The 72,089-nt window shown below is 48.4% G+C and overlaps 1 protein-coding gene across 1 annotated transcript; it reads right to left on the bottom strand.

The window, feature by feature from the left end:
- Nucleotides 1-38,149: 38,149 nt before the first annotated feature.
- Nucleotides 38,150-49,492, bottom strand: LOC125523221 (putative E3 ubiquitin-protein ligase SINA-like 6). The gene is made up of 3 exons (XM_087532337.1): nt 49,473-49,492; nt 38,928-39,069; nt 38,150-38,845 (listed from the first exon to the last, which is right to left on the bottom strand). Exons 1-3 carry the CDS (start codon nt 49,490-49,492, stop codon nt 38,150-38,152), a joined length of 858 nt encoding a protein of 285 aa, XP_087388463.1.
- Between the last annotated feature and the right edge of the window lie 22,597 nt (nt 49,493-72,089).

Below are 72,089 nucleotides of genomic sequence, written 5' to 3'. Positions count from 1 at the left end.
GCTTTAAGTATGCCTCGCACAAATGCTATCTACCTATCCCTTAATATAGCTAGATATGTGTCACACTAACTCCTTCTCCCTACTAGCAAGATGCCCATGCGTTTCACGGAACATCAAGATGCATTTGTATGAGTAGTTTATCTTGTGGGAGAAAAGGATGAACGAGGGAATGCCTTATTTGCAAATGCGGAGAGGGGTGTGGGTATCTTTTTTGCAAAATTGCCATAGTTTCCTTCCCATCCGTCGGATATAAATCAGATGGCCTATATTGCAGGATGGCAGGAACACCATCATCACCAACTTTGTTTTTTTATAAGAGTAGAGATATGTAAGTGTCACTGCCCCCCGACACACACACCCACACCCACACAACCACACACACACTTCCCAACACCGAAGGAGTAGGGTGACACCTCGATCTTGATACTAATCTATCGACTGGCTTCTCTCTCAAACACACACACACACACACACACACACACACACACTACCCGACACCTAAGGAGTAGGGTGGCACCTCGATCTTGATAGTAATCTATCTACTCATCTTTCAAACACACATGCACACACTCGCTAGTTGTGCCTCTGTGCCTACCGCGCATACTCTCGATACGTCTTTCTCTCCCTCCCCCTCGCCCCCGCCACCCCAACAATGACAGCAGAAGGGTGACAACTCGATCTGATCGTAATCTGTCAATTGATTTCTCTCTCAAACATTGTGTCTCTGTGCCTCGCTCAGTAGCCCCCTTGATATGTACACTTCTCACGTGCGCACAGCTGTAGTGACGATGACGCTGAACCCAGTGTGCCTCATTTTTACCAGCCTCATGTGATAGTTTCACCCTGTTTTCTGTTAATTAACAAGGCAACCTTTTCTTTGTTACTACTAGTGAATCTAAAATCATTCGGGGCAGACATAAAATATATCACTTCAACCCAATTATCGCATTAACTATTTTAAAAGAAACTAGCTAGATGCCCGTGCGTTACATGGAACATCAAGATGCATTTGTATGAATAGTTTATCTTGTGAGAGAAAAGGATGAACGAGGGAAGGCCGTATTTGCGAATGTGGAGAGGGGTGTGGGTATATTTTTTGCAAAATTGCCATAGTTTCCTTCCTATCCGTTAGATATAAATCCGACGACCTATATTGCAGGACGGTACGCACACCATCATCACCAACTCTGTTTTCTACTCCCTCCGTTCCTAAATATTTGTCTTTTTAGATATTTCAACAAGTGACTACATATGGAGCAAAATAAGTGAATCTACACTCTAAAATATGTCTACATACACATTCGTATGTGGTAGTCCATTTGAAATCTGAAAATACAAATACTCCCTCTGTTCCTAAATATAAGACCTTTTAGAGGTTCTACTATAAACTACATATGGATGTATATAGACATACTTTAGAGTGTAGATTCACTCATTTTGCTCCGTATATAGTCTATAGTGGAATCCCTAAAAGGTCTTATATCTGGGAACGGAGGGAGTATTTAGGAACGGATGGAGTATAAGAGTAGACATGGAGATATATCTCCAGCATGGTCTACAACAAAAATGTGTTGGACTGGTTAGCGCCGGATGCTCGCAACGCGATGCCATGAGTTTGAATTCTGTCTTTAACTTTAGATTTTTAGATTATATATTACTTATTTAATAGTATATACTTATTTCGCTACTGTACTGACAGTGGAACCCACAGAGTACTTAGAATACAAGATTACGGATGGACTTGTTTCTTTTTAACTTTCTGTACGAAGCTGTAGCCACCCTGCAAGTCACGTGTACACTATACATGCAATTAACTTTTTATAGAGGTACAATCATACACGCAATTAACTCAAATGGATTGGATGTCACTCTATTATTTCCAGCATAAGAGCATCTCCAACGGCAGCCGGCAAATTTCCTCCTGCTTCCTTCCGCGGAGGACGACATCAAATGCCAGCGGCATACATTTTCACAACTCTAACCAACCAGATGAAATTCGTGCAAACACGGACTGATTTCATATAAGAATGAAGGATTTCGTATAAAAAATTCGAATCTTCATATAAACATGATGGATTTCATTACATTTACATGAACTAAGCGTGCCAATCCGGCTCTCTTGGTATAATTAATACTCCCTTCGTCCGGAAATACTTGTCCTAGAAATGGATGTATCTAGACTTATTTTAGTTATAGATACATACAATTTATCCATTCTTAGAACAAATATTTACCGCCAGCTGGAGAGGGAGTACATAATCTAAATGGCCACCCGCGGATCCCTTTGTCTTCCTCATGTCCGACAGACACTTGCAGGGGCGACGAAGGTCCTCGGAAGAGACGAAGCAGCAAAGAAACCACCTGAATGCGCAGTCGTCGCCTCAGTGATGGCCTTCATGGGACCCAAGTGGTGGCGGCCTCCCGTGTTCTACTTCTCCTTGATGATGGCGGCGGACACGGAGAAGCTGGCTACCGACTCATCGCTCACCACGCACCCGGCTTCTGGCTCTACCTGCATGGCGCTGCCGCAGGCATGGGAGGCGCGCCCACAGACACTGGTGGCGCGGTACGACGTGGCAACACCGACGCCCATACCGGTGTGCTCGCCATGCCGGCGTGGATCAACTCGCCACTCCTCACCGAGCTGAACTGGAGCGGCGAGTTGCTGAACCACACGCCTGCTTGGGGCGGCAACTGGCTCCGTCGGGCCAAGCGAGGTTGGTGAAGCACCAAGTGGCCTCGCCTGTATCCGGAGGGCTCGGCGGGCCACCCAGCCGGGTAATATGCCGGAGAACTGCTCCTCGGAAGCCATCAGAAGAGTGGAGAAAATGGTGAAGGAGGAGATGGGGGAGCGGCGGAGGGGTGCGATTCTTGCACGCTGTCTGTCTGGCCTCGTGTAAATAGAGGGCGGACGGTAGGATCTTGGCTGGTGTCTGGCCTCGTTTAAACTGAGGGCGGACGGGAGGAGCTTGGCCGGTGTTGCGTTTAATTCCGGCCCGCTCATGAACGGACATGTGGCCGGAGTAGGTTTCTTGGTTTGCATGCGGGTTTAATGGAGGCGAGGAGGCGTGTTCAGCTGGGCGTGCAGCGGGCGACGCAGTACTATTCAATTTGACAGCGGGCGGCGCAGTTCCCGATACGGCTTTAATGCAGACGAGGGAGGGAGTAGCGGTTCCTGAAATGTTGAACGACCAATGCATCCTACTTCAATTAATGCATGAGGTAAGTAATGGGAGGAGGACCAGGAAAAGAGGCTGCACGATGTGAATGCAATGCAGTTTGCCCTCATATAAAGGTGCCCCTCCATTCCAATGCATCTACCACATCGTACACACCTAAGCATTTGCCTAAGCACTTACACTACGCGCAAAAGTCCTCGCTCCAGACCCATGGCGGCGATGCGCGCGAGCGGCCAGCGGCTATGCCAGATGGTCCACGATGCCGGCCTGCGGCATGACGACGAGGATCATCTCCAGACGGTGTTGGCAACCGGCTGGTGGATGACCGCCGTCGACGCCAACTATGACTCTCAGTTGGACCAGATGATCATTGCCACCACCAACAAGTTCACTGTCCTCAAGAAGCTCGTGGACGACATCGCCGTACTCCTCCATCCCGCGCGCCCGGGCTCCTCATTGCCTGCCACCCTAATCGGCCTCCATGGCCAGAACCTCTTTCAAGCACTGGTGGCCCTACGACTGCCCGCCGACGCCACGAAAAATGTCCACCTGGAGGTCGCGCTCGCCACGAGGCGCCTTGCCCTGCAAGAATTCGTCGACCTACACATCCACATTTTCGAGCAAATCGTGTACATAGGTATCTACAAGGCCAGTGAGGATGCTACGACGCTGGCCTTCCTCAACCGGCTGGAAGCCTTGGATGCCTTTGCTGAGAAGCACCTCGACATCGCCACAAAAGCCGCCGCTCCTTAGCCATTGGTCGGTGGCCCGACGCACTAAGTTGAGGAGGAGGATGTCGTACGTTGATGGATGCATCTTTTTTCTTGCCTTCTGTAACCACCACTGCGATCGCATCATCATCATGGCCTTAATTCTTATTGTGCTGTTGCATTCTCGTTCCAGTCAATACCAACATGTGCGATCCCTTTGCTTAATTATATGCATCACTGTAACTAGTACTCCATCCGTCAATTTATAAGTTGTGCTTACCTTTTCCATCAACTTCGTGCAACACGCGGGCATCTTGCTAGAAACACTAGAACATGTCGGACTGCGTGTGACCAAACCGATGATGTGCCAACCTATCTACTACGTACCCTGCTTATCTGGCAGAAATAGCCCCGCCCTAGCATTTCCAATCGTTATTTCTATCTATCGATCGTGCCAAGGAGCAGAACCAAAATGTTACAATTTATACATGTTTCAGTACTCCTACTCCTATAAAAGACTCAGTTGGTGATGGTGGTGTGTCTGCCATCCATCAGTTCTGACCATTAGATCTGCATCTAACGGCTGTGAGATAAGTTGTGGCATTTTTGCAACAATAGCCCACTTCTCTGCTTGAATTTGCAGAAAACCCCTTATTATCTTGAAAGCAACCACATCCCTCCCTCACCTCATCAAAACAGTCTGAGAAATATATTTTGAGTGAAAAGTACTCCCTCCGTTCCTAAATATTTGTCTTTCTAGAGATTTCAATAAGTGACTACATATGGAGCAAAATGAGTGAATCTACACTTCAAAATATGTCTATATAATCCGTATGTGATAGTCCATTTGAAATCTCTAAAAATACAAATATTTAGGAATGGAGGGAGTAATATATTAGGAGTATATCAAAACAAGAGTGATTTCTTTCAAGTTTGTGAACAAGTACTACTATTCTACTACTTCGGATCCGTCGCAACGCGCGGGCACATTGCTAGTAAAAGGAAAAGGCCTGCCACGTGCACGTCGCACTCCCCCCCCACACGCCCGGGAATCAGGAGTACTCCACGGCCCGTCCGGCATGACACATAGCTTAGGGAAGGCGTGTTGCCTAGCATTTTCACTTTCATGTGGGACCACCGTTGAGCAAACCGACTATTAGCAAACCGCACCCCGCCCGTCGCCGGGTTGGAAAACAGAAATGTGGGGAAGATCTAGCTGTAGCACGAAAGCCAAGAAATTTGGTGTCATATGGGGCTCATTGCTAGAGTAGGAGCATTCCGTACTGCTCTACTCCTACTAGTACCAAGTTTGTACTATACAACTAGTACTACGACTATACAACTAGTAGGTACGTGCACGACACAGCATCGTAGGAACAAAAAAAATGGGAAGATCTTGTTTTGGGTGATTTATCTTTTTTTCAGTCAACATAGTATGAATAATATGATGTGGGGGGCACCCATGAAGCTTATGTGGCTTGGTTGCATGGCTACGAAAGGTTAGAGAAAATAAATAGATAATGTGTTTAGAGTGCACTCCACTAAATAGATATACTTTGGATCCACTGCAATGGGCCGGCACATCTATATCTATACCCCATATATAGTGTGTGAATAACTTTGAAAGTTGGTCGTTGGATGAAGCCAATCTGACGGTACAAAGATGGCAAATCCGAGCACTACTGGCCGTTGGATATCATCTACAATCCACCAGATTCTGCCACATGTAGAATCTAGAAGACCCCATGGTTGAACTTCAGTCATGACTAACTTTGCCACAACTAAGCTTAGGCAAAGGGGCTGTTTGGTTCTAGTTGGCAAGCCTAAGGGAATCTTGCCACACTTTTTGTGTGTATGCCATGTGGGGCTCAAGTGTGGCTTGCCTAAGGTGTGGCTTGAACCAAACACTCACCTAAGTTAGTCAAATTTGCCTAACCTTAGGTGTGGCAACCTTTGGAAAAGTTAGTCACAAACCAAATAGCCCCAAAGTGTGTCTTCCACAAAAAATGTGGCTAACGCTGTTTGGTTTCCAGCCACACCTTGCCACACTTTGCCACACCTAACCTTAGACAAGTTTGACCAAGTTAGGTAGGTGTTTGGTTCTAGCCACATCTAAGGCAAGGATTTTTTTATGAGCAGTGAACCCCACATGTCATAGACACAAAAGTGTGGCAAGATTCCCTTAGGCAAGCCAAAGTGTGGCTTGAGCAACTCAACTAAGGCAAGTGTGGCAAAAATCATGTGGCAATATATGGCAAATATAGTCACAATCCAAAAAGCCCCAAAATGGACACCACAAGTGTGGCAAGATTTGACAAGAAGTTGAGTCTATGACATGTGGACCATGTAGCTAGAAAAGTGTGGCAAGCCACAAGTGTAGCAATGAACCAAACACATGCCTGGTGTGTTTGGTAGGGTGTATGAAGGGTGCATGATCCCAAGAGTTCCTTTCTCGACCGACTTTCAGGTGTTTGGTAGAGTGTACAGAGGGTGCATGAGTCCACACTATCTTAGCACAAATACACTAGAAGCATGCATGAAGAGAGCATACATGAAGAGGGGTGTTGAGTTGAGCATGCATGAAGAGGGAACAACTATACTGAGACGAGAATGCAACCAAACACACTTGTGGCACGCCTAAGCTCAGGCGTGGCAACCTTAGGCTGCAAACCAAACATCTATACCCCTATAGATTGTGTGAATAACTTTGAAAGTTGGTCGTTGGATGAAGCCAATCTGACGGTACAAAGATGGCAAATCGGAGCACTACTAGCCGTTGGATATCATCTACATTCCACCAGATTTTGCCACATGTAGAATCTAGAAGACTCCACATGTAGAAGCATAATGCACAAACCACCAGAATCTCATGCGTGCAATGCACGTGTACCTTACTAGTAGTTGGGAGTAGTAGTAAGAAACAAATTCCGGGTTTGGCACGAGCTCATACTGCGGGAGCACCACGAGGCCTGCCACAAGAGTTACATTTCCCTCTCGGGGCCCACGGGACCGAACTTCAGTGGCTTAGTGCCCTACCTATGAGTCAATGACATGCGGACCTTAAATGTGGCTGGCCCACATGTCATTCTCATGGTGGTGGTGTGGTTCGCGACTCACTCGTTCGAGATGAACCGACCGGTGGTGGCATGGCCGTGGCGAGGGTGCCACAGCTGGGCGTCGAGGCGTTACGAGGTGTAGATGGCCACACCGGAGGGTACTACCTATAGTACAGAAGTACTCCAGCTGAGGATTGATGCCCGGGACAAAATGTGTCACAGCCGCTGGATGAAAATTCGATGGTGCGGGAGTACGGATCGGAGCACAACATCGGAGCAGGAAAACCGCGTCCAATCGGGTGTGGCTGTGGTAGAAAGTTGGTGGTCGCCGCAGTTTAGCTGGCCCGCATGTCATGCACACAAAGGCAGAGGAGCGGTGGGGCCAAGAGGGATGAGGCGCACGTTGGGGGGATGAGGATCCCTTGACGTGAACAATCCTACCATTCTTTCACTAACATGTGAGACCCCCAAGTGTGGGTCCCACCTATATGCTAAGGAAAGACAGGGTAAGGTAGTGATAGCCACATCATAGGATCCATGTCCACGTCGGGGGACGTCATGCTTACATGTAGGGTTGGAGCGGCGTTGTTGGAATCGCGTGTGGGTGTGGCAGTGGTACAAACAAGAAACGTGATGGTCGCCGTGATTCAACTTCCATGGACAAGCTGTCATGTCTGCTGACACATGTATATCAAAACTAGAGTGTTTATATCTCAAGCACGTGAACAAGTATTATTCTACTACTTTGGATCCATTGCAACGCACGGGCCAGCAGATTGGTAGTAGTAGTGTCTATCTCTATCTCTAGAGGCATTCCATCGTTCATCCTTTTCTCTCACAAGATAAACTACTCATACAAATGCATCTTGATGTTCCATGGAATGCATGAGGATGTTTCCTTCGGGGTCTCTCCAGTGCGGCGTGGCCGTAGTTGCAAGTTGATGCCCCTTGAGATGCCGACGTTGAGGGGCCCTCAGATTTCCTCCGATGAGAAGGTAATGAGTTTGATCACGTAGTAAATACATTCTAAAGACTGCTTCCGTGTCCATTTCCTAATTCTCCCCCTGCCCACTGTTTCACAGGTTAGGCTCGGTGCGAGTGGAGATTGGCTTGCATATGTACGGGAGGGTACCAACATCAATTTGCACAACATTTACAACGGTGACACCGTTCCCGTAGAACCTTTGTCCAACATTGGAATCAGCCATGCAACGGGCCACCACATGAATTGGTATGATAGAACCACGGTGATATTGAATAAGATAGCACGAACCTTGCACATGGCGGTCAAAGGTGGACCATGATGTCTGCGGCCGATTTGTTGCTGTACGAGTATGAAGACGCTGTGCTCCTTTCTAACCGCATCTTCGCGGTGACAAACCAGGGGACTTGTTTCGTATGGGACACATCCTACGATATACTCCCTCTCTCCTAGTTTATTTGTTTTGAATCTTTTCGTTTTATAAGTTTCAAATTCAAATTTAGAGCTCCCCATCACATGTTGAGATTAAATGTCCATTAAATCATTGCGTGCATGTATAGTAAAGAAACAAATCTCGAGTTTGGCACGAGTTTGTGCAGCGGTAGCACCAGCCTGGCGCAGGAGTTACATTTCCCTCTCAGGGCCCTAGGGACTGAGCTTCAGCACCTTACTACCGCCTTTGAGTCAATAACATGTGGACCCAATAGGTGGCTGGTCCACATGTAATGCTCCCGAAGGCAGAGGGGCAGTGGGGCCGAGAGGGGTGAGCCGCAGGTCGGGGGACGTGTGGTGTCATGGGTTCGTGTGGCGCTGTGGGAATCGCGTGTGGCTGTGGTAGAAACTTGATGCTCGCCGCATTTAAGGTGGCCCACATGTCATGCACACAAAGGCAGAGGGGCGGTGCGGCCGAGAGGGGTGAGGCACACGTCGGGGGACGTGGTGCCGTGGGTTGGAGCGGCATCGTGGGAATCGCGAGTGGCAGTGGATGAAATGTGATGGTCACTGTAGTTGAATTTCCATGGACAAGCTGTCATGACTACGGACACATGCATTGCATACCGATCACTAGAAGGAGTAGTAGAGAAAGCTAGGTGGATAAATAGTTCCTTATAGTCAAGCGAACCCACGCTACTACTTGTTCCAAAGACATGCACACCATTGAAATAGTCCATCTATATCAATATACACCAAGAGGGAATAATTTTTTTGTACAAGAGAGGAAATAGTTCATCCATCCATAATGTCCTGCTGCTGGTGTAGCCTTATCTTCTTCTTCTTCTTCTTCTTCTTCTTCTTCTTCTTCTTCTTCTTCTTCTTCTTCTTCTTCTTCTTCTTCTTCTTCTTCTTCTTCTTCTTCTTCTTCTTCTTCTTCTTCTTCTTCTTCTTCTTCTTCTTCTTCTTCTTCTTCTTCTTCTTCTCATTTTCTGTGGGAGACGGCTTCGCAACAAGCTCTTTGGACCTTGCAGCTATCTCGAAACTCACACAGGCATCGAGGGCAGCATATTTTATCTGCTCGTACGTCAAGGGGTAATTCTCCCGTCCAGACAACCTTAATGCCATCGTCTCATCACCCTTCTGAAGATTAGTACCGAGCACAAAATTTGCTATGTTGAATAGGGATGGTGTATGTTTATCACAATCTTCTATAGGAATTTTGATTCTGGTTTGTAGGTCAGCAATGCTTTTCAAATCAAGGTTGTACGGCTCCAGCTTCTATTTGTCCCCTTCGATGGCTGCCCCACAGAAGTATACACTACAAAAAAAATACACTTCCATGACGATACCTGTTTGTCATAGTAGGTCGCGTTTTTTGTCATGCATGTACATCCATGACGATTTTATGACAGAATCAAGATAGTCATACCTGTGCTGTCGTAGAAGTGTTCCATGACATTACCAAAATTATCATCACAGAAGTGTGCACTTCCATGACGATAAATCACGCGTCATAGAAGTGCTTTCGTCAAGGGTGACCGACACGTGGCATCCACTGTAATGGAACGTCGTTAAGCTATCGGGTCGGGTTTTGGATCCAATAACCCGTTAACAGCCCCGACCAATGGGGATTTTCCACGTGTAAAATCATCATTGGCTGGAGGAAACACGTGTCGGCTCATCGTTGGGACAGATGTCATCCACTCATTGGACAGAAGGCGCCTATGATACGTCGACACGTGGCACGGCCCAACAGAGGCCCATTCCTGTGAAAAGGCCGGCCCGTTTGACTTGGTCAAAAGGTGGCGGGCCGGCCCATGGAAAGCCTATTAACGGCCTGTTCGCATATAGCCCATTTACAGACCACTAACCCAAGGCTCGTTACGCCCTATCCGAATTAGGCCCAGTAGCGTCATCTGGGCCATCCAATATGATTCCAGCCCATTTTCACTTCTGGCCCATGTATGGCCCATGACGTCTTTCGGACCATATGAGGCCCTATGTAACTCTTGGCCTATTAATGACCCGTGGTGAAACTTGCCCGTAATGAATAGTGTATCACTTTACACCCATTAACGGCCCGTGGTTAAACTGGCCCGTAATGAACAGTGTATCACTTTATACCCATTAACGGCCCGTTATTCCGTTGGGCTGTTTCCAGCCCATGTTATCTTTCGGCCTTCTCAGAGCCCATTTATTCTTGGGCTCATTGAGGGAGTCCTGGATTAGGGGGTGTCCAGATAGCCAGACTATACCTTCGGCCGGACTCCTGGACTATGAAGACACAAGATTGAAGACTTCGTCCCGTGTCCGGAAGGGACTTTCCTTGGCGTGGAAGGCAAGCTTGGCGATACGGATATGTAGATCTCCTACCATTGTAACCGAATCTGTGTAACCCTAGCCCTCTCCGGTGTCTATATAAACCGGAGGGTTTTAGTCCGTAGGAACATACAATCATACCATAGGCTAGCTTCTAGGGTTTAGCCTCTCCGATCTCGTGGTAGATCTACTCTTGTACTACCCATATCATCAATATTAATCAAGCAGGACGTAGGGTTTTACCTCCATCAAGAGGGCCCGAACCTGGGTAAAACATTGTGTCCCCTGCCTCCTGTTACCATCCGCCTAGACGCACAGTTCGGGACCCCCTACCCAAGATCCGCCGTTTTTGACACCGACATTGGTGCTTTCATTGAGAGTTCCTCTGTGTCATCACTTTTAGGCCCGATGGCTCCTCCGATCATCAACGACGATGCGATCCAGGGTGAGACTTTTCTCCCCGGACAAATCTTCGTATTTGGCAGCTTTGCACTGTGGGCCAATTCGCTTGGCCATCTGGAGCAGATCGAAAGCTACGCCCCTGGCCGTCAGGTCAGATTTGGAAGTTTAAACTACACAGAGGACCTCCGTGGAGGCTTGATCTTCGACGGATTCGAGCCGCAGCCGAGCGCGCCGCACTGTCACGATGGGCATGATCTAGCTCTGCCGCCAAACAGTGCCCTGGAGGCCGCACCCGCATCAGCTCCGACCCTTAATTCGGAGCCAACTGCGCCAATCGAGGATGGGTGGTTGGACACCGCCTTGGGGGCTGCAATCTCTACGGCGATCGAGCCGAACACCAGCCCTATTCTCTGCGAAGCCCGTGACTCCAAGGAGCCGGACTCCTCTCCAGACTCCGAGCCCTCCGCGCCCCTACCGACCGAACCCGATTGGGCGCCGATCATGGAGTTCACCGCCGCGGACATATTTTAGCACTCGCCCTTCGGTGATATTCTGAATTCACTAAAGTATCTCTCTTTATCAGGAGAGCCCTGGCCGGACTATGGTCAACAAGGTTGGGATGCGGATGATGAAGAAATTCAAAGCCCACCCACCACCCACTTCGTAGCCACTGTCGATAATTTAAATGACGTGCTCAACTTCGACTCCAAAGACATCGACGGTATGGACGACGATGTAGGAGATGAACATGAACCAACGCCTATAAGGCACTAGACAGCCACCTCATCTCATGATGTATACATGGTGGACACACCCAAAGGAAGCGACGACGAGGAACACAGGGATGCAACGAGGGATCGTTCACTCGAAAAGCAATCAAAGAGGCGACGTAAGCGCCGCTCCAAGCCCCTCCTCGACAGAGACAGCAGCCATACAGACCCAGCCATAGAGCAGGACGAGCCGGCGGACGACGAACATGCCTTCGAGCAACCGTCTGAACAGGGCAACTTGGATAAACAAACCGAACACCCCGTCCCCGGCGAAAACAACAATCCGGACGACCTTACGCCAGATAGGCTCATGGAGCAGAAGAACCTCCACGAAGGGCTCATCGCCACTGCGCGTAGCCTGAAAAAGCAGAAGCGGAAGCTCAAAACTGCAGAAGATGCACTCAGAATCAGATGGAGCAAAGTACGCAACATCGCAGACAAATATGGCGGCAGTCACCGCACAAAAAGCTATCCAAAGCGAAAGCTACTGCCTGAATTTGACGAGGAGGCCTTAGAGCCCCCGCAGTCAAAAAATAGGAAAGCCACCCGGTCGGATAGATGACCGCATGGCCAGCATGGAGCGGCAAGCGGCGACGCACACAAGCCGGCACGCGATCCACCAAAGGATCCGCATCAAAAAGATGGCCCAGCCAGATCTATCTACGGGCCAAGAAAGCAAGCTCTAGTAAGCAATGCAACACAACAAATATCCGAACATCATGGCACACCCAAATATAGGGGTGCCGCACACCCCCTATGTTTCACTGATGAGGTGCTGGACCATGAATTTCCAGCGGGATTCAAGCCCGTAAACATAGAGGCGTACGACGTAACAACAGACCCTGGGGTCTGGATCGAGGATTATATCCTCCACATACACATGGCCAGAGGAGATGACCTCCACGCCATAAAATACTTACCCCTCAAGCTTAAAGGGCCAGCCCGGCATTGGCTCAAAAGCCTTCCCGAAAACACCATTGGAAGTTGGGAAGAGCTTGAGGATGCTTTCCGGGCAAATTTTCAAGGGACCTATGTCCGCCCTCAGGATGCACACGATCTCAGTCACATAACTCAACAGCCCGGAGGGTCGGCCCGGAAATTTTGGAACAGATTTCTTACTAAAATAAATCAGATAGTCGACTGTCCGGACGCCGAAGCCCTAGCAGCTTTTAAGCATAACGTTCGAGATGAATGGCTCGCCAGACACCTCGGCCAAGAAAAGCCAAGAACAATGGCCGCATTAACAAGCCTCATGACCCGCTTTTGCGCTGGAGAGGACAGCTGGTTGGCAAGATGTAGCACCAGTGACCCAAGTACATCCGAAGTTAGGGATGGAAACGGAAAACCCCGACGCAGCAAGGACCAGCGCCGGAATAAGGGAAATAGCCCAAAGAGCACGGCGGTCAACGCCGGATTCAAAAGCTCGCGGCAGAATCAGAGAAAGCCGCCCCTCAAGGATAACAGGGACGAGCTATCCAACTTAAACAAAATCTTGGACAAGATATGTCAAATACACAGTACTCCTGGGAAGCCTGCGAACCATACCCACAGAGATTGTTGGGTTTTCAAGCAATCTGGCAAACTCAACGCCGAACACAAGGGGCTCGACACACCAAGTGAGGACGACGATGAACCCCACAAGCAGAGCACCAGGAAACAAAAGGATTTCCCACAAGCAGTCAAAACAGTAAACTTACTTCACGTGACGAACAGAATGGCGCCAACAGAGATACACGCCATACGGCCAATCCCAAAGGAGTCTCGCCAATGGTTGTCAAAACCGATCACCTTCGACCATCAGGATTACTCTAGAAGTATCCGGAACACAGGCTGGACTGCCTTGGTATTAGATCCAATAATCGGCGGACTCCACTTTACAAATGTCCTGATGGACGGCGGCAGTGGTCTAAACCTGTTATACCAGGACACAATCCGCAACATGGGGATAGACCCAACAAAAATTCGCCATAGCAAAACCTCCTTTCAAGGGGTAACGCCAGGCCCAGATGCCCGTTGCATGGGTTCTCTCCGGCTAGAAGTTATGTTCGGCTTCCCCGATAACTTCCGTCGCGAACAACTAACTTTCCACATTGCCCCATTCTCAAGTAGCTATCAAGCACTGCTGGGACGCGAAGCTTTCACCCGCTTTAACGCAATACCGCATTATGCATCTCTTACGCTTAAGATGCCCGGTCCACGAGGCATCATCTCATTAAAGGGAAAACATTGAGTGTTCCTCCCGCGTGGAAGACAGTGCGGCTGCCTTGACAGCCCCACAATAAAGCGGCTTCATCAGCCAAAGCACCAAAACAGGTCGTCAAGACCATGGACACGGCTAGACGAGTCCGGCATAAACATACAATTGATAAAGGCTTAATAGCCGTATACCCCTGTACTAGGGGCTCCGCGCATATAAAACAAGAGACAATAAAGCTCAGTTTTACCCATTTCGATTTATACTTTGTTTATTTAGTATAACTCATGTTCGGCATGATCTTTCTTTAACTAAGTTCCTCTCTTTTACAGATGAACACCGTGCTACGCCCGTCTAGGATACGGCACAACGGAGACACAGGTGCAGACGTGCAGCAGGGACCCGTTCCAAGGATTCTTTTCAGATTAAGACCCTGCGTAAACCTTTTTTACTGTCTCTTGTTGATACACATCCTCTGGTTTCTTGGTATAACCAAGGAGGAGGCTGGCGTTTTGGCATGTGGCCACGTCAGAGTTTTTGCGCGTACCTGGACACTAGGGGCTTATTACTAAGGGCATTATCCCGCCCGCCCTCATAAAGACCGAATACCTTAGGGAGTGTTCGGCGTCGCGAGTTTGGCCTTATATGCATCAGCTCCGAATCATGTCTTTGGTCAAATGTTGGGTTTGCCCGGCTCCTGTGTTTTGCTACCTTACGTTCTGCTCTATCGGCTAAGGCGGCACTAGGAGAACTACTGCGATTGTGCCCCGGTTCGGCCAGGCGAGCACCTCAGTAGAGAAAGCCGAAAACTGACTGTCATGATATAGCGTGAGACTGGTCAACCACTCGATGACTTACCGGAATCTTTAGGATTCCTCCGCATTAACGAAGGGCCGCTTCCCGGCCAGGCATATACGCGCCCCGAGTTCGGGCGAGCGCAGGCGCCACCAGGGGCTATATAAGTAGCCTCACTGTCAAACTCCTATGGCTAAGTGAAAGTTTTTTTTGAATATGTACTGCAAGGCAACAGCCTCACAGCTCTTTATTGAAAACAACAAAGAACAAAGTCCTATTACAAGTCCATACAAGTAGAGAAAAGAGGAAGACAGAAATACTTACAAACTTACAACCCAAGCAGGGCAAAGAAAAACACTACCTAAGGAAGGTTAGAGATCCAAGTTAGAAGGCTATCCTTGTATTTACATTTTATCCTATGAGAAAGAAGGGTTATGTCATGGATGAAGTTATGCCTCCATGCGCTGAAAGAAGGTGTCTCATTCCGGAAAACCTTGCCATTCCTCAAGATCCAAATGTTCCAAGCTGCTGTAAAGACCACTTCAGTGAAGAAGGAATGCCCAAAATCCTTCCTAGCCTTTACTGCCATGTTGTATGTTGTCATCCCAGGCTGTGGGTCCCAGATAATCTGCAAGTAATTCCAGACTCTAATGCTAAAATTACAAGAGAAGAACAGATGTGCACGATCTTCATGGATCAGATATGGACATAGGACACAAGTATGATCTTCCACATGCCAATGCCTTCTGAGTAGCATGTCTCTGGTGTTTAAACGATCTCTCAGCAGTAACCAACCAAACATTTTGATTTTCAATGTACATGAAGATTTCCAAATCCATTGGAATATTGGATCAACAACAATATGCTGATGCTCATACACATAGAAGGATTTGGGTCTGAAACAACCCTTATGAAAAGGCCAAATCCATGCGTCATGAGTTGCAGAGCAAGAATAAGCACGAGTCAGCTGTTGAAGACATTCAAGCTCAGCAAAGGCTTGTGTAGAGAGGGGCAAATGCAAATTTGACAAAAACTCCTGGGAAAGCACATCAGACACTGAAAGCTGCTCATCAATAACAAAGGAGAAGAGCCTGGGAAATTTTTCACTGAGACAGGAACCCTTAAGCTCAACCATCCATCTGTCAGACCAAAAGAGAATGGACCTGCCATCACCCAATGTTGGAGTAGCCATCTGACAATATTTGTCAGCCAATTTAAACACATCACGCCACCAAAAAGATCCACAGAGTGTGGTAGTATGAGGGACAGAGTTGGCATAGTAGGCATTCCAAATAAGGCCAACCCAGGGGATGTCATGATGATTATAAAATTTGTGCAAGAACTTCATAAGCAAGGCCTCATTCTGCACCCTGAGATTAAGCACACCAAGACCCCCTTTGTTTTTTGGTAAGCATACCAAGTCCCAAGAAGCCAGAGATTGTCTTGGAGTATCAGAGTTCCCTCTCCATAGACATTGTCTCTGAATCCTTTCAATTTGCTTCAAAATTCCAGTTGGGATGACTAGTGTGCACAGGAAGTATATGGGCATTGATGTTAAAACAGACTGGAGCGACTGCAACCTGCTACCTTGATTCAGAAAACATGAAGTGGCAGACAATCTTCTTTCAATCCTATGCACAAGGGGCATGAGGTCTTGGATTGAGGGCCTTGTAGTCCCCATGGGTAGACCCAAGTAAGTAAAAGGCATGGTTCCTATACTACATCCAAGAATTGAGGCCAACCTGTTAGCTTCATTAGATGACATGTTCATAGGCACCATAAGGGATTTTGTAAAATTCACAGATAATCCTGTTGTGGCAGCAAAGACATCAAGCATGTCTTTAAGAGCAAGCAGTTGGTGATCAATAGAAGGCAACACAATTAGTGTATCATCAGCATACTGAACAATGGGGTAATCCTGGCTGTTGGAAGGGATTGGCAAGGTCAAAATTCCTTTACTGCACATGTCATTGACAACAGACTGAAGCAGGTCAGCAGCAAGGACAAAAAGAAGAGGTGACATTGGGTCTCCTTGCCTGTCTTCTCTCTTACATTTAAAATGGTTACCAGGAACACCATTAAGAAGCACAGAAGAAGAACCAGAAGACAAAATAGTTTGCATCCAGGAAATCCATTTGTCATTAAAACCCTTGTATCTTAAGATTCTAAGAATGGCATCATGCTCAATAGTGTCAAAGACTTCAGTAAAATCCAGTTTCAGCAGCACTATTGGTCTCTTTGAAGCATTACACTGGTGGATATACTCAAAGCACCAAGCTAGACAATCCTGAATAGACCTGGATTTAATAAACCCATATTGGTTTTTATGAATACAGGAAAGGATGACCTTCTGCAACCTGTTTGCCAAAAGTTTAGTGAGGAATTTCAAACAGGTATTTGTCAAAGATATTGGCCTGTAATCATTCAAACCCTCAGGTGAAAGCTTTTTTGGAATCAAGGTTATGAGAGAACTGTTGATACACTCCAAATCAAGGTGCCCCTCAGACAACTCTTTGACCAGTTGATGAAAGTCATCTTTAATTATGTGCCAACACTTCTTAAGAAAAAGGCCAGTGAAACCATCTGGCCCAGGTGCTCTGTCAGGAGGCATTTCCTTAATAACACAATCAATTTCCTGCTCAGAAAAGGGCTTGGTCAAGTCATCTAGTCCCTGAACCTTCTTGATAATATTTGTCATATCAAAACCCATTTGTCTATTATTTGTGCATCCCATCCTCTGCTTGAACTCCTGCAAAAATAGTCCAGCAATTGATGCATGATCAGAGGTCACTTGCCCATCATCAGAAGTTATACTAGAAATAGAGTTATTCCTGTATCTCTCTGTGGCCATGGCATGGAAAAATTTGGTGTTTTCCTCTCCCACTTTAATGTTTCTAATGGTACATCTCTGCTTCCAGTAGAAAAATTGCAACCTTAGAGTTTCCTCCAAATGCAACTTTACAATTTTCCTGAAATTTTCCTCAGGCCCAGACAAAGGCCTTAACTCCTCAAGACCATCCAGACAAAGAATTACTTTATTGCAGTTGGAAATTAGAGCCTTGACGGTAGAAAGGCTAATGTGCCAATGTTTGAGTGCCTGCCTGAGAGCTTTGAACTTTGCAGATATTATAGCAGCAGAAGATCTCTTATGAACTGGCCTACTCCAAGATTCACTGACACAATCAAGAAAACTAGGCAAATTAGTCCAGTAATTTTCAAATCTAAACACTTTGGCCTTGGGAATAGTGGTTTTGATTTGCACCACACATGGCACATGATCTGAAGTGGTTCTAGCCAGAGGTAGGACCATAGTGTTAGGATAAGAACATGTCCATGAAGGGGTTGTAAAAAACCAATCAATCTGTTCAAGCAAAGGAGCAGTTTTCATATTTGTCCAAGTGTACTTTCTGCCCTTGATAGGTAATTCAATTAAGCCCAGATGCCCAATAACCTCATTAAAGATGAACATGTCATTAATATCACCACCTGGTTTATTCCTATTTTCCATTGATCGCATGAAATTGAAATCACCCAGTAACAGCCAGTTAGCATCATCAGGGATAATTATATCATGCAACCAATTAATAAAATTATCTCTAGCTGGGTTTTGACAGGGTCCATAGACTGAAACTAGAGTCCAGGTTTGGGAGTTATGAACAGACATGAACTCCACCATAATACCAAAACTATTGGACTCAATTAGCTTTCCAGCAAACAAAGTAGTATTCCATACGACTAACAACCAACCCGAAGCTCCAGACGAAGGCACATGGATAAACTGATCAAAACGTCGTGGACAACACTTACGGATGAAACGCTGATCAATGACCTCACATTTTGTTTCTTGGAGGCAAGCAATGGAACAAGCACTTTCATCGATTTTCTGACGAACTGCACGCTTTCTGTCATCTGAATTCAGACCTCGCACATTCCAACAAAGAACTTTCCAATCTCTAACATCATTCTGATTCATTACAGACCATAATAAAGTAACAGCAAAAGACTGTCACATAATGACAGTACCAGTTCAGCCAAGGGATAGCATAAAAGTTCAGACAAAGCCTAAAAGATAAGTGCAGATAAATGGTTTTCACAAGGGTTAACCATAAACCCCACCAAATGAAACGATCAGCTATCATTGGAACTAGGAGGAGCAGAAGACTTGCAAGAAGAAGCCTCAAGCTTCTCCTTAGTGAGCTTCTCCGGCCCAATGCCGAGGCGAAGGCCAACCTGCTGCAGCACATTGATTGGCGTGGGCGGCGGCACAGTAGGTTGATCTGCATCGTGAGGAGGAGCCCGTGGTAGTTCGCCATCCACAGTAACCTTGTGCTTCTTCTGAGGCTTTGCTGCAGGTTTCTTCATAGGGGACTTGGCTGGAGTAGAATGCCTGAAGCCATCACGTAGGGCTGAGAGCCTGGCACTGCGCTTAACCTCAGACTCAACAATCACATACTTTGGTTTACAAGCACGAGCTGGACGCTGACTTGGGGCTGCAGAGAAATTGAAGGCATACATCTCAACAACAGTCAAAGCTGGATCAACCATGGCACAATCCTCAGCAACATTGTCAAAACAAAGTGCACGAGCAACAGGAGGCTTCCTTGGAATATTCACCATCCGACGAATAGGTGAAGGATGAAAAACCAGCTTGTTCTTCATAGCAGAGTAAGAGAAAGATACCTCCCAAGAGCGCTTAGACAGTAGAACTGGTTTAAAAGGACTGTAGAACTGTAACCCTCGAGGAATGTGCATTGTATCAAAGACTGGCATCATATGCTGAAAAGATCTTGTCCATTGCATTACCGGAGGAAGCTCTGGTCTGAAAACTGTCAGAACTTGACCAATAACAACATGAGGCTGGATCAGAGGAGGCACATAGGCTGCCACAACACCTTGCTGATTATTGACAGATCCCTCAGCAGAATCAACAGGCCCTGAGTTCTCTAAAACCACTGACTCTTGAGAAGAAGGTAGTGCTTCATCCTCATGAATCTCCTCAATAATGACATTGTCATGCTGGTTATGAGGCTGCGGATCATCATTGTGAGCATGAGGGGCCTCATTCCAGCCCAGCTCTGGAAACTCAGGCATGACAAAGTTAACATCATCAAAAGGCATGTTCCCGGGCAGCGGATGAGGGTTTCCATTGAAAGGCATCGGATCTTCATCAGCTGGCATAATGTTAGCAAATTCTGCAGAGAGCACATAGATAGGTGCTGTCCAAGAAAGACGCGTAGCTCCAAAGTCTGCATACTCATGATAGACAACATCCCTAGGTACTTGCTGAGGGCTTGGGAAAGAAACATAAACAAGAGTCCTGACTAGTCGCGGATCATCCTGATGCCAGATATGAAAATGACCAAAGGTGCTAACTGCCTCAGAAATATGCTGTGTTGTGCGGTAATCCAAAGGAACACCTAACATCATAATCCGGCCCCTACGAAAACCCTGAATAGCTCTGTGATTGATGCCTTGATCATGAGGAACAAACCGAACAAAGTGACCATTGCCAAGATCATAAGGAGGATGATTTATAATGGCATGCCTAGATGCAGGAGATCGGAAATCAAACAAACCAACACCCTCAATCCATTGCTGATCACTAAGAACGTCACGGTGAAGCTGAGTCATCACAAAATCACTAACCAGTTGCCGGAAGTGATGAATCTGTCCAGGTGGCGGCGGAGGCTCAACAAAGCCAATGGCAAACTGCTCATGGCGACGGTTCGACGCAATGGCTGGAGAGTAGAAAGTCCGAGGCATGTGGGTTGGCCCTCCATCGATGAACTCGAACCCCGGTGGAAGGAACTCAAGAGGATCCAGGGGAAAGTTTGCCATGTCTTGCTCTGGTGGAGGTGGAGCAGGTTGGTGGTGCACGGGAAGGGGTGAAGACGTGATGGGACTCGTCTGCACCGGCGCGTGGGTCGTCTCTATACCTGAGGAGTCCCTAGGCGATGGAGTAGGAGGCTGACTTGTGGCGGGCATGGGAATCAACAGTGGAGATTTTTCTGGATTTTGTTTCGTGTGTTTAACTCTCCAAACATAACCATTATCCTGGGCCCAATTAATGCAATCCCGACGACGATGACCATAACGTGAGCAAGCCAGGCAAACAGGACAAGAGACCGACAAGTGGCCCTGCTGGTGACAGTTGGAACAAGTTAGAACACGGTCCACCATGTCATTGACCATCTCATCAAACAAATCAGCAGCTTCCTGAGTAGATGGGATATCCATTGGCTGGGTGGTGGGCTCTAGCCCGTCATGGAGGGCTGGCCCAACATGGGATGCAGGAGAAACGAGAGCAGACGAGAACAAACTAACAGCCTCAGGTGAATTCCGTTGAATCCGCGGCGAGTCAACAGAACCGAAAACAATCGACGGAGAAGCAACAGTCCACTGGAGATTCACCGGCGGCGATGGTCGAATGATCAAATGCTCATTTGCCGAGACAACATATCCAGCATCAGAAACTATATCAATACAATCCTGCGTGGCCGGATATCTATAACCCTTGCATGCATCATAGCTTTGGAATGTTGCAAAAGAAATTTTCTTTTGCACAGAACCAGAAGATCTAAAAGAGGTCTTAGATGGTGGTTTATGCATAGCAATCATCCCAAGCGCCGCCCGTCTCTTAGATGGACTAACTAAGATCCATTCCGCATCACTTTGCAACTTCCAAAGTTTAAACTCGCGAACCCAATTCGGTCCTCCACGGCCCCAAAGATTAAAATAACATTTGAATTGCGGGCAAGCAAAAGATCGAAGATCAACAATAAAGAAACCAACTTGCTTGGAAGAAACGTTGAAGGAATAAACCTTGTCACGTAAACATGAGACGCCCAACTCGATCGCAGATCCACCAACAGCAGCCTCCAGAGCCGCCGCCACAGAATGATCATCAAGCCTGAAAACATGACGGCTAAAGGACACCACCAACGTGAAGTGACCTGTGTCCTCCGTAGGGTGGACCAAAAAACCAGTAGATCTGAAAACTTTATCCGCAAACTCCAAACCCTTGGAGAAGTCCAAGCCAAGGGTTGATCCCGATGAGAAAACCATGACCCCTGAGTGAGGGGAGACGCCGGAGAGATTGGTAGGGAAAGATTAGGGTTTTAGTGGTGGTGGGAGGAGATCGCCGGAGGTGGGGTGGGAGGTGGGAGACGCCATCTTCCTGATATGCACCTGGGCTCAGGCTAAGTGAAAGTGATAAAGCATCATAGTCCGATTGCCTAGTTCGCTGCGCTATCACCTCGTTTGTAGGACCAAGACGTTGGATCAAGTGTGAAAATGCGCCTTCTGCGAACACCCCCGCATTATGTGTGTGGCGGCTGAAGCCGACGACTGCCATCTTTCAGATTATATATACATATATGTTAAACGGCCGCACAGGAGGTATTATAATACTTGCAGGCACAAGTATAAAAAGCTTCTACAATTTATCAAAATATTGTTTTACAATAATATATGCTATTCGAATATAGTATCCTTCGAGCACTTTGTCTCTATTAAACGAGCGCCTTGCAGAACTTCCTGAAAATAGTGCTCGACAGGTACTCAGCTTCCATCCGAGTCTGGGGATGCAACAGCGGTGGCCTCCATTTCCGCCCAGTATGTCTTCACACGGGCAAGATCCATCCACGCACCCTCTATGCACGCTGACCTCTTCATCGCATTGATATGCGGCGCCGCACCAAGGAACTGCTGCACTAAGTTGAAATAACTTTTCGGCTCTGGCCTCTCTGGCCACAGATGACTCATGACATACTTCATGGCGAGTCCGGACAACCTATTTAGCTCGTCCCATTCAGCCAAACGATCGGCTAATGACAGTGGACGCTCCGGATTGTGGAACTGTGACCAAACGAGCTTTTCCACTTCACGATCTTCTTGATCTCGGAAGTGTTCGGCCGCATCTGTGACACTCGCTGCCAAATCTAGATAGGTGTTCGCCGTACTCCACATCCGGTCTAACGGAGCATGTTTAGGATCACATAACTTCCTCCACAGCATAAAGGGCTTTCCAGCCGCGATCTCTCCGGCCTGACGCAGCTCCTGCTTCATAGCTCTCATTGCAGAGCGAGCATCCTTGGCATCGGAAATGGCCTTCTCTAGGTCCGTCTGTTCCGCCCGATCTTCTTTTTCAAGAAGCTTGCAATGGTCAGCAGCGTTCCTTAGCTTCATGGCGATCTCGGCCATTTCCTTCTTGCTTCGGCAGTGAGCAGCCTGTTCGGCTTTTAGCTCTTCAATTGCCTTTCCGGCAGCCGCATCACTTTTCCTGGCTTGCTCCTTGGCTCGGGCAAGTTCCGCCCGAAGATTCTCCATGGCAGCAGCACCATCTGCATCAAGCGCACACATTGTAAGATACTGGCATAAAGCTCCTCTTACCAAGTGTCGCCGGAGGAATTACATACCTTGTGCCTCGTCAAGCCGCTTGTTGACAAGAGCGATGTCGGCATCTGCAACGTCAAGTTGCCGCTTTAGCTCGGCAAATTCATCAGTCCGGCTTGCCACCGGACACTTCGCCACCTACGTTTGAAGGCGGCATATTAGACCTGGGATTATGATCCTCTGCGCGTCGTCACTTTTGACAACGCACAAAGTCTCAGGGGCTACTATCTACACAGGGCGCATCTTATTTATGCGCAGCTGTCCAAAAAGGGTACATTATTTCGCGTACCTCAAAACCTGCCAGTAAACTCCTGACGGCCTCGTGCAATCCGCTCTTCACGGATGAAATCCTCTCAATCACCGTACCCATCAATGCACGGTGCTCCTCTGAGATAGATGCTCGCCCTAGCAGATCCTTCAGCTCCTCCGACCGCGCACGAGACGGCGCCGGACTCGTCCGATGGCCCTTTTCAAAGGCCGGACGTGGAGGGCTTTGGGGGGCCATATGACTACCTTCCGGCCCTGCCGGATTCGGAGAAACCCTCCGCGACGATACCTCAGGGTCACCCGCCTCGCAAGGCGGTACGGCAGGGGGAGGCATTCCGCTCTCCATCATCTCCGGAAGAAGATCCCCCGAAGACGAGCTCTGCTGAGAAGGGCTAAGGTCCGAGCTACAAGGTAAATTTTCGATTACTTTTCTTAGATATAAAGCAAGGATTTCTCTCGTTTCTTAAAAACAAAACTCCTCTCTACTTACGGCTCGGTGGAGGGCTGATCCCCTTGAGGGCATAATTCGGCCGAAGTATCCCCCAGCACAGGACCCTCTGGCGAAGATTTCTTCCCCCGCTTTGAGGCCATGGTCTCCGGGTCTTCAGAGGCGGTCCTCTTCTTCCCCTGAGGAGAGCAATTTTCGATTCCTCCCTTCCGGACAACCTCCTTCGAGAAGGCTGTAGCTTCCTTGTCCCCTCCCTCGCTTTCCTTTGAAGGCACAACCTCCAACATCCTGACTAGCACGGGACCCGGCGTGGTCTCGGGGAGGGGGGCCAGACACCTGATTAGCTTTGCTTTCGCTATCCACTCTTGTTTAAAGGACAACTCTTTTAGGGGCAATTTTGTGATAAATATACAGATAGCGAGTCCGGGAACAAGGCTACTTACTTGAGTATCCGGACGATTGCAGCTCAGACCCGTGTCCTCTGTAGAATCCGGACACACTACTTGTGGTCCGAAGAACAATTTGTACATCTCCACGGGCGTCATGCCAAGAAAATGTTGGAGAACTTGTGGTCCCTCCGGGTTGAACTCCCACAGGTGGAGGGGGCGACGTTTGTAGGGCAGAACTCGGCGAATTAACATAACCTGCGTCACCATGACCAGACTGATGTCTCTTTCTAGGAGATCTCAGATGCGGCCCCGCAACAGGGGCACGTCCTTTGCCGACCCGCAGTCCAGCCCCTTATTGACCCATGACGCTAGTCATGGCGGGGGACCCCGAGCGGAAAGCAGGCAGCGCCACCCACTTGGTGCTCCTGGGAGCTGTGATATAAAACCACTCTCGTTGCCATAAGCTGGACTCCCCTTGAAAAGAGCCCTCGGGCCATGGAGCACCAGCATTCTTGCTTATAAAAGCACCTCCGCACTCCGCGTGCCATCCCTCGATCATCTTCGGCTCTACTTTGAAGGTCTTGAGCCATAGTCCGAAGTGAGGAGTAATACGGAGGAAGGCTTCACACATGACGATGAATGAGGAAATATGGAGGATGGACTCCAGAGCTAAGTTGTGAAATTCCAGCCCATAATAAAACATGAGCCCCCTCACGAAGGGATCCGTCGGGAAGCCTAGCCCCCGAAGGAAGTGAGACATGAACACCACACTCTCACCAGGCTTGGGAGTGGGAATGACCTGCCCTTGAGCAGGCAACCTATGCGAGATTTCGCCGGTCAAGAACCTGACCTCTCTCAACTTCAGCACGTCCTCCTCCGTGACGGAGGAGGGCATCCATCGGCCTCGAAGGTCGGAACCGGACATTGTCGAAGGCCTGAAGCGCCTGAAATCTGGAGCCTTGGGTGTTGGAACTCGAGGAGAAGGGCGAACTCGTTTGAGATTGAAAGAAAGGAGTAAGGCCTTGGTCTCTTTATAAGAGGTTGAATACCAAGGGCCCTCCCCGTGACCGTTTGGGACTCACCTTTGATCGAGAAAACATACCAATGGGTACGGTTGGGTTACCCACGCCCGTATTGATGAGAATCCTGGAATAAGGGGACACGATCTCTGCTTTGACAAGACGTGCCAAGGAAACCGCCTCGCTAAACGCGCCGAGGTGGGACAGTAAAACGATTTGAATAAAGACTTGGCTGTGGTGTGATGTCACGCTATGGAATACGTCAGCAGATTAGATTTGTGTAAATATTACTCTCTATGGCAATATGTGGAAACTTATTTTGCAGAGCCGGACACTACCTTTGTGTTCAAAATCTTCTATGAAGTACTTGGAGGAGGAACCCGCCTTGCAATGTCGAAGACAATCTGCGGGCTGGACTCATCGTCATTGAAGCCTGGTTCAGGGGCTACTGACGGAGTCCTGGATTAGGAGGTGTCCGGATAGCCGGACTATACCTTCGGCCGGACTCCTGGACTATGAAGACACAAGATTGAAGACTTCGTCCCGTGTCCGGAAGGGACTTTCCTTGGCGTGGAAGGCAAGCTTGGCGATACGGATATGTAGATCTCCTACCATTGTAACCGACTCTGTGTAACCCTAGCCCTCTCCGGTGTCTATATAAACCGGAGGGTTTTAGTCCGTAGGAACATACAATCATACCATAGGATAGCTTCTAGGGTTTAGCCTCTCCGATCTCGTGGTAGATCTACTCTTGTACTACCCATATCATCAATATTAATCAAGCAGGACGTAGGGTTTTACCTCCATCAAGAGGGCCCGAACCTGGGTAAAACATTGTGTCCCCTGCCTCCTGTTACCATCCGCCTAGACGCACAGTTCGGGACCCCCTACCCGAGATCCGCCGGTTTTGACACCGACACTCATTTCCAGCATTCGTTTACTTATGGCCCGTTACTGTCATTTTCTGCTTGTGGGCCAAATTTAGCCCGTGGTTACAGTCGGCCTGTTTGTGGTCCGTTAATACGTTGAGCTGTTTTCATAGCGTCATCAAATACGGCCTATTAACGATGGCCCGTTATGGTCGGCCCATGAACGGACGATTCCAACTCTAGCCCGTTTATGGCCATAATGCAGCCTGTTATTGGCCCATGTTTGGCCAATCGATCATACGGCCCGTAGAAGGCCCATTGTTTCTACGGCCCGTAGAAGGCCTACTGTTTCTACGGCCCGTAGAAGGCCCACTGCTTCTACGGCCCGTAGGAGGCCCAATGTCACTATAGTAAATATTAGCCCATGGTTATTGTGGCCTAGTTTTAAAAATAGGTTATTGCAGCCACTAGCAAACCGCGGAAAAAGAACTGCGCCGACTACAAGCAAACAAATAAACAAGACAACAAGGAAATAAATAAGCAAGCAACTTATGCTAGGCTATCACGGCTATTACACATATTACATTCACTGGGCATCAAAGTTCGCCACCAGTGCAAATATAGGGAACAAAGCAACATATAAACGCCGCAGTAAAACAAGTCCAGAACTGAAACCACTTTAGAAGAGTTCAGGAAATAATATCCTGGGTACCCATAATGTTGGCAAGATGCTTAGCAAGCTTATTAACTTTCTCTTGTTTGGCGCTTAAATCCTCCAGCGCTTGCTGTTGCACAAGAAAGTACGCATCTAAATTCTACAGGGACTTCCTCAGTCCTTCGGCTTCTTGCCGCAGCACAGCTGACTGATGCCTTTCAGCTTGTAACTGAGACTGAAGAAGCCAAAGTGATTCAGGCAGCGAGTTCGAAGAGCTTGTGCCAGCGGTACTGGCCGGTAACTCGAACACTACATCAATGCAGGATTGTGGGGTTTTCTCACTGTCTACAAGATCGTTTTTATCACCTTTCTTGGAGACCAACAGGGTTGTCTCACTATCTTGAACCTTATCTGCATTACTTTCTCTACCATTGCATAGTGGGTAGCTCTTGTCCAATATTCTGTTTGCATACTACAAGAGAAACAAGCAGACACATCACAGGTTTAGCTTGTAGTATACGAAACTCATTTTGGTAAACCGGTTCAGTTGTAAGGTGGACAGGATAACAACATGAAACAAACATATATCTATGTACTATTGTCACTGTATTATCCATATCATTCTAGTTTATGTTCCCTAATCAAGATAGAGACATAGTTCAACTCATATATTTTTAAGACACAGCAGCATAGACAGAATATAAGTGTGAGAAACTACACAACATTGGCAGCACTTGTAATGTGCATCACATGAGAACATAATTGTTTATACAACTTAAACTGAAATCAACATAGAGCAAGAACTTAGAACAACAATCCAGTTAAAGAAATAGGTTTAAAACATACCTATTGCGCCATTGGAGTTTCAATTGGATCCTTCAAATTCGAAAGTAGTTGGTATGAGTAAATACAGTGATGCAACAACAAAGGAGTATGGACCATAGCTACGGAATCTGACATGAGAACAGTTGCTCTTCTGCTTTAAACGTGGAGTTTGGGTTAGCTGTGGTGGTCTTCATGCTTTGGGCACTGCAGTAGCTTTACAAACTACTCGTGTGGGGGTACTCTATGGTGGACATGGTGCTTTGTCAACTATAAGTGGGTTACTATCCGCTGGGGTTGCGGTTAGATGGGGTGTAGCTGGTTCTCTGCCCAACGGTGTAAGTGTGCAATCTGGAAGAGTCTCGATTATGTGTGGTGGGGCTAGTTTGTGGGCCAGTACAACCATGGTTTTATCTGCATCGACGGGTAGTACTGTCTTTTGTGAAGAACGGGTTTTTGCTCCCTTAGATACTGCCATCACCCCCTCCAATTCAAATGGCTGATAAACAAGAAAAGAAATTGAATGTACAGACATTGTATGATAGACAGATGTGGTAATTCACATATATGTTGTCTAACCAAACAGGACAGCATGACACAATTTCACATATATGATGCCTAACTAAATAGGATAGCATGACACAATTTCAGATATATGATAGATAACTTAACATGATATAATGGCATAATTCAACATATGATGAGTACCTAAACAGGATGACATGACAAAAGTATATGATGTCTTTCTAAAATAGGTTGGGATGAAATAATTCACATACATGTTGTCTAAGTATACAGGATGGCATGATATAATTGACATAATTGATTCATATACTAAGCAGCTGGCACTCGCATGTATGATCTCTAAACTAAGCAGATAGAATTCAATATTGTGCATATGATGTCTAAACTAAGCAATGCAAGACACCATATGCATCATATGATAAATATAAACATTGCAACTTAGAGCATACACCTCAGGTGGGATATAGGACTGGTCATCTGTCTCTGAATCCTCCTCTAAGGAGCTCCCTGTAACCATCGAGATATATGCTTCAACAGGTATCATTGCCTGCTCTGAAGACCTTGTTTTCACTCCAGATTTTTCCATAACCGGCTCAAATGGCTGATACACATGAAGAGTAGTTCAATATACACAGATTGTCGACAAATAGAATACGTAATGAAAAAAAGATGGCATGAGATAATTCACATATATGATGCCTGGCTCCATGGCGGTGCATAATTCACATATATGATAACTGGCTGAAAAACATGGCATTGCATAATTCACATATCTGATATAGAAAGCAAACATGAGGCATTCACACAAAGCATGTCTAATCTAAGCAGATGGCATGGCAATGCAAGACACCATATGCATGATATGAGCAATATAACCCAGCCAAGTTAGAGCATGCACCTCGGGGGGGGGGGGGGGATACTACTAGTCATCTCTCTCTGAATCCTCCTCTGAGGAGCTATCTGTAACTAGCAAGAAATCTGCATTGACATGTAGCATTGACTGCTCAGAAGACCTTGTTTTCACTCCAGATTTTCCCATGACTGACTCAAATGGCTGATGCACAGGAAGAGTAGATGAATGTATAAACATTGTTGACAAATGGAATACATTATGGAAAAAATATGGCATGATACAATTCACATATACGATGACTGGCTAAACATGATGGCATTGCATGATTCACGTATATGATGCCTGGCTAAAGAAGATGGCATTGCATAATTCCCATATACTCCCTCCGTTCCTAAATATTTGTCTTTTTAGAGATTTCAAATGGACTACCACATACGGATATATATAGACATATTTTAGAGTGTAGATTCACTCATTTTGTTCCGTATGTAGTCACTTGTTGAAATCTCTAAAAATACAAATATTTAGGAATGGTGGGAGTATGATATAGAAACCAAACAGGTGGCATTCACACAAAGCAAATCTAAACTAAGCTGATGACATATAAGATGTATAATGTAAGCAATGCAAGGCGCCATATGCATGATATGACCAACATCAGCATGCCAGGTTAGAACAAACACCTCAGGTGGTAAACAGGCGTGGTCGGCTCCTTCTGAATCTCCATATGAACAGTTATCTTCCTCGGGAATACAATCTGGAAATGCAGGAGGGGGGCACTTCGCCCACCATGGAGCGGCGTCTGCATGACATTATATTCGCACGCAACGGTCTTCTCTTTTTCTCTACATGTCCAGTACGATTGTGTACAATATCTGACATGCATAATAAAAAAAGTTAGATTTTGTAAGGCCTAAGGGGTGCATGCAAAAATCAAGACTGATGGTAGCAAACAAGTGGATGGATCCAAAACTAATGATAGCACGTAGATTATAGCTTCAGTTTAAAAAGATAGACAATGGATCATCTATTGTTTGTTGCCCACCCAACATGAACCACATAGAAGACCCCAGATGAACCAGATAGTAGACAGATACTATTCGTTGCTGGCTCAATATGAGACCCATGGGCAATTCAAAGCTCAATATTGAACGATAAAGTAGCAGGTAATAATAACCAATGTATAACGTAAGCAAACACGAAAGACTGCGACCTCTCTTCCGGAACTGTGTAGTCCTCAGGTTCATCTGCTCAGTTGATGATGGTAATGCTGTTGGCGTGGCTGCCGGCAACGGGGAAGATGATCTGAGGCGGCAAAAGGAAGTCTGCAGGGGGGATCTCTGCTGCAGTGAACGCTTCTATCGATGGTGCACCTCAGGTGGGGTGGATGATGGCACGACAGGAGCAGGACATAACACAGAGAGTTTTCTTTGACGCCTATCTGAAAATGAAGTAAATATGTAAGGGCTCCTTAGAATTGGAGGATTCCATAAACGCAGGGACAGGAAAAACACAGGAATAGGATAGGAATGCACGTGCAAAACAGAGCATTTGGAAAGATAGGATTTCAGTCAACCTGGGTGTTTGGTCACATGAATTGGAAGAACAGAGGAATGGAGAAACAAAGTGATGCGACGAGTGTACAACCTCTTTGGCATAGCCTTGTGGACCTCAGCATCATTGGGTTGGATGTGGAGGATGGTGATGATGCTGGTGTGACTGTCGGAGGCGGGGAAGAAGATTCGAGGCCTCTGGAAACGGCGCCGAGGGTACTGCTCCGCTGTGATGGACGGTTCCATCGTTGGAGCAGCTCCGCTAAGGTGTATGGCGACGAGGCTGAAGCATGACAAGACATACAACGTTAATCTGAAGTGGGACCCTAATATCATCTGCAATAGATGATGTAAAATACATCACCAAAAAGTGCTAGACGTAAAACGCATCAGCCGTGCCACGGCCGCTCAGACAGATGCTGTAATTAATGTTCACTCTGAACTTAACTGAAGAAAATGAACTTCATAGTCGAAACTGATTGAACTAGTAACAGAGCATTGCAATATATGTTTAGGGCGTTCGAGCACTAGTAGCAGAGAAGCAGTGATCTAAATCAGCAGACGGTCGAGCAGGGAACGCACTAGCAGAGAGCAAGTCATGCAGTAGCACCGCGAGCGAGTGCTAAAGCAGCAACTCCTGTAGCTGCCAGAGGTCGTGCAACAGCAGCAGCAGCGTAAGCGAGAGCAAGAGCAGAGCAGCAACACGAACAAAAGCAGGAGCAATGTAGCAGCGCGACCGACAGTAAGAACAGAGCCGCAGCGCGAGCGAGAGCCGGAGCAGCTGCAGCTAGTGCCGTTGTGGAAGTCGCCGCCGAGGAAGCAACAACATGGGGGAGAGACGCCGTGGATGATGTCGCCGGTGACGGCGCCGTCGATGGAGATACGCCATGTCTGCTCGGTATCGAGCACCGGAAGCCCCGTGAGATCGAATAAAAGATATAATGCAGCGGTGAGTGCAGAACCTCCTTGGTGGCGCCGAGTTGGCCTTGGCTTCATCGGAGGAATTGGTGAGGGTGCTGCGGTTCCGGTGGGGTAGGTCAACACGGCGCTGTGGGGATTGAGGTGGCGCGATAGACGAGGCGAACGTCGGGGCAGCTCCTTGGAGGTGGAGGATGGGGCGGCTAATCTGGCGGGACGACGGGATCGACAACGGATCCTCATCCAGTGCGGTGGATGAGGGACGGCAAGCTGTTGCGGTGGACGACGTAGTCAGGGAAGAGTCTCCGGCTAGGCGGCGATCGGGAGGCCGACGGAGGAGCGTGGGGTTTCACGGGTTTTGGCGGCCTCGGTGTACGAATGGGGGGGGGGGAGGGGGAGGGGGGAGCCAAGCTTAGGGACGCGCTTGTCCGAAATGTAGGGTAAGTTACCAGCGTACCCCCACCGGTTTTGACACCGCGACGTGGAGCTTCATTTCCGGCTGAGGGGTAGAAGGGGGATTTCACGTGTCTGGGCTGCGGGAGCGATTTCGGATGAGGAGGGAGTTCTCGCGCGCGTCCAAATTTCAGGATAACAAGGCACGACGCGGGTTGAAGAAGCGAGAGTTTCAAAGAAGGTGAGACAAAAGATACTCGAGCTTGAAAATTTCGGGATAACAAGGTGCGGATTCCTTGTTCGGAAGAACAAACTTAACGTGTAAAAAACAATTCATACAAGACACAAGAGAGTCATGTCCCCTTTTACTATATTGCTATAGATGCCATTGAAAAAACTACAAGAAAAATGTAAAAAAATCGGGAGAACAAGATTACCCTGCACAGTACCAAATCGATTCGCACTTCCCTCAACAACAACAAAAAACAAATCAATTCCCACCAAATAAAGAGTAATGTCCCTTTTTATATGATTACAGATGCCATGATCTCGAATTTCAATTTTTGAATCCACGTTATGTTGAATTCGAATATATCGTCAGGTGACCTTGCGGTTTATAATTGATGTAGTCGTACATTTTGATCTTCCATCATATATGAACATTTTACTCCACCATGTGAACATATATATTGTCGTCTACCATATGGACTAAATTTGAATCAATTTTCCTTATTTGAATACGATTATTGTCAAGTTATACAATAATTTAAATATTATCTTGATAACAAAAAACATACATATAGCAGTAATCATATTTCACTATGAACTACATGTACCATACGCTCTCCAATTCAAATATTTGTATCCATTTTATGTTGAATTCAAATCATAGTACATTATTGGTCTAGGTAGCGAGATGTTTGGGATAATCTAAACCCTATTTTCATACGTATAATTTTTGGCTGAATTGGGACAAGTTTTGGTATAAGCCTCTTGCAAAACCGGAGATTCTCTCAACAAGCCTGGTGGTTCCGAGAGGGAACGTGTCAGCTTTGTGTGCGAAATGATATACGCTGCCTCCCCCCTGATTTTATTTACAGAGGCAACATAGAACTATATGAGTGCCCTGTTAAATTTTGGAATTATTTCGGGTTCATTTGGCCTTTTTATACATTAATTGAGTTTCTGGACTTTTAATGTGCATAATCTAAATATGAATTGCATGCACATGCTCCGGTGCACCAAAGTGGGTTGAAAAATCACATGTGTGTCCTTGGTTGAATTTCTAGGTCCCATGGAAGAAATGAGAATGAAATTCAAACATCTGGGCGTCATGACTCAGCCGAGAACATCGAGAAACTTTGATTTTAAATTCATGTAAATCCAAAACTCGCCTGGAAATCATGAAACTTGGCATGGTGTCATGTCATGGCACTAACATGTTGTGGTAAAAAATTGGGCCGATTTGGAAGCTCGTGGTTCTAAGAGGGAACATGCCACCTTTGAGTGTGAAACGATATACGCTGCCCCCCTTGAGTTTCTTAACAAAGGCAACATAGAACTACATTAGTGCCCTGTTAAATTTTGGAATTATTTCGGGTTCGTTTGTTGTTTTTATACATTAATTGAGTTTCTGGTCATTTAATGTGCATAAGTCAAATTTGAACTACAAGCACATGCTCTCGTGCACCAAAGTTGGTTGAAAAATCACATTTGTGTCCTCGGGTGAATTTCTAGGTCCCATGCAAGAAATGAGAATAAAATTAAAACATCTGGGCATCGTGGCTCGGCCGAGAACATTGAGAAACTTGGTTTTAAAATTCTTGTAAATCCAAAACACGTTTGAAAATCATGAAACTTGGCATGGATGTCATGTCATGGCACTACCATGTTGGGGTAAAAAAATTGGCCGAATAGGAACATATTTTGGTATAAGCTTCTTGCAAACCGAAGCTTCTCTCAAGAAGGCTCGTGGTTCTGAGAGGGAATGTGCCACCTTTGAGTGCGAAATGATATACGTTGTCCCCCTTGAGTTTATTTACAAAGGCAACATAGAATTACATGAGTGACCTGTTAAATTTGGGAATTATTCCGGCTTCGTTTGGCCTTATTTACACATTAATTGAGTTTTTGGTCATTTCATGTGCATAATTCAAATTTGAACTACAAGCACATGCTCCCGTGCACCAAAGTTGGTTGAAAAATCACATTTGTGTCTTCGGGTGAATTTCCGCTCCCTCCTTCCATCTATATAGGTCCTAATGCGTTTTTCGAGGCTAACTTTGACCAAACGTTAGAGCAATAATATATGACATGCAACTTAGACAAAGCATACCTTCAAATTTGTATGTCAAAGGAGCTTCCAATAATATAATTTTCATAGTATACATCTCATGTGCTATTAATCTTGTCAATAGTCAAAGGCTGTCTTGAAAAACACATTAGGTCCTATATAGATGGAAGGAGGGAGTAGGTCCCATGCAAAAAATGAGAATAAAATTCAAACATCTGGGCATCGTGGCTCGGTCGAGAACATTGAGAAACTTGGTTTTAAAATCATGAAACTTGGCATGGTGTCATGTCATGGTAGTACCATGCCGTGGTAAACAAATTGGCCAAATAGGAACAAATTTTGGTATAAGCTTCTTGCAAAGCGGAGCTTCTCTCAAGAAGGCTCGTGGTTCTGGGAGGGAATGTGTCACCTTTGTGTGCATAATTCAAATTTGAAATACAAGCACATGTTATAGTGCACCAAAGTTGGTTGAAAAATCACATGTGTGTCCTCGGGTAAATTTCTAGGTTCCATGCAAGAAATGGGAATGAAATTCAAAATTGTGGGCGTCGTGGCTGGGTTGGAAACATTGAGAAACTTAGTTTTTTAATTCTTGTAAATCCAAAACACGCATGAAAATAATGAAACTTGGCTTGGTGCCATGACATGGCACCAACATGCTGTGGTAAATTTGCAGTCCGATTTGTGAAGGCGCACACATTAACAATCAACAAAGTCATTTTGGAACAAGTGCTGTCACGTTACAATCGGAAACACAAGTATTATTGAAACCGTGGGCATTCTACTTACTAGTACCATTTACGTGCCGCCACACGTCCCCATTTTTTATTAGCTAGGAGGCGCCGTGCAGGGTAGCTATTTGAGTACGAGAGGCGTGCGATCAGATCCCTGCGCGTGCTTATCGGGAGGAGAGCCCTTTGACCTCCATCTACCGTCCACCTCTCTCCCAAGGTCTCCATTAATGGCGCCCGAGCCTCTGTTTAATGGCGTGGCTATGTCTCACTCGACCGAGATTTAAGAGAGAAAAAAGAAAATCTGAAAGCACGGATCTTGATGTAAGATCCGACGGACCTATATAGCATCTACTGCGACTTATAGCAAGACTGATGAATATATAAGGATGATTAATTTTTTTTGATCAAAGAAGGGCTTGCCCCTTCCGATTTCATTACTGAAAACCACCACAATTCACAAGAAGTTCAGCACAACTCCAGCCTAACACGAAGAACTAAAAGCTACCAGATTGAAATCGCAACATCCCAAGAGGCCAACAAAGGCCAAACATCCGCGCTAGAACCCAACATTTCACAACCGACGACACAATCCACATCCTAAACCGATTATTACATCAAAAGAAACCAGGAAACTAGTCTCCGAGGTGAGCGGCGATGAGCTCTTTCGTGTCCTCAAGACGCTGCTTGAGAACATCCACAGATTCCTCCACCAGCCTTTGGCGCTCGTTGCGGAGCATGTCATTCTCGTCCATAAGTTTCTTGATGATGACGCCGGTCCTCTTCAACAAGGCACTGGTCTCCTCCTGCTGGTCTGCACTTCGGACGATCTTCTCCCTCAGCAGGTCGCACTCGGCCCGGAGCCTCTCATTGCCCTCCCTTAGTTGCCGGATGATGCTGGTAGCCTGTTCAAACGAGGCTTTCATGTCGTCCTGCAACCTCGCCCAGCCGGAGATCTGATCCATCTGGCTATGGACGATCGCATGCATGTGCTTGTAACAGTTGTCACCTGCCCGCGAGAAATTTTCCCAGGCCGCCGTGGCGCGATGGGACATCTCTGCTACATTCGTGGCGCGGTGGGACATTTCTGCTACTTCCGCGGCGCGGCCGGACCAGTCTGCTGCATCGACGGCGCGGCGGGACCTCCGTGCTGCTTCAGCGGCGCGGCGGGACCTCTGTGCTGCTACTTCCGCGCGGCGGGAGATGTCGGCTGCTCTCACAGCGAGGCGGGACATCTCTCTAGGTACCGCTTCCATGCTCGCCTCTCCCTGGTGGCAATCTCTCGACCCAGAACTCACGCTGGCCATGGCAGACGCAAGGGAAGGATGCTGAATGACTTGTTTGTTTTTGTGGATGAGGAGTTGAGGAGGAATGTGCAATCATCTTGGCATACTAGTATGTATAACCGAGTACTAATACGCTCCTAAGTGGGAAACCGTTTAGGTTGTGATCGGTGTGAACAGGTTTGCAATTCAATATACTCCCCTTTTGTAAGGCCCCGCTTTGGAAAGGTGCATGCATGCAACCATTTCATTGGTTGCATTGAAATCCATTGTTGTTGGTGCCATGGCTGAAAAATTAATATACTTCATGCGTGCTTTTTCATTGGCTGCATGCATGTGAGAGAGTGCATTGGGAGTGAAATGAAAGAATTAATGTGAGCAAATTACTATGTGTCTTGGTCTAAGAGAAATTGTCTTTAGGGCTAATAAACCCGGACGGAGGGAGTAGCGTGGTACTAATACGTTCCTAAGTGGGAAACCATTTAGGTTGTGATCGGTGTGAACAGGTTTGCAATTCAATATAGCGTGGTACTAATATGCTCCTAAGTGGGAAACCGTTTAGGTTGTGATCAGTGTGAACAGGTTTGCAATTCAATATAGCGTGGAGTAATTTGCAATTTGAATTTTAGTTTTTCCATTTTATAAGGCTCAATTTGGTTGTTCCCCAACACATGTTCAGATTCCAAGGTGCATTAAATCATTGCATGCAAGTATTAAGAGAAAATTGACCAATGCATGTACTTTATGCATGCACGCATTGCAATTAATGCATTGATAAACATAATTTTTTGAGAAAAACAAGAGCATTAATTAGGTGCTTTTGCAAACTACAAAAAATATTCCACCACTCACCATCTTGGTTGGTGAGATTTTTGAATTAAGCCCTATAAACCGGAAAGGAGGGAGTACTGCTGTGTATGTGCAATAACTGGCACCGTCGTATACATATCTTACGGTTAATGGGGCGTTCGACAGGAATAGCCGCGTGGCGAGCTCTAGGCTAGTCTTTTTTTCAGACGCATTAAACCTATCTCTCGGGACTTCTCACATGCACCATCGTGCCACCCACAAAAACTTGTACTCTGAGTTTAGTAGTACGTTATACAGGAAGAGAAGAGGTGCACGCACGCACTCGTCCTCTCACACACGCGTCTGTTTTTTCTCGAAAAGGAGGATGATGACCCCCGGCCTCTGCATCTGGGAGTCACACACGCATCTGTAGCTACGAATTGTAGTGTTCTCAACCATCCGATTGGCTCTATCATGGATGTACCTATATACTAAAACATGTCTAGATACATCTATATTTTGACAAATGGAAGGCATGTATTGTGGAACAGAGGGAGTGCTTGTCATCAAAATGGATAAAAGGGACATATCTAGAACTAAAATACGTCTACATACATCTCCTTTTATCCATTTTGATGACAAGTAGTACTTCTTACCCAAAGGAACTTTATATCCAACAGACACAAAGGGGCTGTTTGGTTTGTGACTAACTTTGCCAAATATTGCCACACCTAAGGTTAGGCAAGTTTGACCAACTTAGGTGAGTATTTGGTTCAAGCCACACCTTAGTCAAGCCACACTTGGACCCCACATGGCATACACACAAAAAGTGTGGCAAGATTCCCTTAGGCTTGCCAACTTGTGGCTCTTATTTTGATGAACTAACCTTAGTCAAGTTTGACAAAAATGTGTGGCAAAGTATTGCAATGCTAGTCCTAAAACCAAACAGCCCCAAAATATCCGTTCGACTGTTGGAAATTACTGATCTGATGTCGAAGTAATTGCTGCATCGCCACCAAAACCCACCATTTCTTAAGCTAAAGTAGACCAAGGTAATCCCTATATTAGCATATTACTAAGATAAACGGAAGGCACTGTAGAAACATTTAGGACGTGAGCTTGTCAATCTGAATGTGGAGGGACACAAGCTTAGCCCCGGCCAGCAGCTTGGGCGGAACTGTCAAGAAGGTCAGCTCCTGCACGTCGACGTCGCCGGGATCCTTGCTGCTTGTCACCTCCATTTCCACCTTGACAGCATCGGTCGTGCCTTTGGGCTCCCCCGGCAGGCCGTTCGCCCACAGCTTGGCCACGTAGTGCGGCAGTGGGGACGCCCCCGCTCTGATGCAGACGACCGACACGGCGATAGGCATGCCGATGTCGAGCACACCGCCGACCAAGAAAAACGTGCGGCGGTCCTCCTCCTCGAACAGCAAGAGTCGTGGCTCCGACAGTGGCACTTGCAGCTGGAGCACCTTGTCGTACTGGATCTTGTGCACAGGCATGGGATGCGCGGTGCTGATGTGGTGGTAGAGCGCCGGCGGCGGGCCTTCGTAGCCGCAGACGGGCATGGGGCATTTGCAGGGCGCGAGCGGACACGCACTCTGGTGATCGGCGAGCTTGTGGTAAGTGACGTAGAGCCCACAGCCTTCGTGCGGGCACTCCACCCTCACTGACGAAAGGACGGAGTCCACCGCCGTGTTCCGCACGTCGAAGCCACCGCCGCGCTCGCACTTCTGGCACTGCCGCTGGTTCCCAGGGCGCTCGACGCGGCAGTCCGCGCAGGCCAGGTGTCCTCCCTTGCACTGCAGAAATCAATCGAACAACACATCAATCAAGAAACCTGCACCTTTCTCAATTAGCCGAACGGACGAGGTGTATTCGAACCTCATACACTGGAGGCGTCAAGGGGCGGAGGCACAAGGGGCAGTGGAGCACGGTGAGGTCCATCGAGACCTTAGAGAGCTCCATCATCGGGTCTTGTTCGGTCTGCATGATCTCGCCCTCCTCGTGCACAACCATCTCTCGACTTGGGCCGGGGTATTACAAAGCTTTACCATCACATATTTTATACTACTTCAAGGTGCATTAAATCAACACATGCAAGTACTCCCTCCGGTCCTTTTTACTCCGCACATTATCTTTGTCTGAAATCAAAGTTTGCTAAGTTTGACCAAATTTATATTAAAAAATATTAACATCTATAACATCTAATAAATATAATATGAAAATATATTTCGAGATGGATCTAATAATAAATATGTTGTTATGTGAATGTTAATAATTTTTTGTATAAATTTGCTCAAAGTTGGATGAGATTGACTTCATACAAACCTAATATGCAGAGTAAAAAGGACCAGAGGGAGTATCAAAAGGAGAGTCACGACATGCACGCATGTGTTGTAATTAATGCATCGGTAAACGCAAATTATTGAAATATATCGAGTGAAGTGCTTTGATGTGTCGCATCAACTCGTACATCAATGAGAAGTTTGATTATCCTCTCCCCCGCGGACTTAACTGCACCTGCCTTTGGCTGTATGACAGGTTGGCCACACACCTGTCGGGCCCACCTGTCATACACGCAAAGGCAGGAGCGTCCCTCCCTCGCCCATGAGCGTGGTGGCTGGCAAGACTAGGAGAAGCTTTATCTACACGCTCTCCCTCCCGCACGCGGTGGACATGCAGCAGTTCAATCGGTGTCAGATGGCCAGAAGTGTACTGTAGTACTCCTCCAGTGCAGTAGTACTCCATCATTGTTCGACTTCCCGAAGAGGCGAAGAGCCAAGCGCAGCCCGGATGCTCGTGTGGCAGTTTCATGTGTAGAGTAGTCTAGGATAGCGTGTACCGTGCGTGTAAGCTTAAAATCGTTGGGGTCGGTTCCATGCTATGTGGCCGTCTTGAAGTTTTTTTTTAAAAAATAAAATAGTCTTCTGGCCCTACCTAACACCCTGGTGATTGTAGTTTGCACGCTCATCTGGTCAAGACAGGAATATATATTTTAATTTGTTTTTCTTTTTTCTAAAAGGGGGGACTCCCCGGCCTCTGCATCAGAACGATGCATACGACCACATATATTTTAATTTGTGGTGGGTAAATGTTAGAGGTTGCAGCAAATATATTGTACACTGCGGGTCTTTCAGCCAAGTTTATAGGCAAGCATGTGGGACCAGTGCTATGATGTGTCGCGTCAACTCGTACAACGAGGAGAAGCTTGATTTTACTACACGCCTTCTCCCTCACCCATGCGCGCGGTTGCTCGCAAACGAGGACAGGCTTTTGCTTAGTAGTACTTCTACAACAAGCTATCCGTCCCGCTCGCGGTGGACGGACATGTAGCAGTGGATTTGACACTGTAGAAGCAGCACTAGTAACATCATTGTTCGTCTTCTCGAAGAGGCGAAGAGCCAAGCGCAAACCGAACGTTGCAGTTGCGAACATTGGAGCACGCATATAGCTAGGGTCTTGCATGAGACAAAATTGCTATGTGAGCCCACTATTGTACTAGTATGTACAACTACTTGCTAGTATAGCCCCACCACTCCAATCCATCTACTCCCAAGTCTCTGCGCAACACTGCTCACTCCAATCCAAGACCAAGTGACCAGAAGCCACAAGCACCTATGGAGGCGATGGACGCGAGCGGCAGTCGGCTATGCCAAATCATCCAAGGCGCCGGCCTGCGGCCCCGCACTGCGCAATGTTTCCGGATGGTGCTGGCGACCGCAGGCATCATTCACACGGTCATCGCCGCCGAGGGAGGAAACCCACAGCTGCCGGAGGGGCCCGATCCTCTGCCCATGCCGTTCTCTCCGACACAGCGCCGGCTCGGGAGGTCCTCCGACCCTTCTTCCTCCCTGCCGTATTGTCCACAGATCCGACCTGCCGCCGCTGACATCCCGGCGACCCTCAGGTATAAGTTCTTCGAAAGCGGCCTTGCTCTACTGCCCTAGCTCCCCACGTGTCTGCATGTGCATCTTTTTCTACTCCCATCGTCTCTTCCAAAGCCACCTAAATTTTAGTATTATTAGAGGTAAAGCTACTTCATGCATTCAAATCTAGGGCTTTGTTCAAACAACGAAGAAAGGGGGGAAAGTTGTAGCATGAATCTAGGACTTGATTCAAAGAGGAAATAATATGGTGAAAGTAGTAGAGACCAGATACCCAACCGGTGTCTTGGTTGAAAAGGGAAATAATGGGAAAACGCAGTACAAACTGGATAAGGAACAGATCTATTATTGGTTGAGAAAAGGATAGAAAGTGGCGGCTGGTGGACAAGTCAACAGAGTATGTCCAGGATTAGATTTGCTGCCTTCGCATAGTAAAAGGTCTCCAGGATTAGATTTGCTGCCCTCACATAGTAAAAGGTCTCAGGATTAGATTTTCTGCCCTCACATAGTAAAAGGTCTCAGGATTAGATTTTCTGCCCTCACATAGTAAAAGGTCTCAGGATTAGATTTTCTGCCCTCACATAGTAAAAGGTCTCAGGATTAGATTTGCTGCCCTCACATAGTAAAAGTTCTCCAGGATTAGATTTGCTGCCCTCACATAGTAAAAGGTCTCCAGGATTAGATTTTCTGCCCTCACATAGTAAAAAGTCTCCAGGATTAGATTTGCTGCCCTCACATAGTACAAGGTCTCCAGGATTAGGTTTGCTGCCCTCACATAGCATGAACAAACTCGGCATCACCACTTTATGCCTCCTTGTAGGTACATTGTGCTGATGCGTCCACTGTCGCATGTCCTTATACCAACCTTCTGCTGTTGTTAATGTAAGGGCACATGTAAAATGAAGCAATCACACTGTTACCTTAGGGACATGTCTAACCAGTGTTATTGTTAATCTAATGCCTCCAGTGACAAGATGCAATTAAACCGTGTTACAAATGGCACTCCTGCTGTTTTCCCCAGTATGATAAGTAAGTTGCTCCTTTATGCCGCTGAGTGTCCTGGTGTCCCCACGGCCCCATGCCCTTAAACCAACTCTTTAGTTGCTATTGATTTACTGTGTCTGGTAAACAAGCAATGCCACCATTAAATTAATCCTATATTTGAGGAATCTCATTGTTGATCGTAATGCTTCTGGTAACATGAAGCATTCCTGACGTTTTAAAATTTCTACTGTCCTTGCGTGATTGCCATGAACATAATTAAGATGCTTCTTTTAATTTTGTATATGTTTTGTATATTCTTATTGACCAGCAACTGTTTACTTTCTATCTTTTTGTGCAGATAGGGATATCCATTTCACCTTGTTGCTATTGTGACCTCTGCACAAAACACTTTTTTTGGAATGAGTGTCTTGTGTAGTTCAACTAAAATGTCACGTGGGCAACATCTCTCAATTTTGGTGGAACTGCACAAAATGGTGATTGGAGTTTCCAAGATCTTCGTCAAGTTCTGTTGGTAATCTCGTGCAACATTTTATTAGCCTTTGCAAGATGGAGCCGTCACTGTCACCACAATGGCACTTTATTTTAGTGGAACTGCACAAAGGATAAGAAAATTATGGTTGCACCTTAATGAGCCGGACATCCAACCTTAATGTTCCTCAATTTTAGTGCAACTACTAAAGAAGAACCTGCCAGCTCACAAGAGCAAGTACTTCTTGCTAGCTGAATGATGCAATCTTTGCTTCATTTCAGGTGAACTGCAGAAAAAGGCGCATGAATTGAATCATGGAACTCCAGGCAGACCTCATCCAAGTAGAGCTGGAGGTTGAGTTCAAGGAGGCCGCTATTAAAGCGAAATCATGCTCTCCTGTATCCTTGTTTGTGCTGTGCAAACATGCTATGCAAACAGGAATACTCAACTACAGATGTTGTGACGGTCAAGAGAATTCGCCAAGTTCTTCGATTGTATGACATGGCTAGCCAAGATGGATTTAATCCCGATATTCACTTTATCAAAAGGCTCTAATGGGTTGGTTCTGAATCTTGCAAACTGGGAATCAGTGAGATGTGTAGGCATCTTTGTTGTACTTATTATTTGAATCTTATTTGTTGGTTCTGAATCTTGCAAGCTGGGAATCAATGAGATGTGTAGGAATCTTTGTTGTACTTATTATTTGGATCTTATTTGTTGGTTCTAAATCTTGCAAGCGGGGAATCAATGAGATGTGTAGGCATCTTTGTTGTACTTATTATTTGGTTCTTATTTGTTGGTTCTGAATCTTGCAAGCTGGGAAACATGACATGATGATGCAGAGGACAACAACCGTAACAAACAGTTCAAACTTGGTAGTATTATCTTCGTGAAAGTGTGACAAATGTGCTGATCGTGTGCATCCCGAGAATAATAATTCTAATTGTTGTGCATGTTGATCCTGTGGCAAAAATAGAACGACTGAATGCATTGCTTGTTTTAAGTATAAATTTCTATTAAAGCTAATTAAATTTAAGTAAACTGACCACTAACTCCTGTTATTACAGTACCAATACATACCCGCTCGTGAACCGACGTGTGGCTGAGGTTGCATCTTCTGCCAGGCATGCAGTGGACGAGGGAGGGGTAGTAACTGTTGTCGCCTGTACACACTCAGCTTACTATTCAATCCAGTTCCCCAAGAGCTGAAAAACGAACTGCCGCCGCCGCCTACACACTCGTTCACTTGAAGAGACTCCAATGTCGATCCGAGGGGTGAGCCTGCTGGATATGGACTTCAGCAAGGAGTTCCCCTTTGAGTTCGCCGTTCAGTCCTATGGCTGCACCAAGTTGAATGTGATGTACACCAACGATATGGACTCGGTGAAGCTCTGCCTTGCCTCAGTCCTATGGCTGCACCAGGTTCTGGAGCATTCGCCTATTTCATCGGCAGCGCCGACTACACCTTCGTTACGGTGGAGAGAAGGAAGAACGTGACGATTCGACCATCTGGTGCAACAAGCTTGTCGACATCCAGAAGTAATACAAGATCATCAGCAATAGGCATGAGAAGGACTCCGTGGTTGACCTCGCTGAGACCATCATCGACCCCTGATACGCCAACATGAAAGAAGACGACCTGAACACGTGGGAGGTACCTCTGAATCTAGCCTACATAACCTACGCGGCCAAGGACGCATACGCATGCTACGACATGTATAGGCAGATCTTGGACATGAGGGCGTGTCTGCTTCCCGTAACCGACGAGTACACGGACAGCCGTAGCGTCATGATCAAGCGTGCTAGGAAGGTCTAGATGTTGTACTTTATCTGTTTATAAGCACCTTTATCATCTGAGTGTTTCATGCATTATCCTATGTGTCGTAATTATCTGTTTTGTCCGAAATATTTCTTTTAAGAACCCATTAACCTGATTGCTTTTTTAGTGGCTATTTGCTTATGTATGTAAACTAGTTCACTTGTCCGTAAAAAAACTAGTTCACTCGGCTGCCGTGCTTTGAATCTCCTTCCTCCCAACATATTCCCCTCCTCAGGTGGACCCAGCAGGTCTCTGAATTTTCTCCCACTTTCTCTTTCGATGTAAACTGAGTTTTCTCCCAGTACTTTCCCCTAGAACCAAGTCAACTGTCCCACGTCTAGCCTAAAAAATAATAATACCCCACGTACTATGAACTAATCAAATTAAAATGATATTTTATTTCGTAAGTTGAAAGTTCTTACAAAATAATAATAATAATTGTTTATGTATAACTTGGCAAGTTAACTCCTAGTGATTGCGTACATAAGCTTGCAAATATTTTACTGACATGCAATCATGTGTTTATGTTTTTATAACATTTCTCCATCTAGCCCAACATGCTATTTTCACCCAGCCCAGCAAGTCCGCGGGTTTCGAGAAAAAAGCAAATGGGATTTAAATGGGCTGCATAGATGCTACATCATTGTTTCACCCAGCCCACCAAATGGACTAAAAAACAAATGGACTGGCTGACATGTGGGCCAGTAGGTCGAAGCCTAAGAAGGCGTTGGATTTACATCCAACGGCCGGCATTCTTCTTCAATCTCTCGTCTTCTTGCTCGAGCCACCCAAAGCAGCGCCGGTCGTGCCGCGTGCTCCTGCCTCTCGTGGCCGGCTGTGATGCCGCGGAGGCCTCACCGCCCCTACTACTCCCACCGCTGGCCCAGGGTATCCCTCTACTCACCCACACCCCCTGTTATTCTGCGGCGACGGCAGCCTCACGCCGCAGCCGAACTAGTGAACCCTCGTACTCCTCTCCGCGTGGGCATCCACTGCCGCGTCTTCCCCGGCTCCGCGTCGTCCCCTTCCTAGGCCTCGCCGTCGTCCACCGCCTTGGTGCTCTCGGCGCGGCATGGTCAATGTGGTCAACAACCGACTTCCATCGGAAGAGTACTGTACGTGGAGAGGCTGACAGCTGGGTCCACGGCCACAGCCCAGTTTTTTTGTGATTTGCCAAGTAAGTCGCTTTGTCAGGCCTGTTGGGCTGCAAATCTTTCAAGACGAGGAGAGCTTCATTCGGCTGGCTGAGAAAATGGCCTATCAGTAATGAGAAATGGGCTGTACAATTTTAAAACACATCAAACCGGCAATTAGTTTCAAATATCTTTTTTTCATTTCGAGATTTTAAATTACAATAATTTTTATACGTGGAGAATTTGTTGGATTTTATATTGATATACATTTATTTTTAAAATTAGTTTGAATGTGAGTCGACATTTCGGGATTAAAAATAGTTCAGACCGCACTGAAATATGCAAAATTTCATATAATTTTTTAACTATGGCCACAATATTGGCTGTAATGCTAACAAAAAGAATATGTGCTCCAAAAAAACCTTAAGAATTAGCAAATGGGCTGCAAAATATTAGAAATAATGGCAGATGGGTTGTATGCTATTTTCCACAGATTTGAGGCTTTCCTAAAAAAAAGGTTGACGCACAAGCAGTGACTGTTGGATGTCCATCGAACGACCATCGTGCTTCTTCAATCTCTGCTCTTCCTGCTCCAGCCACTCAAACAAGCGCCGGTGGGACTGCCTGCTCCCTCCTCCCCGCGGCCGGCTGTGCTATCGCGCAGGCCTCACCGCCCCACCGTACTCCCATCGCTGGCCTAGCCATCCCTCTACTCACCCACACCTGCTGTTATTCTCCGGCGATGGGAGACGAACCAGTAAACCCTCGTACAGTCGTACTCCCCTCTGCGTGGGAAACAACTGCCAAGTCTTCCCTGCCTCCGCGTCGTTCCCTTCCTAGGCCTCGCCGTCGTCCACCGCCCTGGTGCTCTCGGCGCGGCCTGGTCAACGTGGTCAACGACCGACATGCATCTGAAGTGGACTGTATGTGGAGAGGCCGACAACTAGGTCCATGGCCGCATGCAAGGAAATGCCTCCTTATTACGCGTAAAATAATGATTCCACCACCTGACATCAGGGACCCACCGAAAGGGCCTCTGTATTTCGTGAAAAATGTTACCGCCGCTGACAGCTCGGACCCACCAACTATATCTTCACACGCAAGGAAGTGCCTCCTTATTACGCACAAAAAATGAATAGTCCCCCTGTTAGCTGGGAACCAGTATAGTGGCAGGCTGACTTGTGGGCCTACTAAGTTGACGGGGACGGAGGGCTTTGTCAACTTAGTCAATATGCACGATTCTAGCTCCAGTGACCGTACGATGTCCATCCAACGGCCGTAGTGCTTCTTCAACCTCCGGTCTTCTTGCTCCAGCCGCCCTAACCAGCACCGGTCGTGCCTCGTGCTCCTGCCTCCCGTGGCCGGCTGCGATGCGGCGGAGGCCTCACCGCCCCCTACTACTCCCACTGCTGGCCAGGCCATCCCTCTACTCACCCACACCCCCTGTTATTATGCGGCGACGGCAGCCTCACATCGCAGTGAACCAGTGAACCCTCGTACTCCTCTATGCGTGGGCATCCACTGCCGCGTCTTCCCCGGCTCCGCGTCGTCCCCTTCCTAGGCCTCGCCGTCGTCCACCGCCCTGGTGCTCTCGGCGCAGCGTGGTCAACGTGGTCAAGGAACGGCTTCCATCGGACATGGACTGTACGTGGAGAGGCTGACAACTGGTCCATGGCCCCAGCAAGGAAGTGCCTCCTTATTACGTGCAAAATAATTATTCCTCCACCTGACAGCGGGGACCCACCGGACGGGCCACCGTATTTCGCGAAAAAATGTTTGCCCCTGACTGCTGGGACCCACCAGCTACATCTTCGCACGCAAGGAAGTGCGTCTGGGCAATAAAAAAACGATTCGCCCCCTTGACTGCTGTGACCCACCAGCTACATCTTCACAGGCAAGGAAGTGCGTGACAGTCGGAACCCATCTGGTCGAAGAGTACATAGCGTTGTCATTCTGGTCGCGAACATGTACGTACATATATACTGGTGGATGTAGAGGCACGCACGTGTCGTAGTAGAGGCGCCTACGTGTCGTAGTAGAGGCGCGCACGTAGCATGTACACGTACGTACATCAGCCAGGGTGCAAGAAAGAAAATACGACCACGTATGTGTACATACGGCGGGGTCTCGAACGCCTACTCGCGCATACGTACGGCCAGGGCTCGTGTACATGGCTGGGTCGGAACGCAGAAACATCGTCGTCGTCGTGTTCATGGGGAGGCAACGGAATGCGTCATGTTGATGGGGAGGCAACGGAATGCGTCGTGTTCATTGGGAGGCAAAGGAACGCGTGGGAGCCAACCGGCTAGGTCGGAACGGAATGCGTGGTCGTGTTCATCGGGAGGGCTTGGACGAAACAGGCGATGGAAATGAGGTCTGGCGTACCGCACAACTGAGGAAACGGACCTCCTACGTTTGAAACAGGGTCCTGTTGATCGGGAGGGGTCTGGCGTACCGCAAAACGGAGGAAACGAACCTCCTACGGTCGAAACGGGGGTCCTGTTGATCGGGAGGGGTGTGGCGTACCGCATAATGGACGAAACAGACCTCCTACGGTCGAAACGGGGGTCCTGTTGATCGGGAGGGGTGTGGCGCACCGCAAAACGGACGAAACGGACTTGTGTTGGAGCGCTACGGTCGAAACAGGGGTCCTGTTCATCGGGAGGGGTGTGGCGTACCGCAAAACGGGACTCCACGGGATACTGTTCATCTCCACCGTCGACCTCCTCCAGCCTCCACGGGCTACCGTCGACCTCCTCCAGCCTCCACGGTCTCCTGTTCATCCAGCCTCCACCGCGCGCTACTCCACCGGCTACTGTTCAACCACCCCTCCACGGGCACCCCTCCACCGTCTACTGTTCATCCAGCCCTCCACACCACGGGGTCCTGTTCAACTACCCCTCCACGGGCACCCCTCCACCGTCTATTGTCCATCCAGCCCTCCACCACACCACGGGGTCCTGTTCATCCAGAGGAAACACCACCGCTCACTGTTCATCCAAACCCCCCCGCAACGCTCACTGTTCATCCCAGAGGCAGCATCAATCGGCTTCAGTTAGCAGCAGTAGCGAAGGAATCGCTCGATCGGGTTCAGTTAACAGCCATCGATCGATCGCTCGGGTTCAGTAACACGTAGCCTGCAGTGCAATCGCTCGGGTTCAGTTAGAGCCCAACGCCTCGCTCGGGTTCAGTTAGAGCCAATGCCTCGCACACACGTGCGTACGTGTACGAGAGAAAGGCGCATGGCTCGGCCCCCGACCTCCCACCGTAACCGGGAACTCCCCCAAATTTTACCCCCTCGCTTCTACCACAGTTTTTTCCGTCATGGAAGGCCCAAAGAATGTCATGCAGCTGCGTCTTCGGCCCGCCCAGGACAAAAAGCCCATTTTCTGTCATGATTTTTTTGTCATAGAAGTAGGACCCCACCACATCTATGATGATACCAGGTTTTGTCACAATTATCGTCATAGAAGTGTCATATGTATGACAGAAAAAAAATTCGTTCGACCCAAAATGTCACGGATATGTCTTTTTTTGCAGTGATATGTCCTCCCGAGACAAGAAATTGTGAAGCTCACCTGGTATGGAGGGCGCGTGTATGATGTGGTACACCAAAACCTCATCTTCGAGGCACAACTGAAGGACGGCGGTGCGTTGGATCTTCCCAGTGGCACGCTCCGTGTACTCTGCGTCTAGACCGATGACCCTCGTCTCTACCTTTTCGAGGGAGTTGGATACATTGTTGATCCACTTCCAAACAACCCTTGGGTGGACGGTGACGGTGGCAACTATGCTCAACGAGCCTTCGACGAGGACATGTTGGACGCTAAAAACCTGCATCTCGATCTCTTTCGCCATTTGGAACCGCTGGAACGAGGGCTATGGTTTGGAGAATTAGGATTAGATGGCTAGTCTAACTGAAGTAGTAGATGAATATTTAAAGAGGTTAAAACAATGTGAACGTAGTGGGGTTTGGATGCAAATGAAGACGAAGGGGAGGTGAAGAAGCCGAGGAAAATCGGTTCCCGATGGAGAAGTAAATGGGAGAAGTGGCGTGCAGGCAGTTGATTAGACGGCTAGGTAGACTAAGCGAAAAGGCTATGCGAGGAGTCGTACCTGTTCATGTACCTGCCCATCCTTCCTGATAGCTGGGGCCTATGCAAACAGATAAAAAAATGTGTCGTAGCTGGTTCAGATGGATATTGGCGCGTGCATGGGAGACACAACATTCTCTGGTTAAGGAATACACGGTTATCCTCATCAAAAAAGAAAAGGCCCATCTTCGCGCTTCCGCATGCACAAGAATTTGGTTCTGCTCGCAATATGGATGATACCTGGAGGATGAAGTGAACATGCATGCTAGCACGGGAGACCTATTTCCGCTATACAGTACCGGAGTACTCATGGTCCTACTAGTAGTAGTACTACAACTGTGGTACACTTGATGGTCAAAATACTATTCATCCGGTCCTCACAGTGAAGTGACAACACCCTGCGCCTGACACTAGTCCAGGCAGCGTGTTCGGGTTACCAAAGTCAGCCTCACCCTGTGCACTGTGCAGTCTGTCACCGCCACTTTACAACACATTAGCATGCCTCGCCTTGTCTCCCTCTCCCCTCCCATAGCACCACTCCATCGGACGTTCCACTCCATCTCCATCTCCATCTCACTGTGCCCCCGTGTACCATCGCCTTGCTTGCACCGACAGCCTTCTCCCCCGTAAATCAAGCCCCCCAAAACCCCCACCTTCCAAACTCCACCATGGCCGAACGCGAACCGCGCAATATCCATATGAGCCGCGATTGGAGCAGTCTCCACAGTGACATCCTCGACCTCTGTTGTTCGTGTATGGATATGTTGAGCGCCCTGTGGCTGGCTGCATGCTCGAGGGACATGCACACGGCCATCGTCGAAGCGAGGCCTAAGCTTTTCAAGACACCCTGCTTGCTGCTATCTGGTCTTGCGAGATTGGCTCCCCATGATACGGATGCGTACATGATGCCCCTCGACTTCAATCTGATCTCCATTAGCCGAAACTTATTTGCAGGTATGTAGTGGGTCGCCGTACATCATTTCCCTCGACTTTGATCCGACCACCATCATCCAAAACTTCTTGGCAGGTATGTACTGGGTCGGCATGAACTCCCACTGGATGGCTGCCTTCAGAGAAGGGGAAGACGGTAAAAAGTTGGTGCTCGTGAACTTCCAGACCTCCCATGAGATTATCCTTCCTCCGTTGGATTATATAGAGTTTTACCATCGCGGTCCAAGTCATCTAGATTACCACGTCAGTTGGACGGACCTTGTTTTGCAGAAGATTGTAATCTGCCAAGTGCCCACATGACATGCGAATTACGCAGACTTCAAGCTAATTGCCTTGTTCGACCGCTGACTCGCCTATATTTACGCCGATGCCTTCTTTAGCTGGAGACAACCCAGCTCGCAGTGGATCATCGTTAAAGCTGATACACACTTCTGTGATGCTATTGAACACTATGGCATCATCTACGTGATCGACAAAGCAGATGGCACCACGTATTGCTGGGACAGCGCATGTAAGTTGTTTCCGTCTCATGTTAATGATGACGCCATGACACTGTTTGAACTTTTTGTGATGATTGGCATATCCCTGCTTGAGCAGAATTTCAGTAGAACTATGGCAATGTATTAGAGACTCCGTATATTTGGAATGAGTTAATTCATGCGATTGTGACCATGTCATTACAGCCAATTTGTACCCCTGAATAATCAAACAGTTAGGAATATATGGATATTCTCCTTATTTTACAGTAATATTTATACTACTACTAAATATGAGTGTGTATCAATGGCCATGTTAGTTTCCTCATTTTCATGATGTAGAAACATGCACCACACTATTGGTTTCATCTAACCATACATTAGGGAAGTAAATGTGCATATGGAGAACTCTATATTTGGAATTAGTGAAATCCTGTAATGCTTACCATGTGTACATACCTATATTCGCCCTTCAGCAATCAATGGCTAGAATAATATCCTCACAAAAATTTTGTCCACAGAACACGAGTATATAACAATGCATGGTCTGTTAGTTACCTTGAAGAATTTTTTTGTGAGGACAGAACATGATTACATAACATGCATGACATGGTAGTTTCCTGTGAAGAATCGATTGCGTGATAACATGAGTATAACCATGCATGGCACATATATATTTTTGAACCCAGTATACATTTCCCTGTATTTTCCTCCCAGTTCCAACAGGGACATATAATTGTTGTTTCTTGCATTATCCTACTCATACTCTGAACAATGCTGATCTTACATTAACAATGTCTGTCCTTTTTGATATGATGCAGTGTCCCTACAGTTACTGCCCTTTGTAATCACACCACCTTTGCCAAAAACAGGGAAGCACAACTGGTTCCTCGCTCGATCAGACGATGACAAAAGACTGATGATCATTCGGACACATGATCCGGAAAAGTTATATTGCAAAAACCCCACTGTATACAAGCACCCTGAAATACGTGAGTATCCGGACAGTGGTTGTTACATCTATGAGCAGGATACCAGCTTGTTGGGGCCTTCAGGATTTTTTAGTTGGAGGCGGGTAAACAGCCTTGGTTCACACTCTCTGATTCTCGGACTCAATTATCCGATTAACTAGGAGATCACCGTTGGCAAGGACCTTGATGGCAGAGATGCTCTGTTTGCTATGGAAAACTATGTGTACATGGCGAGCCCTAGGAGTTCAGGAGAAAACTCCCTTGATTGTCAATGATACAGCCTGCAGCCAAAAGAAGGTGTGAATGACAAAGGCATCCGGATTAACTTTGATCCTTGGATGTCTCAATTACGACACGTAGTGGTGTGGTTCAAGCCTTCAGGTTGATAGGTAATTGGGCTGTTGCGTCGAAAGGGTGGATTACTGGTGTCTCTGGATCATTGGTCGCTGAAGCGGGGCTGCAAATTATGATGGTGTTGGATCATCTCTTCGAATGACTTTGTTGTCTTTGCTGCTTGTTCTGGATGGGTAGTTCTTTCTTTTGTTATGCATATTCCTTGTCATTTGGTCATCCTCGTCTATGTCACTCTTACTATGTAATAGTTGCCTCTATTTAGAATGTCATTCTCATCTAGATCACGAGAGTCTAAGCGCTACAGATGGGTGCATTTTGGTTGTGTAGCAAGACTTTTATGAACTATCATGTCTTGCTGTTTATGTCAATAGTAGTCACTAGTCAGTGTTTGAATGTTGTATATATCATTGTTTCGAACTGTTTATTGTCTCGAACTACTGGTGGGCTAAATGAGGGCATCACCATTCTCCAGTGTTCAGAGTGTATCTCCTTTTTTCAAGTTATATAATTTGAGCTTAGTGTCTTTTCGATGATGTACACTTGTTTGGGCCAGTGAGGTGTCGTTGAATATGGGCCGAGTAGTAACGCAATGCCAAACAGGTCAATTATGACTCTCAGGCCGGGCTCTCAAAAGATCCTAAAAAAGGCCAGGCTCTCCAAAAAATAAAGAATAAGGACTCTTAGGCCGACATGTGGGCGCCACCGGTGTTTTCGTGCGCTTGCGCGCCGAGAGCATATTGGCGCGTGTTCGAAATTCATGCTACCTTTTCATCCCCAATCTCCCACCCTCCCCCACCTCTGGAATCTTGATTCCTACTCCAGTTCCCCCAAATCCCCCTCCTGTACTCCCTGTACTCAAGCACACTATCATGTCGCCGGTCAACGCGGATCTCCGAGCCGGAGATCCTCAGGTCCGTCCTGCCTTCGGTCGCTGTGTGCTGTCGCTAAACAGCGGCATGGCGGCGCTTGACGACTAGTTTGTCGGCAAAGTGCTGATGGTAACCATCAACGGCGACCGGCCTCCCGTCTCGCCGGACGACCTTGTCAAAGCTCTTGACATTGCGCACGGCATCCAAATAAGTGACTTGCTCGTCGAAGTCTGTCCGCCACCGGCTGATTTCTTCGTCAGGTTCCGGAAAACTTTCGACTGCAGTCATGTGTTCGAATCTTCCCGGCGTTTGTTCTGCGATGGCGCGCTGGTGAGCTTTGATCAGTGGCACCCAGGATGGGGCTCGGTGCCCTCTGAGCTTGAGTTTTTAACAAAGCTTACCTTCCACGGCATGCCTCGACGTTCTTGGAACAGCGAGTCCATGAATGAGCTTATCAACGACCTTGGAGGTGAGCTCGTAAGTATGTTTGTTCCTCCAGATAGCTGGGCTCTGACGGTTATGGCATGGATGAACAAGCCGTCCACCATACCAAAGGTGATTGGTGTTGAGATACCGGTGCAGGAACCGGGTTGTAGTATTCGTCGCCACCAAGGCCGCCGCGGACCACGTTAGGGATGTACCTGTATCGAGTGTTCGTGCATGTCGAAGAAGTGGTCAATCCATCAATCGAAGTCCTGCCGCCGCCGTTGGTGCCAGGGTCCGTCGACGACGTCCATTACAGGAGTCAACGTCAGACTTTCCCCGTGTTGCTCGGAACGATGGATGGCACAGGGCCTACTCCATCGCGCGGCGGAGGCCACTGCTTGTTTGGGAGGAGGCAGGGCTGGCTGCCTAGATGTGCTCTAATTTGAGGTAACAACTGAATCTTGTCAGATACTAGTTAAACCCGAGCTATGGGTGTGAAGCACTTATGTGCTAGTACATTTGATTGTGACCTGTTCTAATTTTGTACCTGAACTTTTTTTAGAAAGGGCTGTACGTCAAGTTAATGTGCTAGAAGAACTTATTGTGTTGTCTGTCTATTTTCTTTGCACAATATTCAAGATATTTCCCGTCATTGATAAAGACAATGAACCGTTATGCACGAGTTCGTTGGTTTCAACATAGCCCTACCCGTAGCGATCCACTGCTTCCATCCTGATTGTGCCGCCTGCGTGAAATTTTTGTATGCAAGTTTAGTGTGCTATGATGTTCTATATGATTGTGTCAACTATATAAGTTCTTACTGAGCATCAGCAATGCATATGGCTGGAAGATGTATTTACGAGCATCGACCGATGGGTCTCTGTCTCTCTCTCTCTCTGTGTCTCTTTCTTTCTCTCTCTCTCTCACACACACACACACACACGCACAAGTGGGACCCGTTGAATTATTTCTTTGCTCGTCACACCTTTTAATTAGGTTCCACTGTAATCTAACTTTTTTTTAAGTTATTAATTGATCTCAATGACTTCAAAAAGTTGTATAGAAGCCTTGTTTGGGCCTTTCCAGCATCGCTGAATGTGGGCTGAGTAGCCATGTTAGGTTGTACTGTACTACACAGGCCTTTTTTTCAACATCAGCAATGCAACTGGGCCGATAGTTGTACACAATATCCGGGTCAACTTCTCCGCCCCGCTGGGCTGCAAACTTTCCTAGGAGGTATGCATTAGGCTTAACAAGAAAATGGACTTTAAGAAATAATAAATGGTTTGTAATTATAATAACTGGGCAGTAACTATAAAAAATGCACCAAACACGTAATTAGTTAAAAAAATATATTATTTTTGGAATTTGAAAACTTTAATTTCATTACTTGTTGCGCGCGCAATATTTTGTTGGATTTTAACGTAAAACAACTTTATTTTGAAATTATATTTAATCTGACTAGAAATCTTGGATAAAAATATTTCGGATCCCATAAAAATGTGGGAATTTTTTTGAATTCTGTTTTGAGCGGTTGGTTGAAATTATTAATCTTTTTTTTGAGGAATGGTTGAAATTATTAATCATTGTCCTAGCTAGAAAATGGGCTATACTTTTAGCAAACTATAAATGGGTTGTAGTAAATTCCATTAGAATTAAAAAATGGGCTGTACATTCTTACAAATCGCAAATGGGCTATATGTTCTCTGCCACACACTTGTGGGCCTTCTAAGTTGACGCGTCCCCTAAAAAAACTAAGTTGACGCGTATGCAAGGCTTTGTCAACAACACACAGTTCTGGCAGCTATGGCCGTTGGATGTCCATCCAACTGATGTCATGCTTCTTCTTCAATCTCGGATATTCTTGCTTCAGCCGCCCAAAAAATGATTCCTCCCCTTGACTGGGGCGCACCGTTTTGGAGGCAGGCTTGTTGGCCAACTAAGTTGACGCATACCAAGGGTTTTGTCAACTTAGTCAATATGCATGATTCTAGCTGCAGTGACCGTACGATGTCCATCCAACGGCCGTAGTGCTTCTTCAACCTCTGTTCTTCTTGCGCCTGCCGCCCAAAGCAGCGCCGGTCGTGCCACGTGCTCCTGCCTCCCGTGGTCGGCTGTGATGCCGCGGAGGCCTCACTGCCCCCTACTACCCCACCGCTAGCCAGGCCTTCCCTCTACTCACCACACCCCATGTTATTCTGCGGCGACGGCAGCCTCACACCGCAGCGAACCAGTGAACCCTCATACTCCTCTACGCGTGGGCATCCACTGTCGCGCCTTCCCCGGCTCCGCGTCGTCCCCTTCCTAGGCCTCGCCATCGTCCACCGCCCTGGTGCTCTCGGCGTGGCATGGTCAACGTGGTCAAGGAACGGCTTCCATCGGATGTGGAGTGTACGTGGAGAGGCTGACAGCTGGGTCCACGGCTGCAGCAAGGAAGTGCCTCCTTATTACGTGGAAAATAATGATTCCTCCACCTGACAGCAGGGACCCACCGGATGGGCAACCGTATTTTGCAAAAAAAAATTTCCCCCCTGACTGCTGGGATCTACCAGCTACATCTTCGCACGCAAGGAAGTGCGTCTGGGCAAAAAAAAAACGATTCACCCCCCTGACTGCTGGGACCCACCAGCTACATCTTCGCATGCAAGGAAGTGTGTGACAGTCGGGACCCACCTGGTCGAAGCGTACATAGCGTTGTCATTCTGTTCGTGAACGTGTACGTACATACTAGTCGATGTAGAGGCGCGCATGTGTCGTAGTAGAGGCACGGACGTAGCATCTACACGTATGTACAACGGCCAGTGTGCAAGAAAGATAATATGACCACGTACGTACATACGGGCGGGGTCTCGAACGCCTACTCGCGCATACGTACTGCCAGGGCTTGTGTACATGGCTGGGTCGGAACGGAGAAACTACGTCGTCGTCGTGTTCATGGGGAGCCAACTGGCTGGGTCGGAACGGAATGCGTCGTCGTGTTCATCGGGAGGGCTTGGACGGAACGACCGATGGAAACGAGGCCTGGTGTACCACACAACGGAGGAAACGGCCTTGTGTTTGACCAGCCACGTTCGAAACGTGATCCTGTTCACCGGGAGGGGTCTGGCGTACCGCAAAACGGAGGAAACGGACCTTCTACGGTCGAAACGGGGGTCCTGTTCATCGGGAGGGGTGTGGCGTACCGCAAAACGGAGGAAACAGACTTGTGTTGGAGTGCTACGGTCTAAACGGGGGTCCTGTTCATCGGGAGGGGTGTGGCATACCGCAAAATGGGACTCCACGGGATACTGTTCATCTCCACCGTCGACCCCCTCCAGCCTCCATGGGCTACTATTCATCCACCGTCGACCTCCTCCAGCCTCCAGCTGCGGCTGTTCATCCACGGGCACCTGTTCATCCAGCCTCCACCGCACGCTACTCCACCGGCTACTGTTCAACCAGCCCTCTCCACACGGGCTCCTGTTCAACCACCCCTCCACGGGCTACTTTTCATCCAGCCCTCCACCGTCTACTGTTCATCCAGCCCTCCACGGGGTCATCCTGTTCATCCAGCCCTCCATGGGGTCCTGTTCATCCAGCCCCAACCGGTTCGATCAATCGGGGTCCAGTTCATCCAGAGGCAACACCACGGGGTCCTGTTCATGCACCCCCACCGGGAACGGTTCATCCAAAGCCCCCAACAATTCTCATTGTTCATCCAGAGGCAGCATCAATCGACTTCACTTAGCAGCAGTAGCGAAGGAATCACTCGGGTTCAGTAACGCGTAGCCTGCAGTGCAATCGCTCGGGTTCAGTTAGAGCCCAACGCCTCGCTCGGGTTTAGTTAGAGCCCAACACCTCGCACACACACGCGTACGTGTACGAGAGAAACGCGCATCACTCGGCGCCCGACCACCCACCGTAACCGGGAACTCCCCGAAATTTTCCTCGCCCTTGCTTCTACCATGGTTTTTTCCATCATGGACGGCCCAAAGAATGTCATGCAGCTGCGTCTCCAGCCCGCCCAGGATGAAAAGCCCATTTTCTGTCATGATTTTTTGTCATAGAAGTAGGAGCCCACCACATCTATGATGATACCGGGTTTTGTCACAATTATTGTCATAGAAGTGTCTTAAGTATGATAGAGAAAAATTTCGTTCGGCCCAAAATGTCATGGATGTGTCTTTTTTTGTAGTGAACCTACATGCAACAATGGCCCCCAAGTTATATTGTTTATCACCTAATACCGCACTCTTGAGGACACTAACATCTGGAACGCACATGTGACAAGCCTCATCTTTACCGTTAATGCATCTACCAATGAAGAGAGCAAAATAATGTATGGAAGGGAAATGAATGCTCCCTATGGTAGCTTGTGTGATTTCCCTAGATTCCCCCACAGTAATACTAGCAAGAAAGTCTTTATATTCATATTTGCGAGGTTCACTAACATTGCCCCACTGTGGGAGTTTACAACCAATATTAAAATCTTCTAGGTCCATGGTATATGATTTATCATAAAGATCAAATAAAACAATGTGAGAATTGCGCGATGATGTAAATTTAAACCTTCTCACAAAGATCAGCGTTACACACATACGCGTCAAATTCATCCTTGATGCCTGCCTGGACCATGAAATCCTCTGACGGCCATTCACAAGGCCGTTCTTGAGCTTCCCTTGGTGGTTCATCGTCTGGCTCACGTATCGCGAGCCTCGGTCCTTGCTTCCTTGAGGAACCACCTTGGTACATTTTCCTAAACATTTTTCTTCCTCTATTTTTTTTTGAAATTTTTAGTGACTCGAAATAGAAGTGAATCAAACTCAACAAGATTGATAGCAACTACTCCTACAAGTGCCTAGAGGCCATATCATGCATTAGAACTACATTTGACCACATAAATTTGACATGCAAGCTCAAGAATAGAGTCACCTAAGAAGCAAACATTTGCAATAAATAAAGCACTAGAAAAAAAACTAATTGGACCATTGGAGGAGTCACATACCGAAGAACAATCCCCCAAAGCAGTTTTGTGAATGGAGCTTTGAGCTAGGAGATCGAAAATGGCAGTAAGATGAGCTAGAACACGGGTTTGAGTTCTGGGATGATTTTTTCTGGAGGAAGACGAAGTGTGTGGGTGATGGAATAAGTGGAGGGGGGCCACATGGGGTCCACGAGGCAGGGGCGCGCCCTGAACCCTCGCGGCCAGGTGGTGTGGCCCCCAGGTGTGTTCTCAGTTCCAAATATTCTAGAAAAAATCATATAGAATTTTCAGGACATTTGAAGAACTTTTATTTTTGGGGTATTTTTTATTGCAAGGATAATTCAGAAAACAGACAGAAAAAAATACTATTGTTGCTTTATTTAATCTAAATAACAAAAAGTAAAAAGAGGGTGCAGAGAGTTGTGCTTTCTAACTTCATCCATCTCATGCCTATCAAAAGGAATCCACTAACAAGTTGATCAAGTCTTGTTAACAAACTCTTTTTGAATAACATGAAACCGGAGAATTTTCGAATAACACTAAGTTACCTCAACGGGGATATGCACATCCCCAACAATAAGAATATCATATTTCTTCTTGACAGTAGGAAGAGGAAATTCAAAACCTCCAATAGTTATCGTTGGAAATTTTCCAATAGAATTATTCCAATAGAATTTTTCCAATAGTTATCGATTCCTCATGCAACAGTTATAACATAGGGTGACACAGAACTAGCTCCAGTTCATCAATGTAATGTAGGCATGTATTCCGAATATAGTCATACGTGCTTATGGAAAAGAACTTGCATGACATCTTTTGTCCTACCCTCCCGTGGCAGCGGGGTCCTATTGGAAACTATGGGAAATTAAGGCCTCCTTTTAATAGAGTACCAGAACAAAGCATTAACACTTAGTGAATGCATGAACTCCTCGAACTATAGTCATCACCGGGAGTGGTCCCGATTATTGTCACTTCGGGGTTACCGGATCATAACACATAGTAGGTGACTATTAACTTGCAAAATAGGATCGAGAACTCACATATATTCATGGAAACATAATAGGTTCAGATCTGAAATCATGGCACTCGGGCCCTAGTGACAAGCATTAAGCATAGCAAAGTCATAGCAACATCAATCTCAAAACATAATGGATACTAGGGATCAAACCCTAACAAAACTAACTCGATTACATGATAAATCTCATCCAACCCATCACCGTCCAGCAAGCCTACGATGGAATTACTCACGCACGGAGGTGAGCATCATGAAATTGGTGATGGAGGAAGGTTGATGATGACGATGGCGACGGATTCCCCTCTCCGGAGCCCCGAACGGACTCCAGATCAGCCCTCCCGAGAGAGATTAGGGATTGGTGGCGGCTCCGTATCATAAAACGTGATGAATCCTTCTCCTTTATTTTTTTCTCCCCGAACATGAATATATAGAGTTGGAGTTGAGGTCGGTGGAGCCTCAGGGGGCCCACGAGACAGGGGGCGCGCCCCAAGGGGGAGGGTGCGCCCCCTCCCTCGTCGACAGGGTGTGGGCCCCTTGGTGTTGATTCTTTCTCTAGTATTTTTTATAAATTCCAAAAATATTCTTTGTGAAGTTTCAGGTCATTCTGAGAACTTTTATTTCTGCACAAAAATAACACCATGTAAATTCTACTGAAAATAGTGTCAGTCCTGGTTAGTTCCATTCAAATCATGCAAGTTAGAGTCCAAAACAAGGGCAAACGTGTTTGGAAAAGTAGATACGTTGGAGACATAGCAATGCCAGAGCATACTAGGTGGACTGCAAACTTTGAAAGGGGAGGATGTTTGGGTTCCTCTATGTCATACTGGGAAAATTTCTAACCCTGATAGGGCATACATTGTTGAGATTGGTCAACCAACTAATTGATCTCATCATTGGTAAGTGGGAGGAGGACTTATTGTATGTCGTTATAGCCGATTGATGTGCAACCTGTTATTTCTAAGCTAGAGTGGCATCAGTGGTACAACGAGCAGCTATATGATACGTCTCCAACGTATCCACTTTTCCAAACACTTTTGCCCTTGTTTTGGACTCTAATTTGCATGATTTGAACGGAACTAACCCAGACTGACGTTGTTTTCAGCAGAATTACCATGGTGTTATTTATGTGCAGAAACAAACGTTCTCGGAATGACCTAAAACTTCACGGAGCAACTTTTTGGAAAATATAAAAAATACCTACAAAAGATGAAGGCCAGGGGGGCCACCACCTCTCCACGAGGGTGGGGGGCGCGCCTGCCCCCCTAGGGCACGCCCCCCTACCTCGTGGGCCCCCTGGTGCCTCTCCGACTCCAACTCCAACTCTATATATTGTGTTTCGGGGAGAAAAAAATCAGAGAGAAGAATTCATCGCGTTTTACGATACGGAGCCGCCGCCAAGCCCTAAAACCTCTCGGGAGGGCTGATCTAGAGTCCGTTCGGGGCTCCGGAGAGGGGAATCCGTTGCCATCGTCATCATGAACCATCCTCCATCACCAATTTCATGATGCTCACCATCGTGCGTGAGTAATTCCATCGTAGGCTTGCTGGACGGTGATGGGTTAGATGGGATCTATCATGTAATCAAGTTAGTTTTGTTAGGGTTTGATCCCTAGTGTCCACTATGTTCTGAGATTGATGTTGCTATGACTTTGCTATGCTTAATGCTTGTCACTATGGCCCGAGTGCCATGATTTCAGATCTGAACCTATTATATTTCCATCAATATATGAGTGTTCTTGATCCCATCTTTCAAGTCTATAGTCACCTATTATGTGTTATGATCCGTTAACCCTGAAGTGACAATAATCGGGATAATTACCGGTGATGACCGTAGTTTGAGGAGTTCATGTATTCACTATGTGTTAATGCTTTGTTCTGGTACTCTATTAAAAGGAGGCCCTAATATCCCTTAGTTTCCGTAAGGACCCCGCTGCCACGGGAGGGTAGGCCAAAATATGTCATGCAAGTTCTTTTCCATAAGCACGTATGACTATATTCGGAATACATGCCTACATTACATCAATGAACTGGAGCTAGTTCTGTGTCACCCTAGGTTATGACTGTTACATGATGAACCGCATCCGGCATAATTCTCCATCACTGATCCATTGCCTATGAGCTTTCCATAGATTGTTCTTTGCTTATTTACTTTCCCGTTGCTATTGCTATCATCACTACAAAATACCAAAACATTACTTTTACTACCGTTACCTTTTGTTACCGTTATCACTACTATCATATTACCTTGCTACTAAATACTTTGCTGCAGATATTAAGTTTCCAGGTGTGGTTGAATTGACAACTCAGCTGCTAATACTTGAGAGTATTCTTTGGCTCCCCTTGTGTCGAATCAATAAATTTGGGTTGGATATTTTACCCTCGAAAACTGTTGCGATCCCCTATACTTGTGGGTTATCAAGACTATTTTCTGGCGCCGTTGCCGGGGAGCATAGCTCTATTCTTTGAGTCACTTGGGATTTATATCTACTTATCATTATGAAGAACTTGAAAGATCTGAGAACCAAGATTTATCCCTCAACTACGAGGGGAGGTAAGGAACTGCCATCTAGCTCTGCACTTGATTCACCTTCTGTTTGAGTAAGCTTGCGACACCTACACCTGCTTCTGCTATTCGTTCTGATATGTAGCATGTTATTGATGATGCCACTTCTGCTATGCATGATACTTATGATGAAACTACTTCTATGCCTGATGCTACTGTGCCACTTAGTGATTTTCTTGATGAACAAATTGCTAGGGCTAGAGAGATTGAAAATATTGAATCTGATAATACTGATGTGTCGGATTTCGGGTTCCGGCAGACCCTTGAGGTTCGAACACTAGGGTGCGCACTGAGATCTCTCCCCTACCGATCTACGTCCGATCCTCTCGTGCGAACTAAGATGAAAATGATGAACGACACAAGAGACACGAGGTTTATACTGGTTCGGTCCACTATTGTGGTGTAATACCCTACTCCAGTGTGTGGTGTGGTGGATTGCCTCTGGGGCTGATGATGGACAGTACAAGGGAAGAACAGCCTCATGAGGGGTGTTCTTGAGTTGGTGCGGTGTGTTCTACTTAGTCTCTACCGGGTTTCTCTTCGTTCTCCCTCTCTCCTCTTTTCCCCTCTTTTTCCTCTTCTTCTCTCCCCCTTTCCTCTTGTGGAGGCTAGCTCTATATATAGAGGCCCTGTGCCTCTCCCCGAATAATTGAGCGGGAAGGGCGCCAACATTTGGCCATTTTGAAGGGGAACATCTAGTACAAGTTATCCTGACCAAAGGTGGTCTTCGGCTGCCAAAAGCACTGGTGATGACGCCGTATTGGGCTCCACGGTGACCTCTATTTGGCTGTCCGGCTGGTCTTGGTCTCGTTGCACCGGAATGGTAACCTTTGCATGATACCTTGGCCTGTGCTTGCCCCCTTTGCACCAAAGGGGAAACAAGGACCCTGTGCAGGCCGGCGCCCGCCTGGCCTTAATCGTCATGGCTTGCGTCATGGGATCCTCGCGAGGTACCCTTGCATTGATCTCTCTGCCTCCTCGCGAGCCTGCCTGATGAGGCCGCTCTTGAGGAAGCTTCCTGTCGTCCGCCCCGCGAGGCTTGGCCCCTCGCGAGGGTCTTGAGCTTGGGCTGATGAAGATGGGCCGTGCTGGGCCCCCACCTAAGCCACGCCGCAGGCCGCAGGCAGGCAAGTCTGGGGACCCCCGTTCCCACAACGCCGACAGTAGCCCCCGGGCCCAAGGCGCGCGCGGGCTTGGCTTAGCAGAGAAGCGAAGGGGCAAGCACAAAGCACCGCGGGCCCTAACAGCCTGCGGCCTTGGACGCCGCGTGGTGGTTGATTGGACGTGGGCGTCCGCACTTACCACGACGCCTCGGCAACCGCACGACTTGACAAGTCCCTGCATGCAGAGATATGGGTCATGATGGATGTCGGGCGCCTCCACCCTCATCTGGTATTGCCCACGGGGCAACCTAAGTCCGTTGACGCATGGTCCCGTGCGGAGCTCGTCGACCCTCGCGTGAAGGCAGTGTTGAGGAGGATGAACGCGGACCTGAGGTCAAGAAACTTGGGGGCGGCGAAGCTGACCGGGGCCACGCTCCTGAGGGAGTTCTTAGAGCACCGGGTGGCTCCGCTCCAGGAGAACTCACTCCCACTATGGAGGCTTGGAGGAGCAGACGCCACCCTGCGCCTAAGCTCCGAGGCCCTGACCGACGAGGATCTGACTGCGGCCCTCCATTCCTTGGTTGGGGGAGACGTGGCGAACCCGGTGGGCGCCCCCGTCCCCCTGTTCCTTCGTGACAGCCGGGAGCAGGTGGTGAACGCCATGCCCACCTTCAGCGGTGAGGGGCTGGTGCCCGCGACAGCTCCCGAAGATCTGGCGGTCCTGACGACGGTGAACTTGTCCTCCGGTAGCTCCAGCGGGGGAAAGGGGGAAGAAGAGGCGGAGGAGGAAGCGTCCGACTCGGAGGAGACTGGCGAGGATTGGGGGGAGTCCTTCCCTCGGCGCAGGTCCCAGGCCCTCCACTCCATGCCGGACGACGACGCGGCCAGCGCCAGGCAAGGAAGGGAGGGCTCTTCCTCAGTCACGAGGAAGGGCAGGTCGAGCCTGGTTCCCCCAGGGTCTGCTCTGGTCCCTGGGGGGGTCCAAGGCCAGCTCCATCCCTCCTGACGCGCCTTCTGCTTCCGGGCCCCCACGGCTGACCCCCGCTGTAGGCTCTCGGGCTTCAAGTTTGGCCGGAGGTTGCTTGAGTCCGCGGACGACATCCAGTAAGTGCTCGATTCGTGCTCTGCTTGGTTTCTGCCGCTGAGGCTTGACGTTTGCGCTCTTTTATCAGGTCGGCACCTGCGGCCAAGAGGTTGAAAGAGGCTTCTGCGGCCCCGCTTGGGGCGAATCCGTCTGCCGGGGCGACGCCTTCGGCTGTTGGGGGAGAGGACGGCGAGGCCCGCGCCTCTCGGACCCAACCGCCCTCGCGAGGCCAACTGGGGAACCCTGGCGAAGAGTCAGCCCCTGTGGCCCCGCTGGACCTGGAGTCAACTGTGCCCGATGCTGCGGCCATGGCAGCCAAGGCTTAGGAGGTCCCTTCCTGCCAAGCCATGGTCTCGCTGCCATCTTTTCTGCCTGCTCCACAGGTTCTTGTCTCTTCTGCTCCCTCCGCCGCTGTCCTGGACTAGGTTGCCGATGAGCCAACTGCGGGAGGATCTCCTGAGCGCGGACCCTCGTCTGGTGGCCAGGCGCCTGGAGTTGGCCTCTGGCTGGGCCCGTTCTGCTGCTTTCGTCCGAGCGGTGTTGAGCCAGGCCGTGTCGTCCTCCGACGAGGAGAAGCGGGCCGCTAACCAAGCCAAGGCCGCTCATGACGCTGCCCTGGGTGATGCTACAACTGCCCAGGGCCGCTGCAAGACGCTTGAGGCCGAGCTGCAAGGCCTGCGCGACGAGCTCGCCAAGGAGGTGCACAGCCGCCAGGAGAAGGAGAAGGAGATGAAGGCTAGGGAGGCCGCCGCCAAGGACCGGGACGCCAACCTTGATGACCGCCACAGCCGACTGGAGACGCTGGAGCGGTCGCTGAAGGCGGAGAGGACCGAGCTGGACGCCAAGGTGAAGGTCCTGACGGAGGACCGGGTGGCCTTCGCGAAGCTGGAGAAGAAGGCTCGAGGCATACTGAAGACGCTGTATGAGAGCGGCCTGGAGGAGCCGTTGGCTGGTGCGGAGGACGGCCCCGCCAAGCTGCTCCCCTTCCTGGTTGATGCGCTTGAGGACGTCGCAGACGGCCTTGGCCCCACGGTCGAGGCCGAGGCGCGTGCCCTGTCTTCTGCGGCGCTGACGCATGTCCTCAGCCATGTCTACCTGCGAGACCCCAACGTCGACTTCGACAACCTGCTGGAGCCCGTGAGAGGCGACCGTGCCGCTGCTGCCGTTGAGGCCGTGAAAGGCCGAGCCGAGGTTTTGCTGGGGAAGTTCCGCTCCCCCAGCGTCCTGCCCGGGCGCGGTGACGCCGGCCTTGCGACCTCGAGAGGCGAAGCCATCCAGCGTGACTCCACCACCGGTGACGGCGTTACTGGGGAGTGATCCCTTCACGACTTCCATCCTGTTTTATTCCTGCACATGCACCATGGCTCGCGGAGGCGTTTAAACTTGTGTTTGGCGTTGTGGAACAATCTTATGGCTTGTAATATTTGCTTTGAATTTCCTGGAATTTGCATTTTCCTCTCCTACTTGCTTATGCTCTACGTCGGCAGGGCCCGGCCCTGCGCGTACCTCACCCAGCGTTAGCCCCGACCGGAAACCAAGGACGGGACTAAGGAGTGAGGGGCTATGTGGCAAGTTAGGCTCCTGATTCGCGATGCTCAGGAGTCCCCCTTGACGCGCGAGCAACAAGTAGGGAAGGGGGGAGCGAGGAGTGGACTGATCGTTCTACGTCGGCAGGGCCCGGCCCCGCGCGTACCTCACCCAGCGTTAGCCCCGACCGGAAACCATGGACGGGACTAAGGAGTGAGGGGCTACGTGGCAAGTTAGGCTCCTGAGTCGCGATGCTCAGGAGTCCCCCTTGACGCTCAAACGGGTTTCGTACCTTGGCTTCGCTCGGGGAGTGGCGCGCGACGACCAGGTCCAAGGGACCTGGCTGGGTGGCGTGCGCTCGGGCAAGGCCCGGGCGTAGCCCTCGTGTCCATCCCCCTCGTGTGGCACTCCTGAGGGGAGGCATTGCGATGGTGCCGGACACTGAGCTCTGGGCTCCCTAAGGTTGGTACGGCCGTGGGCCGCCTTCAGTTGTTTATCACCAGCGCGGAGCATAGCGCTTCCGTATGTGTACGGGCATAGCCGCTCCTCGGCAGTGTCATCAGCCAGCGCGAAGCATGGTGCTTCCACTGGTGCGTGGGAGGGGGCTCCCCTCCGGGAGGAGCCCTCGGGGCGTGTACAGCCCCGCCCTGACACGTGGCCGGCACGTTAGGGCTAGGAGAGGTGTATCTGGGCACCCGTGAGCCAGCGCGGGACTCACGAGGCCCTACCTCGAGGTGGGTTGCGCCTGGCTCTGGGCCTTTATCAATTGGTGTGTTCCTGCAGGGTTGTTAGAATGCTAATGCTCTACGTCCTCAGGTCCCGGCCCTCAAGCGAGCTCAGCCGCCGCTGGTATGACCAGTCGCGATGCCGTGGGTCAAGGCCAGGGGGTGAGGGCTGGAGAGCCAGTAAGAGCCCATGAGTCACGATGCTCAGGCGCCCCCCTTTTAACGTGCAAGCGCTTTGCATGACGACAAGCAGTAGGTGATAATTATGGGAATCAGATTAAGCGTGAAAGAACAACTTCATCCTAAGGTAAATGCTGGAAAAGCAACTGCCGCTGGGTCGGGCCCGAGCGGCGTGGGGATGATGCAGCCCGAGGGGCGCCCCCAACAAGGTAAGTGAAGAGCATAAACAAAATGGATACATGCTGCGGGGACGGACCCACGCGGCCTGGGAATGGTGCATCCCTGTGGGTGCTCCCAGCTAAAAGTAGAACTCTGAAAGATGTCACCTGGTGCTGTTGAAGATGAAGTTATGCTGAGGAAGTGAGCGATGCGCGGTGATGACGTCGGCCCTCATGAGCCCCTAGGCCCTGGGGCCTCGGGAGGCTCCGGTGGCACGTGCAGGTCTTCGGGGACCATCGCCACCTCCGCCAGGACCGCGCGATGCCTGACCTCCTGAGCCTCCAGAATGCTCCTCAACAGGTGCTGATGTGCGGCGACCACGTTCGGCAGGCCGAAGGGCATGCGAACGTAGCTGTGAGGTGGTCCCTCGCAACGCCCTACTGCCGAAGGCCATAGGCGCTCCTAGGACGCAGCTCGGTTGAGCCCTGGTACGTCGACACAGACGCGCAGTCCTCCATCCTCGCCTGGATGTGGGGCCACAACAGGTAAGCGGCGGCTGCCGCGCATGACTCTGGACTGTTGTAGCTCATGGGTGTTCCTTGCGATGAACTCCTGAGGGTTTGGTCTCTTTTGACTTGTACCTTCCTGAGGGAAGCGTGCTTGAAAGCACCCCTCCAAGTGGTGCCCGAGCGCCTCCCCCGCGACCTTGGCAAGGTTGGCGGCTCTCCAAGCGAGAGCCCCCGAGCCCTGCCCGAGGAGGGCGCCGGGCACGCCTTCCTATGCGTGAGAGGGTGGCGCTCCTTGATCGGGCACGAATCCTAATGCAATACCTCCGGAGGTGCCTGCCTCCTTGTGGCTCAGGCCAGGTGAGGTCTTCTTCTTCTTGAGCGTCGCCTCGGGAGGCCTCCCGCTCCTGTGATCTGGGTCTTCGATTGCTGCGGCTTGGAATGCACGCTCAAGCGAGCACACTGCATCCCTTTCTTCACAGGGTATGGTGATGACTCCACTGCTTCCTGGCATCTTGAGGACATTGTAACCATGGTGAGTCACTGCCATAAACTTGGCTAGGGCTGGGTACCCGAGGATGGCGTTGTACGGCAGGCGGATGTGAGCGACGTCGAAGTCGATGAGCTCGGTGCAGTAGTTGTTGCGTTGCCCGAAGGTGACCGGAAGGCGAACCTGCCCAATTGGAACAGTGGAACCATCGGTGACTCCTGAGAAAGGCTTGGTCGACTGAAGCTGGTCGTACGGCACTTGGAGATTGTTGAACGTCTCGACGGACAGGACGTTGAGTCCTGCCCCGCCATCGATGAGGGTCCTGGTGACATACACATTGCTGATGGGGAGCAAAGCATCGGGAGGATTCCGGGCGTTGCCGCACACTTGAGCTGGTCTGTGGAACTGAACGTGATCGCACACGTAGACCACCTGAGAGGGCGCGTGGCTTCAAGCTTGGGAAGGACTGCATTCACCTCGCGAGCAAACTGCTTGAAGATGCGCTGTGAGGCTGGGGCCTGGGCGCCACCCAAGATGCAAGCAATTGCACACGGCTCTTGGAAGCCCCCAGCCCCATCGTCTTGGTGTTGGTCTTCGTTCCTCCTTGGTGGAGGCGGCAGAGGAGGGAGGCCTGTGTTGCCGTGCGGGTGGCCCTCACGAGGCTGGTTGTAACGCCCTCGATGCAGCTATATCTCCCACGTGTCGAAGCACGACTTAGAGGCATAACCGCATTGAAAGCAATGTCGCAAGTGAGGTAATCTTTGCAAACAACCCATGTAGTACAATAGGGGAAAAGATACATAGTTGGCTTACAATAGCCACTTCACACAAATACATAAATAAAGCATTACATCAACCAGATACAATCAAGGTCCGACTACGGAACCAAAATAAAAGAATAACCCCAAATGCGACAAGGTCCCCGATCGACCCCAACTGGGCTCCACTACTGATCAAATAGAACGAAACAACACAAAGGACAAGATCCTCATCGAGCTCCTCCTTGAGCTTGGTTGCGTCATCTGCAAGGACTCATCGGCACCTGCAAGCTGGTTTTGGAAGTATCTGTGAGTCGCGGGGACTCAGCAATCTCACACCCTCGCGATCAAGACTATTTAAGCTTATAGGTAAGGTAAAGGTATGAGGTGGAGCTGCAGCAAGCGACTAGCATATATGGTGGCTAACATACGCAAATGAGAGAGAGAAGAGAAGGCAAAGCACGATCGAGAAAACTATGATCAAGAAGTGATCCTAGAACAACCTACGTCAAGCATAACTCCAACACCGTATTCACTTCCCGGACTCCATCGAGAAGAGACCATCACGGTAACACACGCGGTTGATGTATTTTAATTAAGGTCAACTTCAAGTTTTCTACAACCGGACGTTAACAAATTCCCATCTGCCCATAACCGCGGGCACGGCTTTCGAAAGTTCAAATCCCTGCAGGGGTGTCCCAACTTAGCCCATCACAAGCTCTCATGGTCAACGAAGGATATACCTTCTCCCGAGACATTCCGATCAGACTCGGTATCCCGGTTCTACAAGACACTTCGACAAGTTAAAACAAATCCACTAACACCGCCCGAATGTGCCGACAAATCCTGATAGGAGCTGCACATATCTTGTTCTCAGGGCACACTCAGATGAGCGCTCCATACAACTAAAACCAAACCTCGAGTTTCCCCGAGGGGGCGCTGCACAGGACTCTAGTTTGGACCAACACTCAGAGGAGCACTGGCCCGGGGGGTAAAATAATGATGACCCTCAGGAGCGCGACTCCCAAGGGAAAAGAAAAGGCTAGGTGGCAAATGTTAAAACCAATGTAGGGCATTGCTGGAGGAGTTTTATTTCAAGGCGAACTGTCAAGGGGTTCCCATTATTACCCAACCACGTAAGGAACACAAAATCCGGGAACATAACACCGATATGACGGAAACTAGGGCAGCAAGAGTGGAACAAAACACCAGGCATAAGGCCGAGCCTTCCACCCTTTACCAAGTATATAGATGCATTAATTAAATAAGAGATATTGTGATATCCCAACAAGTAAACATGTTCCAACAAGGAACAACATCTCCATGTTCCAACAAGGAACAAACTTCAATCTTCACCTGCAACTAACAATGCTATAAGAGGGGCTGAGCAAAGCGGTAACATAGCCAAACAACGGTTTGCTAGGACAAGGTGGGCTAGAGGCTTGGTTCAACAACATGGGAGGCATGATAAGCAAGTGGTAGGTATCGCAGCATAGGCATAGCAAAAGAGCGAGCAACTAGGAAGCAAAGATAGAAGTGATTTCGAGGGTATGGTCATCTTGCCTGAAATCCCACAAGGAAGAAGAACGAGTCCATGAAGAAGACAAATGGACGTAGTCGAACGGATCCTCACAAACGCGACGTTATCGGAACCAACCCGAAGAAGCAACACCGGAAAGGAGCAAACAACCCACATGACCATGGCATGATGCGCAACCAAGTATGGTGCATGTTCGGTTTAATGAAGCATGGCATGGCAAAGTGCACAAGCAATTCTACAAATTAAGTGGAGTTCAATATGCAACTCCGTTGCATATTGACGAAACACCACGTGACTTATTTAGTTCTCTCTCGTTTATGTACCCAACAATATTAAATGTTGTTATACATGGCAAGAGGGTGAAGCAAATGAAAACTACCTATCTAGTCAAGTTTAAATGAGGCCGAAAACAACAAACTACAATTCCGGAAACTCCTCATATGCATATATTAGGTTTGGTACTGTTCTGCCCTAAACATAATTTTAGAGTTGTTAAGCATGCAAAATAAGGCCACCATGTTAAACTAGGCAAAATTCTACCCCATTTACATATAAAGTTTATTAAATTCGGAGTTACGGTTATTTAGTTATGAATTAAAGCATTTTTGCAAGTTATTTAAGGAAATTTAAACAAACAGCATCTTAAACATTTTAAACATGGATGAAAATGACATATTATGAAACTAGACAAAATTCTAAGCAAGTTACATATATAAAATGTTTTAAACTGATGCACGGTTATTAAGTTATTATATACATGAATATGGAGGGGTTTTCTGTAAATTTGCTAATTCCCTGGAAATTAGACAAATTCGTAGACCGAAAAAAAAACTACATTGGGCCGAAACTGTTGGGCGCTAGGGCGCTCACCATGGGCTTCAGCCCGTCGGTGAGGAGGTGGAGGCAGGCCGCGGGGCGCAGGCTGGGCCGCGAGCGAAGCAGACGAGGCCTCGCGCAGCGAGTGGCACTCGTCCAGGCTGGCGCTAGACTGGTCAACGCGGGGCGCGGTTATGTCGTCCTCCTCTTGAACGGCGGCAGCGCAGGACTTGGGGACGAGCGCTCCTGCGACGGGCGGCGCTGGCCTTGGAGATCTGGCACGGGAGGTCACGCACGTGAGGCAGGGGCCGGAGACGAAACGAGGGAGGCGGCGCTGTGGGACTTGAGGCGCGGGGCGAAGCAGAAGACGGCGCTGAACAGCAATGGCGAAGAAAATCTTCGAGAGAAACTTGACGATGGCGGGGTCCTCTCCTCTGGATCGAGCGAAACAGGGGCGCGGGGACGAGGGGCACGGCCTCGATCCCATCCGGATCGAGCAGAAGGACTGCAGGTGGCGCGGATCCGGGCGAGGACGGCGGCTCCGGTCGTAGACGGAGATGAACTCCATTGGGCGGCCATGGATGGAACCTGCGAAGCACCATGGCTGCGGGGTGAGGGAGAGGAACGAGGGGGAATTGAAAGAAAAACGGGGAAGGGAGAGGAACGAGGTCACCAGCGGCGAAGTTCTCTGGTGGCTTCGAATCGAAGAGCTCGGGCTCGAGCTCTGGTTGGTGGGAGGAGGAATGGGAGGATCCCGAGGAGAGAGACAGGAGGAGCGGCAGCGGCTAGGAGGATCCCTAGAAATTAGGGATCGGTCTGATGATTGCACTACTATTTATAGTAAGTGGGTGTGGGTAGGGCTATCTCGTCCCTCCGATCGTAATCGGACGATCTCGGATAAAATAGTTAGGGAGTCCAAATAAGAAAACGGAGATGTTTTGTAGATGTTTGGGGATGATCCGGATCCAACGGTGACGACTGCCCGGGTCAGGTCCGGGACAATTTCGGACGCGCACGTGAGGGGTTTGATGCACTGTGCAGAGAGGGTTTCGGACCGTGCGGTCGCATCGGACAACTCCGGAAGAGAAGAGGGGAAGGAGGATGGACTAGGTGGGCTGTGGCGAGACTGCGAGGGGGAGAAGAGAGAGAGAGCCTGGCATCTA

The sequence above is a fragment of the Triticum urartu genome, chromosome 7A (assembly GCF_056163025.1).
Source record: "Triticum urartu cultivar PI428250 chromosome 7A, HENAU_Tu73, whole genome shotgun sequence".
In the NCBI taxonomy this organism is placed as follows: domain Eukaryota; kingdom Viridiplantae; phylum Streptophyta; class Magnoliopsida; order Poales; family Poaceae; genus Triticum; species Triticum urartu.
Note: the sequence above shows the minus strand (reverse complement) of the source record. Positions and strands in the feature narration are given on the sequence as shown.

Excerpts from the sequence above, each read along its gene's own strand:
- LOC125523221 (XM_087532337.1), bottom strand. The coding sequence starts at position 49,492 with ATGGGCAGGTACATGAACAG. Across the intron at positions 39,070-49,472 it reads ATGGGCAGGTACATGAACAG|TCGAGAGATGGTTGTGCACG; the intron begins GTACGACTCCTC and ends CCCCGGCCCAAG. Across the intron at positions 38,846-38,927 it reads TGACGCCTCCAGTGTATGAG|TGCAAGGGAGGACACCTGGC; the intron begins GTTCGAATACAC and ends TGATTTCTGCAG.